Genomic DNA, 71,411 nt, shown 5'->3' with positions numbered 1-71,411 from the left:
GTCCCCCCTTCCTCCTTCCCATCTGAACTTTCATGCTCACACCATACATACACTAGCATGTTATGGCTTGTGTGGGTGGGTGTGTATATATATGCATACTCCTTATTTCTATTTATACTTTGTCATTGTCTATTTTTCTATTTATTTCCTATTATATACTACTGTACATACTGTACATTCAACAACAAGTGTATTTATTCCCATTACTGCATTACTGTATTGCACTCTGGTTGGACGCCACTATTCATTTCATTGTCAAAGTATTTGTATACCATGTGCAGTGACAATAAATTGAATCTAATCTAATCTAATCTAAAAAGTCCTGGAGTCCTATTGTTAAAAAAGCCTTCTACTAGGCCTACCATATATTGTATTTTTACCATTGACGTTCTTTTTTTGATCCGTCATGTGTTCTCTTTTCAACCTAATGTCAAATCAAGTCCCCATTTTGAGCATGTACAAATTGTACATATTGGTGAAAGGAATTTAAAACTAAATATGAAAATGTTCTATTTTTTTGTGGTTACCGGTACGTGGTTAAGTGGCTAAGTAGAGGTGAAGTGTATCTCCTACCATGATGCGCTCATAGCCACTCTGTGTCAATGTCGATGACTTCAATAGCCCAGATGAAGACAACGTCCAGCATGGGGTCATCATAAGAAGCAGAACCGCTCAGGATCACGTCCTCACCAACATGTATATGTGTCCTCTGGAACCACCTTAAGACTGGAGATATATATTTTACATTATCGTTTGTTTTTGATATTATTTAACCAGTTAAATAATTATTTAAAGTTGAGTTCATTCAGAACCAGTTCTCAACAACAATCTGGGCTGATTTGCGTGTGCCCCCGTGACGTCATGTGGCAGCCGCAAGTCTATGGACTTTTTAATGTTTGCCTTTGCGCATGCCCCCCCCCCCCCGTGACTTCATTATCATACATGTCATTATGATAAAAGGTGCACATGCTTTTGTTACTTATTTGTTGCTATACGTGATTACGTGTACATCCCAAGGTTATAATAGCTAACTAAAACTAGAATTAAAAATACATTTTAGTAAACTGAAACTACTAAAAAATCTAAATAAATTAAAAAACTAAACTGAAACTGTATTGTGTCCTCAAAAACTAAAACAGACTGAAATTATAGACAAAATACCCTTAGTTTTAGTTTTTATCAATATTTATATGCCTTTTGGATATTTATAATATAATCCTTTTAATAATAATAATAATAATAAAACTTTATTTGTATAGCACCTTTCATGACGTGAAATGCAGCTCAAAGTGCTTTACAGAGCAATGGAGAAAAGAAAAGAAAAGCAAGGCAACGACATTAAAAAACAAGCAGTAATGCAATACAGTGAGGACATGAATAACAAAAAATAAAAGATCAATTAAAAGAAATGTTGTAGAAGTGGGTCTTGAGCTGTGCTTTAAAAATGTCTACAGAGGCTGCCTGACGAAGGTACAGTGGGAGCTTGTTCCATGCCGTCGGCCCGTAGAAGCAAAAAGCTGCTTCCCCGTGTTTTTTAGTTGCCATTTTTTTAGGCAAAGTGAGCAGGCCCTCAGGCCAGCAGTGGAAGAAAAGGGGGCGGTTTGGGACATAATTTATTTAGGCAGGCAGTCATGTAGGTAGGAAGGTGCGAGACCATTAAGAGCTTTATACACAAGTAAAATTATTTTAAAATCAATCGTAAAAACAACCGGAAGCCAAAACTGGAGTTATATGTTCTCTCATCTTAGTTCTAGTTAAAACTCTGGCTGCTGCATTTTGGACAAGTTGTAATCTGTCAGTTGTTTTCTTAGGCAGTCTTTTAGGCAGTCCTTAAATTCATTAGATTAATTTCCTTATTTCTCCAACAAGTTTTACGGCAGTTTTCAGCACCGTACGGCAGCATGTAGCACCACGCTAACCCTCCCTAACCCACAAATAAACCAAAAATAAAACTAAAACTAAACTATAACTAAACTAAAAATAAACATCCCAGATGCCCAGATGATATTACTATAGTCTCATATCACCACACATACACACAGTCTTCCCTCTGGCATTCTCTGCGAAGCGGTACACATGTATAGTGTCCTATTCGTCATTAGGATCTCCAAAGATCCTTGAATAGACAACAAGGAACACAGATTACAGAACATAGACTTTACGTAATTACTGTGGTAAGCTGATCTGTCATTTTAACCCAGGAACCATCCATACATTGTAACATGCAGTATAACATACGGATACCTATACATTTTAAAAATAGTATCTTTATTAACACTTAATGGTCATAGAGAAACATTGCCAATTTGTTTGCACACGTTTGCATAAGGTGGGGCCATCAATGTCACCATACATACAGTATTTGACTGAAAATACTGAACTGGTAATTTAAGTTTACAAGTTGATTATATTGTAACATCATGATCATTGTCACCATCGTTGGGCCCAAAAATTCAAATACTCTCAATCTGCGTGTGTGTGTGTGTGTGTGTGTGTGTGTGACACAGAGAGACAATATGTGCCTGCACGTACAAGCAACATCTTCAGAATTTAATTTAACCCTAAAGTATAAAAAGGTAACCGTAAGGAATTTACTGTATAGGGTAGGTAGGCCTACTAGGTAGGAGGTATATTGTAGTGTCTGTGGATGGATGAAGAACGCTGCAACCAGTTCTCCTTTAGCCTCCCTCCACTGATTTCCAGTGAAATGTAGAGCCGATTGTAAAAATGTTACAAACGTTTAGGGCACAGTCATATATTTCTGTAGCCCTCCAAGCAGAACCCAAATGCTACTGAAGTTTCTGACATTTTGACGACCCAGAGCGTTTCTGAATATGTTTAGTATAAGTACCCATACATGCCGCTGTGAATATCTCCTGTGGCGCGGAAGCCGTTAAGTATTTTTAATATATGTTTGCCCGAATTGGAAGCTTGGATTCTTCTCTTCCTTCCTTGTTTATTGACACCTCATTGTACCGCCTATCTGGCTAGCTAGTGGCGCTATAGCTATGACAGAGCAGATCAGAGGCAGGGACGTAGCCGCACAAGCCAACCGCACACCGGGAGGCGGTACAATAAACGGTAAACAAACAAGAAGAAATAAAGCGACCAAATCGGTCAAACAAAGATTAAAAATACTTAACGGCTTCCGCGCCACAGGAGATATTCGCAGCGGGATGTATAGGTACTTAAAGTTACCGAATTCAGAATAACAAAGGCAAAAAAATGCCGTCACATGGCGCAGCTTCTATTTTAGAGAGAATTTCTACTTCCGCGTTCTGGAATTTCCATACGAAAATATAGTTCTGACCAGGGACCCAACATAAAACTCATCAAAATTTCAGAAAAGCTTTATGTAGGGTCCCGAGAGGGGCTAATATTTCTGATCTCATAACCCCAAATGAACTGACAGAGGTTTATTTGTTGCTGGCAAGCTGGCAACTGGCAAGCTGGCAACGAACAGTGATTAAAGGCATTGTATTATTTGTAGATCAGCAATTTTCACGAGTATGGTGCAGGTGTACTGTACTGACCTTGAATTGTTCAACAGCAGTTCTTTACCCTTCTTCCAGGTGAACAAGGGTCTCTGGGCTGCTCTGGGTTTATGATTCAACCACCACCCTGGTTATCCAGCTGAGCTCCATCTGAGCTGCCTCTTAACTGAGTTAAGCTCAAAGGTAGGACCATAAGCTAGAAAGACAACATTTAAAAATGCACTGAGGACTCAAGTTGTTGTCAAATATAATTCCTGTACATTTCCCATTTCAAATGTAAGTCTGGTGTCACTCACTGTGCAATTCCACTAGGCCTGGCTACATTATGTCATGTGGTGAAGTAGCCTAGCGGCTAGGCCCTAGCCTACATACTGAAGTTCAAACACAAAAGTATTTCAAATATTTACCGTCCGAAACGTTGACCTAATAAAGAGCAACATTTTGGCAAGTGTCTGACAATGTGCGGGACCTTTTCTTTGTTTTTCAAAGATACCCTTTTTAATGTAGGCTATGCGACTATTGCCCTACGCACCTGTCACTGGGAGGCATAGCCTTCTGAGGTGTGCATCGGCCTTCCTGCTGAAATAATTTACCGTAAAATGTAGCCTACATCTTTAAAAATGTAACCTTTCCAGAGCCCACCAAGCCAAGATTATCACTTTAAAAAAAAAAAATTTTTAGATATAGCCTACATATTTGTGTAGCCTATTGTTTATAGAACACACAATATTTAAAATAACTTTCGAATTTGTACATTTTAAGTATTTGAAAAACTAAAAGTGCGGCCAAACAATAATGCACGTTCTGGCTCTTTCACAAGTTTTTGGTTTGGTCCAGCCATCCGTAGCGCTCTGCAGCTCTGCTTTCAGTACAACTTCCCCAGTCCTGTTTAACAACCTGGCTGAGGGGTTCGGACAGTGCGAGCATGGCGTGAACTTTGCAGAAGATACTGCTCTGGTCGACACCTCAAACAGTATTGAAATTTGAGTAATTTGTTTTATAGGGGAATATATAAAAGTGGATTCATGAATGTATGGTGGATTGATAGTCCATTTACTCAAGCAAGAAAACTTTTTCTCTACCGTTGTTTCACCTTTAGAGGGCGCAAGTGTCACGTTGAAAAAAGATCTCCAATGAATTAAATGTGGATTCTGTTGTCAGAAAAGTTCCCCAAGTAAGTCATATGACTGCAGACTCTGAACAGGCCATTTCTCAGATTTTCTTAGCCTACATGGTTGCCTAAACTGGCATATTTGTAATTAAGCTATTTGACTTATTTAATCTTTTTAAGTAACTGGCCATAGCACCATTCTCTCTGTACATTTAAGCTACAATTGTAATTTGTAGCACATGAAAAGGTGATGGCCTACATGTGTCTTCTTCAATGTGTTCTGCAGGATATTTGTAGCCTACAGTACTGTCCATTGATTCAGTTTCTTTCATTTTAAATCCTGCATAACCATAATTTCTCTTTTGTCTGATTGTTGTCTGTAGAACACTAGACTGCTAGAAGCACTGATAGTGTGAGGATATGGCCGGGGCCTTGTTGCACAAATTCTATAAAAAACACTTAACAAAAACAGAGGGTGAAAGGCAAGCACACTAGCTAGCACAGAGCTATTATAGGCTATAAGATCATTGTTGCTCTGCTTTAGGGGGAAATGAAAACTGGAGTCGATGAGAAAAGAAAGCAGATGAGTGAAAAAACATTAGGTGGAGAAAAGAAAAATAGTTAGGATCACTGCCTTCCCTTAGCTGTCTGTCTTGCAAAAGCCTTTGATGACTGAATAGCTTTAAGCACTAAAACATCTCTCACTATAGAAATAATGCACTTTGTGGTGTTACATTTCCTGTAACTCAAGTCTCAACTCTCCCCAAAAATAAAATAAAAACGTCTTTTAATACTTACCAACTGCTCAAGAATCTTAACCACTCACCCCAGCATTCTGCCCTGATATTCTGTGGAGAATTCTAGCAAAAATAGTGTATCCAAGTTGCAGGTACAGTTGCAACTCAGGTCCATTTTATTAAGTTGGCTGCTGCCATGGACGGAGAGATCTCTGTCTCGGTTCACTACCATGGACGGAGATCTCCGTCATCGTGATTTTAATCTGGCTAGCTCGGCTCTGGAATCATGCTAGTTAGTGCGATGTAAACAGGGCGGAAATCAAAATGGCCGCGCGGCCATCCACCCCCACTTTAATTTGATTTTTGACATGCTTTAATCTTGGATTCTATTTCTAATCTAATCCCAGATTCTGATTCGTATCAAAATGAGCTTTGTTTACAGCCAATCCCGCTGTCGCTGATCGCGGTTACAAAATGTATGTTTCGGGTGACTTAAAAGAAAAACTGCTATTGATTTAATAGGGTTTTAACTTCCAGTTCACGGACCTGGGTAATTTTTTCCACCTTGAATAAAACACGGTTTAAAGACCTCGGCACGGGTAAATTAATCAATTAATTAATTAATTACTTAATTAATTAATAGTCTGCGTGGCAGTCAATAAGTGAACACAAAACATGACATCAGACCCCATTCTGTCACTCTTTGACTCTTCATTAGGAAGTTTATGAACTCACACAGTCATGTACTAGATTTAAATATTGTATACTGTAAACTCTACTACTATGTATGCGTGCAAGGTGTTATACAAATACAAAATTGTCATTTGCCCTGTAAATAGTTTTTTGTCCTACAGTTCTGTGTTCTTTCACATTGACCAAAACCATGCAACTCCTGTTTGTCAACATATGGGTTCTGATATTCTGAGCTAGCTGTTATTGAGAGCAAGAGGCCAAAGGTTCTCTGAGTGGTTAGGTTTCCAGACGACTATTTTAAGGGAGGTCGGGACACATGACCGAGGTTATCACATGTGGTTTCAGGGTTTACGGAAACAATATACAGCAGTTACAGCCGGCAGCTTTCCCTTTCAGGCTCAGAGCTGCAGAGAGAGTTCTCCCCTTTTCCTCAAGCCCTGTCAATAACTAACCTCACACGTCACACACCCACCCCAGCTTTGATGTCTGATCTCCAACCCTTGTTTGTACAGAACGGCTCGAGGGCTCTCTGCAAACGGAACCTAGCAACCTTCACCCCCAAATGAGCTCTTCACTCTCTCACTCTGGCAGACTGGCATGCAGGATGCAGACCGTCCATCACATGCGCTGACTGTTCTTCTTTGCTAATAAACAAACACAGTTACTTTAGATGAGGTAATACACTCCATAATAGCCAACTCCATGCCCAAATTTTGTGTAATTTGATCGTAAAATGCCCTAATAAGAGCTGGGAGGATCATGAGACGTTGCTCATAACCTTTTGTCGAGCTAAATCAATTTAGGCAATAATGAAAGTATTAGTAATAGCTATGCCTCCAACACTGGCCTCTATTTTAAACAGGTGACCATTTGCTTCATTGCCATATAAAAGTGTCTCATCGCACTATAGAACATTTTTATTCCTTATAGGCCTACAAGCTTATTACACAGCGGAAAAAATCTCAAATGGACCCACATTTACACTCTTAAATTAAATTGAGTCACCATAGGAAGCAGCCCCAAATTTGCATAATTAATATGACTGAAAAGACCTCCATTTTACTGGGGATATGTTAATGACCCCTCCTGCAGCAGGGCAACTAATGAACTCTTAATAGTGTTGAATCTAACAGCCCCAGAATGATTCCACTAACTGTTTTATGGCTGTGTGGGCAGAACCTCTAATTGGCGACTTGTGGCAATGAGTTGCATTTCACAGCCCTCTCCCGGTTTAACAATCTTCAGGAGGTAATTGAACCGCTCTGTGCCATAGAGGCAACTTTAGAAGGAGGTAAACAAACACAGTATAACATTAATACACTCCAGTTCATGCATAGCTACATAGATAGACGGTTGTCAAACCCAGACAGAAAATGGTGTAATTTTTTTTTAAATAATTTATGCTATTACAAAGTGTATCACTGATCACTTGTGTGCAAGTGTGTGGAACCTCACCACTGTACCTCTAGATACACAGTACGATTCTCAGTATTGATATATCCATTTGTAACTCATTTGTATACTCAGAGTTAATTAACACTGAGGATTTTACTGTGTAGCATTTGACTGTAACATTCACATAGGACAATAGGAGGTCAAGGCCTAACTCCAAATAATGCGCCAAAGTAAAAGAGATTAACTTACTCTGGTATAAGAGCATGTTCACTGAAGAATGTGTGTAATTCTACAAACCCTTAATCCACTACTGTAAAATCTGGAGTGTATTTGGACTCTGAGAGTAAAAGTAGCACTGCAGATTTTTTTGTAACTGGATAAGATTGAAGGACCGTATAGATAAATGTAAGCACACACACACACACACACACACACACACACACACACACAGTTGTCCCACTGAGAAGTGTCCACGTGTCATTGAGGATGCCAGAACATCCAACTAAAGGCGGGCAGTTTGATTTGTATCCAGGCTGCAGATAACTGCAAAAACAGGGACAGACAGATCAATCACACACACACACACACACACACACACACACACACAGTCTTCAGCCGTACCCTCAGGTCTCAGCCAGTTGAAAGGCCGGGGAAACTCCAGATGATTTACAGAACGTGTGTGTTATGGCTGGAGGAAGGGAGGGGTGAAGGAACTACAAGGAGGGAGGGAGGGAGATGGAAATCTGGAGTTGTGTATGCACGGGACTGGACCGGAGCAATTTCAGAGAAGCTAAATGAAGAAGAAAAACTCTGGAGAAGAAAAAGTCTCTAGACGGAGGGCGGGGAGGAGAGTGAGCAGGGGTGCAACAGAGGACGATGGGGTGGGGCGGGGGGGTTGGGTAACTTGGGTTCCAGATGCCTTATATATAATCCATCGTACGACAAAGTATGTGCATGATGGATGGAGTGGAGGGGTGGGCAGGGGGGCTAGGCAGCTTCAAAAGGAAAATGACCCAGACCAGACCAGTCCTGTGGTGTGCGGTGGGAGGGAGACTCGCCTCCTAGACACATGCGGATCTCATGACCAAAATTGGGTTTTTATAATGAGCTAAAGATACTGTATGTTTGACCAGTGTTTCCACATGGGCCTATTTTTATTGGGTCATGTGTAACACACACACACACACACACACAATATTGAACATAGCAGATCTACAAGCTCACAATGCATTGCAAAACCATTCTTTTTGGTATACATTAACACATTTTTTTAAATTAACAGCGAGAGCGTAGCTGCTGTAGCAAGTGTACCCAAGCGTACACTCTCAGAGTTCACCTAGCACTCGTGATTTTACAGTGCACTGTACTGCACTAATCCAGCAATCCTTTTTGTCCGACACTGGGAGACTATTCAGGGGGTCCGTGGAGATGTCACTGGATACAGCACTGAATTGCGACACCTTTCAAGATGCCTCTGTGCTTCTAGTGGTTGGCATAAGCCTTTTGACTGGGGTTAACTTCAGGGCTTTTAAAAACATGATCCAGGCACACCTTTCAAAGCAGACTGGAGAACTGAGAACCTTTCGCTCTCCAGCTCTCCCTCTTATTCCCCCGCTTCTCTCTTGTTCACTTGTTCCCCTTCTCTCTTTCTGTACAAATTCCGGGGACATTGCGTTGACTTACATCTTATTCTCTTTCTTTTTTAAATAAATCCCCTGCACATGTTTGCTGATTTATTCTCACTTCAAATTCTGCACAGTCTCCATTGCTGCTAAAGGTTTCTTCCACTTATCTTTACTTAACCAGGATTACCGTAGATTGTTGTTTGTGTTAGCATAGTCTGCAGAACACACTGTAACATGTCACACCAACATTTCACTGCTTGTACTTGCATGAGTGAGTGACATAAAACCCATTGAATCTCAGAATCTTCCTATCACTCTTATCCTAAAGTCTAATTGGGGAAACCACTTTTGGCCTAAATTTCACATGCTGACCCCAATCAACTGGTTTCATATCCAGCATTTTCACCCAAAAAGTGGCCTACAGGCGCACACAGGCAGGCAGGCAGGCAGGCACGCGCACATGCGCACACACACACACACACACACACACACACACACACACACACACACACACACACACACACACACACACACACACAGTTGCTGCCTCTCCTTAAGGGCCTGCTATAGTCATTATGGCTCTTCAGGGGATTCTATCGGCTCCAGACGCACAGGCAGACAGACAGACAAATCGTCAGTTAGTTAGACATTCAGTGTGCACAGGTATCTGCACACTTAGAGCCCTCTGTGTTAATGGCCAACTACAGGTTAACTGTCTCCAGGGACTCTCAGGTGTGACTGACTGAAGCCAACAGCAGCAAAGAGGCAAGCACAGAAGTGCTCTGTAAAACTCTTGTGCTTAATTTATGATGGTGAAGCACAGTGAAAATTGCAGATCTGCAAGCGCTTCGTGAGCTTATTGATCTGAAAGTATGAATTAAGCTTATAGCCTATGTTGGCCCACTCTATACACTCTCCTGCTAAAAACAGAGCACAGATCTTCTTTGCAAACTAATGCAAGGAGGCATTAGTTTGCCTATGAGTAACCGCATTTTTGCAGCGTTAGACACCTATTTTTGCTCATCGAAAAGGTCACTCGCTCTATCATGAAGCCTGATATGCACTTCTGGCCAAGTGGAGGTAGTCTGTGTCTAATGTACAGTAAAGGCTAACTTTACAATTGCATTAATACAGTATAACTATTAGATATGCATTTTAGAATGCTGCTGGGAACCCAGCTCAGTGATACATGTCTGGCATAAGATTATGAAGATTTTGTACAAGCCATTGATCCACAAGGCTACACAGTCAAATCCGGAGTGTTATTTTAGTTAAGTTAAATATGTTATTTTCAGTGGGTGAGTGGCGTGGTTGTATAACTAAGTATAATTTAGGCTTTATTGGAATCCCTCCACAGACGCTTGAAGCTTGAACGCCACAATATACCTCCTACCCTACACAGTAAATTCCTTATGGTTCCATTTTTATACTTTAGGGTTAAATTAAACACTGAGGATTTTGCTGTGTACACAGGCACACATGTCGTCTCTCTCTCTCTCTCTCTCTCTCTCTAACACACACACACACACACACACACACACACACACACACACACACACACACACACACAAATTGCTGATGGCTGGTTTTCATGAACACATATTATTTCCAGATGGAGGTCATGAATAAAAAACTATGGAAACAAGTTGGCTGAAACTGGAACCTAAAACAACAGAGATGGAGGGGCACAGACTCCAGTGTAAAAACAATCTTTCCCCGCCGCCTCTTGTCCCCTTGTGTCTTTTAAAAAAGACCAACTTGTCAGTCTCCAAGCCCACAAAACAGAGGAGCACTGTCCCAAACTGGGTGGGAGAAAGGACAAGTTATCATTTTATTTTTTTCACCATGATCAGGGGATGAAAACCCTTCATGATCAAAATGACACGTTCCAGAGTATCAGTTGAAAAGTTTACCAGGGCCTCAACCTCCAAACCCCCAGACATATTTCCAGCTAAATAAACAAGCACAGGGCTTGATTCATACTTTGTTGTGAGCCGGTGTTGCTATATGAAAATAGCAGATCTACAAGCTCACAACGCAATGCGGATTGGCTATTTTTGGCATGCGACAAGTACTCAGTCATTCTACTCAGCACTAAAGTTACACCAGTAACCTAGTAGCTTAAAATGGAACACATTCAAACCCAACCGAGTGCAAAAACAAGCTGCAAAAATTCCTGATCACAACCTCAAGATGGCATGCTGTTTGCATGACCCAAAGGTGTCTAATGTAATGACTTGAGAGTTCTGTTATCTCACAAACACACACACACACACACACACACACACACACACACACACACATCTAATTAAGTTATTGGTGTTATCACAATCCAAGTATCATGACAATGCATTTAAAAAAAAAGTTGTATTGTACCAAATGTGCAAATGTGCATGCCACGTCGGCCATTACTCATGTCATAATCCGAGCCAAGAAAAACTAACCAGACGCCAGGCGATTTCACTTCAGGGCTGATTCCGAGGAAGGAGAACCACACGTTGTAGGTTTTAAATAAGTGACCTCATTCTACTCGCAGAACCTAGTGAAATTGAAAGAAGTAAACTAAATGTATGTTTATTAATTTGTCACTGGTTGAGTTATTGTAGCTGCAGGTTTGATTTTACAACCGTTTGTTTTGCAGTCTCATTTGCCATTAGCTCTACTGTGAGAGATACAGCCGACCATTGAGGATTCTCTCACATTCACCCACCCAGACATTCACGTTAATCCTGCTGTGCTGGTCAATTTAGTTAAGTCTGTCTGTTCTTATCTAATCAAGTCTCCTTTACTGCCATCTAATCAAGTTGTAATCAGCCAGTTCTTCACTAGACAACAGGGGGCCACCACAGGGCAAAGAGGACCCTGAGGCCTCTCCAATGTCCTAGCCATAAAAATTTAATTTGCAGATGGGACATGCCCCTTCAAGTCAGTGGGAGTCGAGTGTGGTGCTCCATCTGGAGGCTTGATTTCTGGCTCAGTTGCCAAGTCTGTTCCAATGACTAAGTTTAATACTTTCCAAATGATTTGGAAAGTACATTTTATTACAAGGATTTTGGGGGGGGGGGGGGGGGTTGTTGGTTGGGCGGTAAACGTCTGAAGTGGATGCCACTGCATTGGGTCAGCTTTAATTATTTGCACCAACCTTCCAAAACAGCACAGGCATCAGGCCTGCCCTGCCCTTATCTCACCAGGTTCCTCCCTGCAAGGCTGCAAGCACAGATGGCAATTCCATTCGTGTGCAAACTGAAGATTTAACTCTGATTGTCCTGGAGACTGCCATTGTCTTACAATAATGCCCCCTCCCCAAAGTCCTACATGTGAAAGGGCCAGCAAGTAAGGCTTATTTACATGTATTAATTAAGGCTCATAATGAGCTCAGCAGAGGACATTTGAATGCATTCCTCTGGTATTGTGTAAACTCTGTGGGTTTGGAGTTTTGCCCATTCAGATGTGTTACAGTTAGTAGATAAAGGGGGGCACGTGATTATTAGCTAGAAACCCCCCCCCCCCCCCCACACACACACACACACACACACACACACACACACAGCTTGTTTTAGTAGTAGCACTGGGAGATATATTGACAAGATGTTAGCTCAAATTCTTCATGACATTGCAAACAGAAAAGAACATCATAGAGGGAGCAAAAAGTTTATAATTATAAAGCAAACAAGTTATAAAACTGTACAGAGGAACAAGTGAATATCAACTCATTTAACTGAATAATTTTTCACTGAAAATAACAGTTGCACCCACAAGGTGTACATTCACCGTAACACACACAAATAGTGTTATGAACAGTTACATTTAATTTCATCCTAACGATTCTGAAGAAAAATATGTATGAATTACATTTAAAACTAAATTCAATGCAGGAAATAGAAATACACAACCGAAATGGCATGGAATGGTAACAATCATCTTGGCACATTGTAGCTGTGGAACCATGTATTAACCTTTAAATCTGGTGTCCTCACGGTATTTTGAGCGTAGGTGAACATTTTCAAAGATTATCCAACTAGCCAATCTACTGTACACACTCACAACGTGCCCGGTGTGAAGCGGTGTGAGCTCCGTAGTATGACTGGGATCTACAAGCTCACAACGTGTCACGATACGACGTGCTGTGAGCTTGTAAATCAGCTCTATTCGCAGCACAATACCATCGTACTACAAAGTATAAAATAGGGCTTAAGTGGATAAACAGCCACAACTTCAGCGCATTAGCATCAAAGTGTCTTTATATAAGAGCTTGTTTTCTTTTCTGTACCTCAGGCTTCAAACAGTGAGCTGAGGAGGGTTTAAAAGTTGTTCATATTACTTCTTTGGCTTTAAGTCCTACTGAGAGCGGGGGGGCATGATGCTGAACAAAACACAACACACATGGCAAATAAAGACAAGCTGGGGAAAAAACACTTGCGCGGACAAGGCCTTTTTTTTAACCCCCTAATTGTACCTGAAGGGAAATCCCTTTAAATAGTTGTTGGCAGACAGAGTGAGCTGGCAGCGAGATCAAACAGTCACCGAGCAGAAGCCCTATAAATACATCACATTCACTCGCCTCACTTCAAACGCCTCCTCCTTTAGCCCTGCTTAAACCCTCCTACTGCACAACCACAACGGCTCAATGTGCTCAGTATATTCCTACGACAGGGTATCGGGAGGAGAACGGAGTTCTCATTTTGTTCGTTTTTGCGAAAGGCAGCATAATTCGTACTTAGGAGGTCATGTGCAACATTTTTGCTCCGTTTCATGCCATTGGCGGTGTATCGTTTCTCTCATTCCGCCGTAAGAGCTCCATTTTGGTTGTAATACCGTAGCTTTGTTTGGTCCTTGGATCACACTGCAGAAGGTTCAGGGGATTTGTTTTTCTTCAAATACACCTCTGACGTCTCATCTGGCACCAGATGGCTGAAACTGCTTCTGAAAGAAGCCAGGAGGTGGCCTGCAAACCAGAAGAAATGGATGAGAGAAACAAGAAAAACAGATCAATTTAAAGCCCTTGAGCAACACTCACTCTACATTCTCTGTGTTTCAGAAACACAGATGTTTACCAGCATTTTCAAGACAGAATTGAAGTAATAAAATATGATATATTTTGATGCTTTTGTATGAAAACATGCATGCTATTGCTTATATAATTTTATATATTACTAGAGCTGTGCCCGTGGAGCCTCTACAGCGGTACCCGTTGGGCACTGGCCTACTTGGAACGATCCAAGTTGGAAATGCATGCCCCACCCAGATATTATGCGTTGGAGCCTCAACAGCGGTGCCCGTTGCGCACTGGCCTACTTGGAACGATGCGCCACCCAGATATTATGTCTGTGTCCCTTTTATGCCCATATATGGAGTTCTTTGTCAGGCATGTCCAAATATGGAGTATATGCAGACGTCAGAATGATGTCAGAACAGGCTAGCTCCATATATGGACCCTGGGCAGGAGACTTTTTGGGGCGGTTCTGGACAACTGTGGGTCCGACCGACTCGGCACCGGGCACTGCACCCCCTGTGGTGGTGTGGCACACGTGTCGAATTTGAAGCCGGTGGGGCGAACGGTTCTCGAGTTACGTGGATTACACACAGACAGACAGAGACATTTATAGATAGATAGATTAAATTTTCTCATTTGGAGAAACATTGGTTTTCATGAAATTATATACAGTATAGTACCATTCATTGGCAGTGTACAGTTGCTCATAGGATTTGTTATACTTGGTAGAGTAACAGAAGTTATGTGATTCTTCCCGTGTCTCTGAAATGGTGTTAACCTAGAGTGGGTTCTACTTTAGGACTTAACATTTCTACATTCCCCCTCTTGTGAACAGATTATTAGATTCTCAGTTGCTGAAAAAAACTCTCCAGTACTGTGGTGATATCCACTAGGCCCCACGAGTCATTCCCCTTGTGACTAGGGGAATGACTAGTGGGGGAAGAAGAAAAGGGGCTGGGCGAGGACATACGCCAATCAAAACTGGCCGGAAACAAGCAAGGAAGTTTGTTGTTGTTTTTGTGTGGGTGGGTGGGGGGGGGGGGGGCTAGGGTAGGGGATCATATCATGGCTGTAAGATTGAGGGCATTACAAACCTGTCCACGTCTTCTGTCCGGTGAGGATGAAGCTGGTGCACTGTGCATGAGCGTTACAAATGAACGCCGCCTCCCTGGCGCCGTGGACTGCCAGCACACAGCCCTGATGGCTGTAGGACGGCCAACATCGGTACTCCACATTCCCAGAAGTCCTCATACCTCGCATCACTGTGTAATCTAAACAAACACAAAAGAAGGCAGCTCAGTACAGGACAGGACATTTTTCTGAAGACTTGCATTCGGTCCGTCCACGAATAGTTTAACCACTTAAAACCGATCGATCGGAGTCCCCCAGGGGTCTATACTAGGCCCCCTTCTTTTTCCCCGCTCTACACCAAATCTGCCGATCTACATACTCACAACATGTTGCAACCTGACACTTTCGCTGAATGTTTGCCCCAAGAACAGAGGCTAGGGTTCAAGAGGTCAAAAAAGAGAGAGTAATACAAAGGCTGACGACACAGAGAATACAGAAAAGATTCTTTTTTTTATAGCTCAATGCAATTTTTATTATGATGACAACCACTTTTAACTTATTAGTTACTACTGTAACAAACCAAATTTCCCCATGGGAACAATAATGCCTATCCAATCTAAGTAGAATTTGTGTGCTTTACTTGTCCTAAATGGAAAACCATCGAACATAACCTCCCTCCCAACATTTGTTATAACATTCTTTGAGTCAGGCGGCTCTGTGGATCTCATCTGCTATACATTAGCAAGAGTCTGAGTTGGAAGTGCACTCAACCACACACACACACACACACACACACACACACACACACACACACACACACACACACACACACACACACACACACACACACACACACACACACACACACACACACACACACACACACACACACACACACACACACACACACACACACACACACACACACAAAGAGAGACTTGAGGGAAGGAGAGAGGCACAGAGAGCGAAAAAGAATAAAAGGTCTAGTCGGTGAGTTAGCATGAGGTGATGGTAGTTGGAGTGGTAGTCACATTGCCAAACTACGTGCATAGGAGTATTTTAGAACAATAGACATAGACTACTGTATACACATAAGAAGTAGTATGGGGGCCAAGAAAAGGTAACTTGTGGGAGGAGTGTTTCTTATGAAGGGGGGAGAAAATGAAGTCTGTATTTTTCAGCTAGCTACACTGCCAAATCCTGTCTGTTAAGTTTAACTATTGAAGTGTGAAAAGAAAAAAGAGAGGGGGAAAAAAAAGTGTATTTTTACACTTTCAGAGTTAAATACTTTTAGGCTTTATCCGCTGAGAAGACACCATGTACCCTGGCATTTCATACCAGAGACTATGGAGTGAGCATATCTGTGATCTCAGTAGGGTTCTACTGTACACAATCTCTGGGTTATGGAATTCCAGATAGTAGTGATAAAAATAGAACATGATTCACCAGCGCACAGCCCAGGAACGACCACAAGTTCTACAGAAATCCCCCTAAAAAAACAGTTACCATCTGAGACACGACAGAGCTAATACAGTAAATCAAAGTTATACAACTAGTTTTCTTTTTTATATAGATGTGTTTGCCATGTCGATGAGTATGGCTCCAGATACTAAATGTTACACCTCCTTGTTAAGGTAAAACGCTCTCTTCTACTGCAAGTCCTGCAGCCGCTTTACCTCACATCTGTGATTAAATTCATAAAGTGCTGCTATGCAAACAGTCCGGCGTCTAGAGGATGGAAAGTCTCACGACAGGAACTCGGCCAGTTATTCTGTTATTAATATTTCACAGAACTGAAAGGAATGAGGGGGAGTATAGGCAGGGTAGAGGAGAGCTGGGAGTGGAATGAGTTGGGATAAGACCTTCATCGCTGTAGACAACACAAAGAATTAACAAAAGAGCCGGAGCAGATATGAAGCAACCATGTTGTGGCGAACTACTTCAGCCGCATAATTTGCTGTGTAACAAATAGTGAAAATAGATCTACAAACTCAAAGCTTCACATGTGGATCTGCTTTTTTTGAAAATGTTGGGGGACGCAAGGTTTAAGAGTTTCATTTGATATACAAACAAGGCTAAACAAGAAGATATTGCTATAAATACCGTTTTTGACATTGTAACACTGTATCCCTGTTTTCTTTTTCTTTTTTTTGTCCAATAAACGCATCTATGAGCCAGAGACGGGGAGGGTTGAGGTGGGGGTTAAGCCCACCTTGTCGCATTCCTGCTGCCTAATAAACCTGTCAAAGCAGAAGGGAGGGAGAGCGAGACCCCACATCCTGCCCCCATGTCCTTTATGAAATTAAATGAAAAAGAGAAAACGTGGTACACAGACTGTGTCCTTGCCTCTGAAGGAGGACAAAAGGAAAAGTATGCTCAGCCGGGCCTTCTCTGACCCGCTACCCCCACCATCCTTAAATGCCCACACTAGTTTATGAAAAAGAGGCCTTCATTCCATTAGCTCCTACCTCTGATTATTGATGGAGGAACGTTGTCCAGGTGCACACCAGACTTGTAGAGGAGGAGGACGCGTTCAAAGGCATCTAGTGTTTGGTTGATGTCAGCTTTCAGCTCCCCTGGACACACACACACACACACTCATATAAGTATATGTATATTTTTATTTACATACAGAGAACATGAGCTATGCGTTTACCTTTTTGGGCACATCATAGGCAAAAATAGCCGATCTACAAAATAAAAGTAGATCTGCTATTTTCGCTATTTGTTGAACAATGAAATAGCCATGGCTTAACCCATTCTGACCTGAGATCAGATTCTAAAAATGTCTTCTACATCCTGACAGTTTTCTGAAAAAGCTATGTTTCTATGTCAGTCATTCTTCGATTTTTCAAAAATAGCAGACCTACAAGCTCGTAGCACGCCACTCGGTGGCGCGCTATGAGCTTGTAGATCTGCTATTTTTCAATAGCTAAAGCATGACATGATGCGAACACCAAAAGGGGTTCCCGCCCAAAATGGGAGGTTGAACATTGTACGGGCCGGGGTAAAGCTCATACTACCATACCTGCCTATCACATGCGTAAGTACTTAAGCACTATCAACAGTTATTCATTAGCCTACGAGTACGGGGCCAGGGGCCACAAACCTAGCGTTCACTTAATGAAGCTCTCACTCACAAAGCGTGTTATTACACGACTTCAATAATGCACTGATTTGCTTTCTTGATCATGAATAGCTGCGTCCCGTCATGTCATGGTTGTCTTTCTTCCTCACCTGTGGAGTTCATTATGTGGTTTACCAGGTGTGCAAGGCCAGGCGGGGCCTGGTGTGGTAGCAGGTAGGTGAAGAAATACCTGGGGGACAGGCAAAAACAGCTCCGTCAGACAGGGAGACAGACATGCCCCATCACATAGTTCACACAGAGCATGACTTCTCTCACCAGGGTGTTAAAAGCAAACGGGGGCCATAAACCTGTCAGAACTTTGAATGCATGCTAAAAAATAAAAGCAGGAGAAGACTCCATTTTCCACTCAAACGACGCCATACAGTACACGCATCCATCACCCCTCATTCCATCCACCCAATAATTAACAACTTCAGCTGTGTCCACACCTACGCTATGAATGCAGTTCCATCCATTTTATCAGAGCAATAGTATATCTCTAGATACAGTTGTTGTAATTCTCCTGCAACCAACCAGCACCTGTCTTATCTATAATAAGTGGCCATGCACAGGTGACTTCAATTACTCTTTATTCACCATTACCGTATACACAGTATGTAATATAAATACCTATAGGCATTGTAGAGGTTCCTCTTTTCATTCAGACCCTCACACAGTCCCTGTGCTGAGCAGGGCAGAGTGAAGTTCTTGAGGGGAAACTGGAGGGTACAGTCTGCATCTGTCTGACAGGGGGGTTCGTCCATGCTGGCATCGTCCAGGTCCGTTAACTTCAGCTCTCCCAACACCATGACAAACTGCCGAGGCTGGAAGTCCAGGAGCGCTACAGAGCCCAGTGGCGAGTAGGAGAGGAACTGGAGGAGTCTGACCAGACCCAGACACACCTGCAATGTGAACAGAAATCAATGCCAGAAAAAAAAGATCACCACACCGATCCATTCGGGTCCCATTTTAAATTTTAAAGTGTAAGTGATAAAAGTTGAGGGACACACCTCCACAAAGCAGTTATAGAATGTATCTTGTTGATGCATAGAATCGCAATATAATTAAAGACCCATTACATTGTTGGTTATAAAATGTAAATTTGAAAAACATTATTAAATAGTTATAAAAACGCCAAATTGAAGAAAAAAAACACCAGTTCATGCATATATGTGAAATGCATATCGTTGCGGTCAGGAGGAAACCACCTAACTCCACTTTTGAGGTTTCCGATTTTATTTAATAAATAAATGCTATTGAACAACCATAAAAAATATTGAACCATTGAAAAGTATAAAAAAGTGCTTTGGAGAAAACCTCCATTGGACACTCAAACTGTGCTAAAGCAGCTAACAATACCAACTTTGATGAGGTGACATGCACATTGTTTTACAAATATAAGGTTTTCTTCATTTCCTAAAAGAATTAAATAAATAAAATAAAAATAACATTTTGGAGTTAAGTGGTTTCTTCCCGACAGCAGTGATATACTGTATAGCCTTTGTCAAGTAGCTTATTGTCGATATCAGCCAAGTAACGAGGGTGTCTATTCCCTCATATATATATATATATATATATATATATATATGAGACAAAAAAGGGACTCCTGCACATCCAAATAGACCCGTCTAGTTAGCAGGCATAGACATCAAAAAAGAGAAAAACCTTCCAAGGGAGGGACTGAACACTCCAGGGAACAGAGACGGACAACTTACTGCATCAATTTATTTATTAGCACTAATAAATGCTAATAAATAAGTTGATGCAGTAAGTTGCCCGTCTCTGTTCCCTGGAGTGTGCAGTTCCTTGCAGTCTCTTTATATATATATATATATATATATATATATATATATATATATATATATATATATATATAAAATCAATATTTAATCAATCACATTTGTATACTATTCTAAAATGGCTTTAATTCTGTAAATCATATATTATAATCTACTAACAAGACACAAACAATAAATAGAGAGCAAAGACCTCAGAGCAAATAAAGCAATAACATTATCCGCACACTGACAGGGAATGAAATGATTCTGTCACGCTACAAACATAGCTGAACCATTAGGTAATGCACTGTCTCTTGAACGTCACTCTGTGAGATTGAAGCCACCGTTTAAAAAAAACTCCCCAAAAAAAACAGAGGCTGGTGAAACCGAACCCGGTGGGATTACTGTGTGCGGCGGTACGACCGAAGAAGCCGAGCTACCCTGAAAGCCATACTACTACACCGTAAAATCTGGAGCGTTCAGTTAACCCAGAGTATACACATGGATTTTTACTGTGTATGAATCGGAAATTCATAGTGGCCAGCGAGCATTGAGCAATGATGTCACTTTTATGAATTAGAAATAAATAAAACAAAAAAATATTTGTTTTCTCTCCCTATGAGGATCATCGCACACACACACACACACAACTCCCCCCCCCCCCCCCCCACCCTTTGTTGACTCCTACTGGGGAGTATACCTTTGGCTGGTGGGTCATGCTGTGTGTGTGTGTGTGTGTGTGTGTGTGTGTGTGTGTGTGTGTGTTGGGGAGGGATGGGATGACATTCTTTAGCCTGTGGTGGATTAACTCTAGGAGCCATCTCCATTCCGACCATGGTCTGATCAAATACGCAGGACATACGAAGGACAGATGTCAGACCTTGAGGGGTTTCAAATGTCCTGAACCCCCTCATGTGTGACTTGGCTTAAACACTATAGTATAATCTCTTTTTACCGACTGTAAGGGTTCCATATCCTGAACCCCCTCATGTGTGACGTGGCTAAAACCCTATAGTATCATCTCTTTACTGAGTGTGAGCGTTCCATGTCGTTGCCTGTATGAGCGTGGGAGCGAGAGAAATGGAGCGAGGCAGAGGGATTCAGTTAAGGCTTGCAAGTGACAGAAAACAGACCATGCAATGTAGACTGTTTGTGTGTGTGTGTGTGTGTGTGTGTGTGTGTGTGTGTGTGTGTGTGTGTGTGTGTGTGTGTGTGTGTGTGTGTGTGTGTGTGTGTGTGTGTGTGTGTGTGTGTGTGTGTGTGTGTGTGTGTTTTTTAAGCGAGCGAGTAAGAAGTTGAATTTTGCAGGGAGATAGAAAAACAGAAACACATCTTGAAAGTAGAGTATAGAGACCACAGCAGAGGAACAACAAGAAATCAGAGGAGGGGAGAGAGAGAGAGAGCGAGAGAGAGAGAAATTAAAGACAAAAAAAAACGCCTTACCCTGAATCTATCCTCCCAGGGGCTCTGCAATAGCTGGATCATCTGGAGAGGGTTCCCCTGCTCCAGGATGGCTGTGATTTTTCCCATTCCTTTATCTCCCCTGCCTCCAACATCTTCTGCACAGTGGCCTCTGAGCTGTGGGCATGTACAGAATATCCACATCAATATACTGCAACTTGCAAACTGACACTATATTTTGTGGCCAGGCTAAATATATGTTTCACTTATGCCTATAAAATCTTCATAAAATGAAATATACAAGGCTTAAGTGGGTGTGTTTATAATTTAAGCTATATAATTTAAATTGTCAGTTGACAGAAATAACTGTTTTTTTTGTTTGGTTTTTTTCAAATGAGAAAATGTTTTTCAGTTGAACATCTCGAGTTGTGCAGTTGAAGCATTTAATTGGGTGTTGCTGAAGATTGTAAAGCAGTAACGGCATCGAACATAAATATAAGGTCATACTGGTCCTTTGTCGGCTTTGTGTTTAAGTTTATGCCTGCATGTCTGTAGCACAGAAACACATCTAATTAATAACCAGAAATAGTTAATCATCTAAAAAAAGTTATTTAATACTACAGTCTGCAGAAGTAAATTGAAAGGACATGATTGGCGACATGGTCTACAGTCTACAAATGACACTTTGACCAAAGTAATCATATTAGCCTACAGTGAATATTCCGAGCATCCTTATGAAATCAACCAATTAAACTCGTTGGACACGCTGTACCATGACGGGGGCTGGTCGTTGTGAGAGACAACCATTCTCTCCGTTCAAAAGTAGCGGTCTGAGTTCAGGTTTCAAATTGGACTATAATGGATTGATTGAACAACGTCTGGGGGGTTTCAGATGGGATCATGGAATTTTTTTTAAGGACAGAGGCTCTGTGTCTCCTCAAATTGCAAAACCGGACCTAAGGTCGTGAGAGGTTCAACGAATTTAATTGAATTACATGGGAAGGGCCTCCAGAGGCAATGAGCCGTTTCATCCAGTTTTACGCGTGAGACCAAGCAGTGAGGCGAGGAGACAACACGACCGAGAGATATAGTAGCTCCGTTTGTAACCTCATATCTACCCTTAGCTCCGAGAAGATCATCTCGGAGCTAAAGCGTAGCAGCGTATATATTGAGGTTCCTAACGGAGCTAAACGCACAGTATTAATGTTTACTATTTACCTTTATGACGTTTGGATGTTGCAACCTCTGTAGCAGGACCATTTCTTTCCTCAGTTTGTAAGATACGAGCTCGTAGCAGCCACGAGCGTCTTTAAAATCCTCCAGACACTTCAAGATGTCGTTTCCTTGGTCGTTGACCAGCTTTAAAGCCACCGACCGATCCTCGGGCAAGACAACTTTGACAACTAGTTTTGTGTATCCAGACCCGAGGACTTCCACTGACTGCACGTCAACCAGCGAATCGCAGCCCATTTCATCCATATGCGCTCTTCTTAAACTATCTGAAATCTCGTTCCACAGACTAAAATCCACATTTGTTTTTAATGACGGGCGGTGCTGCGGGGAAAATCCCGACTCCCACAATATTCTTCTTTCGTTGTCTGGAGAGAAGAGCAAAGGAATAATTTCTTTGCGTCTTTCGCTGAGTTGGTAATTCAGGGCACTGCGCTGAGAGTGCGAAGCAAACTCTTCGTTTATAGTTCCATTAGGAGGATATCCTTTCTGACCAGCGAGTTGCAAACTACTTATCAAAAGTGTCACTAGTATAGAAATAACCACGAAAGCCAAAAATGCAGCTGCACATAACGGGTTGCCCATGATAGGCATGGCGAGCGAAGATCTGTGAAGAAACGCGCACGGAGAGTAGTCTACTAGTACTAGCTGTGCCGTTCAGCCCTGCGGTTGACTGGATTCTAATGAGGAGGACTTTGTACAAGTGGTCAATTCTGCGTTTTCGCCTCTTTGGGAACACCCTGTAGAGGCGTGTTCTTTGCTTAGCAACGCCCCCTAGAGGCGTATCCTCTGGTAATTGTACACCCAGTCACCCACCCAGTGAACAAGACTGACCTCTCATGCTCATGTTGCAGCAACTGACCCCCTCGTTTGCGCACACACCCCCCCCACACACACACACACACGCTCTACTTTTGAGGCCCTCCTATGCCCAGCTTTGTGTCTTTGTGTGTACCACAATAACCACATAGTAGTCTCTCTGTTCAGACTGTTGACTAAAAGAGGGCGCTGTTTTTCCTAAATTCTTTGACGATGGGTTCTCAGATTGTGTCCGAATGTAAATAGTTGCAGTTTGTTTAATGTTTATTCAGGCAACATATTCTAAGGTATTTAAAACCTCTATGTAAGTTGTGTAGTCCACAAGATGGTCACACATTTCGGCAGGTCACCAATTTCAGCATAACAACACCATGCTGGAGTGACCGAGTGTGAGTGAGCGAGTGGCAGAGATTTTGGGTGTTGGAATACACAAATCCTAATTCAGGTGCCCACTCGTCCAGGTGCCCAGCGCTGCCCACGTGTCCCTAGTGCCCACTGCACAGATGGTTTTGGTGTCCTGTTGTCCCTAGTGCCCAGATGGTTTTGGTGCCCACCTGACCTGTTACAATCTGGCATGGCCAGATTAATATCACTGCAAGATATTAGTGGAACCTGCATTGCCTCTGGTGATAAACCCGCCCCATATTTGCATACTTGGCCATGATTAGTCCCTCACTACTTCAGAGGGAGTGAAATCCAATCACAAGTTCACAACTGAGTGGTGCCGGACTAAATCAGCTGAGGGCTATTTTCTTTCTCACACTGCCAGATTTGTCTGGTTTCCAGGCTATCCTTGAGCACTGACTAAACCCCTAATTGCTCCCAATGAGCACAGGTTGGTGCCTTGCATGGTTTCCACCACCGTCTGTGTGTGAATTATGTGTGTGAAAAGGTGAATGTAATGCTTGCTCATTGTAAGCGCTGACAGAAATGTAAAACAGCTGGTGCACTGGAAATAGCAGATCTACGAGCTCAACAAACTGTCTGCACATTGTGTCTGCACATTGTGAGTTTATAGATTCGCTAGTATTTATGCTAACACAGTAGGCTATAAATAATTATTCAGTAGTGGAAAATGAAAAGGCTGTTTGTGTTATTATTAACTTCTTGTTGTTGTTTTTTTGAGCGGCCACTCCTGTGCACAGCTTGTGTGTCTGTATGGGCACGGAATGTGATGTGTGGTATGATTTTTCTTCACACCAGAGGAAATAGGGAACATTTCCTACAATCCACTTGACCTACAGCCTGTAGGCTACCGCTACAGGCATCCATCCACAATGATACACTGACTGTATCATGAGTTCAAATGCTGTTATTTGGGTGGCCCCAAAGGGAAGTGAAACCTGTCCCTAACTGTCCCTGACAGATGAAGGCCTATAGTATAGGCTACCATGCCGTTTGTGCCAGCCGAATATTTAGGGCGTGACCTCTGTGAAGTTGCACTGACTCCAATGACTCCATATGATGAAAATATGAATAGAAATGGTGTAATTAGTGCTGGATACAGTTCATGGATGTATTAGAAATATAGGCCTATGTAGAAATATATGTAGAAATAAATGGTAGAAACTGTGATCATTTTGGCATGAGGGCGAGGTCACATGGTCTGTCTGTAAGCACAAAAGTCAATGGGATAAATCAGACAAATGAAGTTCAGTGTATGATTTCATTATTGAAAACGTGTCAAGAGAACCATGCAGCTTGGCTGGTATGCCATCACAAACTGTTCAACAGGTGGCAGCAGAGCACCTTTTTATGGCTAATCATCAACGCCATAAAACAAACAACAGAGTAAACTAGTAAAGGCTCACAGCCTCACACATTCTATTTATTTCGCTGTTGCAAAGAATCAGTGGCATCATCAGTTAACCAGTGATATAAATCACATCACAATGTCAACTTGTGTGCAAAGTAGCCCTATAATGACATAGAGGCATATTTGACCAGATTTCAGCTAGCCAATGAAGTCAATGAAGCAGTGGTGTTTGTACAGTGGTGGAAGAAAGTTTACTGCTCTTACTTATGCATCGCTCCCTGCAGTGGATAGGCCTTCGACGACTCTTCTCTTCTCCATGACCTGATGACCATCCAACGCCGTGCGCGCCCCAGCTGGCAGTATAAATAAAAGTGACACATGGTAACTGGGTAATGTCCACATGGCTGTCGTTAATTTCCACATGCATGCGTGGCGCCGTCCTTTAATTTGCACATGCATCAATCAACCATCAACCCTCCACAGCCCCCCAAAAGAGGGAGAGAGGACATGCATGTCCGGGTAAAAGTGGATGTATGGTCTGTGTGTGTGTGTGTGTGTGTGTGTGTGTGTGTGTGTGTGTGTGTCTTAGGGGTAACAAGAAGACTCGCCACTTTTACCCGGGGCGACTCTTCTTCACATTCTGGCGAGTTTCTTCACTTCATTGAGAGAGTGTAGGCAAGCGTACCACAGCTCAGTGAACATTAAATATAGGCTACCATGTTTGATAAGTCATATAAAAACATTACTTACACCCAAATGAAAATATAAACTTCACAGATTATAGATCGTTTGGAATTATATCAATCTGTTTGAATAATGCCACTAGTGAAATCCCAACTTTTATCGATGCGCCATTGCGCTGAGAACCTTGTGGAGCCCACTTGTAGGCCTACAGCACTTTGGTCAGCTTCTATTGTTTTAAATGTGCTATATAAATAAAGTTTGATTTAGGCCTATATTGGAGCAGGTGCTGGCAAATAACTAATTACTGTAATGCCATGCAGTGAAGTTGCGCAAATGTCAACTCAATTAGCAAGCACAATGACTGCAGATCTCTTCTTAAAGTTTACTTATTATGGTTTACTTTCAACCATAAACCATAATATGATTGACAAACCTTGGATTATAATTCTTCATCGACCAACAGCGCATGCAGCATGACTATGAGGTAATTTAACTATGTGGGATTTCTCCATCGGCATTGAATCGCTCGGAATCGAGTCGTCTTCACTTTCGGGGCGAGATTCCTTCCCCTTTTGGCGAGTCTACTTCACTTTCCGGGGCGAGTTCTCAGAGAGAACTCGCCCTGGGTCGAGTCTTCCGGTATTTGTCTTAGGTGTGTGTGGGTAACAGGTCATCTCCCCCTTTGCCAACTCGCCCCCGCGAATCTCGGAAAGTGAAGACGGCTCGCCCCGAGCTGTGGATAGCTCGCCCCACAGCGTGGATATCTCGCCCCAAAGCACGAATATCTCGCCCCATGTTTATCCCATGTGTATTTTACCTTATTTCTCATATTAGAACATTTAGAATCAATGTTGTTTGTCAAAGGAGAACATTTAGAACCAGTTTGTTGTTGTTGTTGGCGACCGATCTTAGCCGCTGGAGGCGAGTTGGCAAAGGGGCGAGCCGTCTCGTATTCTGTGTGTGTGTGTGTGACTGTGTGTGTGTGTGTGTGTGTGTGTGTGTGTGTGTGTGTGTGTGTGTGTGTGTGTGTGTGTGTGTGTGTGTGTGTGTGTGTGTGTGTGTGTGTGCGTGTGTGTGTGTGCGTGCGTGTGCGTGCCGTGCCTTACCTGTTATCCCTTGGTTCGCACGATGATGTTATAGTTGACCGGCCTGGAAACGAGGCAGCCAATACGGCAGCCAATGAGAGAGATAGCTTGCTAGTCCAGAAAGGCAAATCAACATGAGTTAGACTTTAATATATTAGCGCCCCTCACTTCACACAAGTGTGATTTCTTGCTACTATTTTCTTACCACTGCTCTACACATGGAGCCATTCAGCGACGTGGTGTTTGAAATATGATTCTTTCTAATCAAAAACAGAAATCCAGCCTTGAAATCCTTGAAAGCCCTGCATGAATCATGAATGATTTACAACACATGATTGAATCATCTTTGGCTTTGCCGCAACAGAGGGTTAACAGGAGTTTATTTGGTCACCTTTAGGCCTGCTGTGTGTGTGTGTGTGTGTGTGTGTGTGTGTGTGTGTGTGTGTGTGTGTGTGTGTGTGTGTGTGTGTGTGTGTAGGTAGGCTAACTGAAGCGGTTTTGCAGGTTGTACGCCCGCTTGCTTATCGTTAAAGAGACATGCCCTTCATGATGTGCGACAGGCGGTAATAAAAAACAAAAACAAAAAAACCAGACCCAACCCAATTACAATGCATTGATACAGCACCACCTTTGGTTGGACAGCGACCGCTCTACTCGCAAACAGCATCTTCACCAGAGGCAGCGAGCATCACACGCCCTCCGCCAATCACAATGACCCTCCACGCAGATTAACTCAAACAAGCCATTTCTGTTTGGTAGTAGCCTAGAAATAAATAAGAGACCCATCTCTTTTCCTCGTGGACGACGTTGAGCAAATGGGGCAATTCAGATTATTCGCTTTCCTAAAGCAGAGCATTCTTTAATTGCGGTTTTGTTAATTTGTTTGATTCCAAGCCCTGGTATAATGGAAGCGTGTTCGATTATAGGGGAGAGCACGGACGCTATTGTAATGGATGATTCTAATACAGATGAAAGGGAAATACAGGAGGCTTCTCAAAGGTGGGTCCTTATCATTGCTTTGGGATTTATTTTGTTATTACCGTTTAACTTCATTTCTCGACATAATGGATGATCCAAAGGTGCGTTCCTATGTTGTTTGTTCAACGTGTCTATCAAACCTGCACAGTATGGATTTCGGACATAACAAAATATTAATCATAATATTTCTACTGTCTTTACGTGACACAACGCGAAATGCCATTTCCATTAGTTTATTAGTTTGCTCATTTTATATGAGCATATAGGCCTATACTCGTGCAAAGAGAGATGGCCGTGATCTATTGACAGCACTTTTTTCTTCCACGAGGAAAATGTATGGCTGCTCAACACAAGATTTCCAGACACTGCATGTGATTGTGATGCCTAGGTTACCACTATCATATCACAAGCCAGCGTCCATGTTTCTGGGGTATAGGCTATGTGCCTGCTGTGACAAATACATACAGGCTATACGTAGGCTACACACATACATACATACATAGATACATACATACATACATTAAAAATCATGTTTTAAATAAAATGGCCATGTACAATCAACAATCCTGACAGATATAGCCAACTCAGCAGCAGACAGTAGCACTGTTCAGCAGCCCCCCTGAAATAGATAACACATGCAGCAAGCACACAGGGCACAGGCACATGTGCACAGCCAGTCATCATATTATTGACAGTTGGCTGTCGTGCTGCTGTGTGGGAGCACTGTTGAGTCCACGACTGTTCACCACGCAAACCTTCTGTTCTGGGTCGAGAGGGCCAGTCTGGTCCATTCCCTACTGCTGCCTGCAGCTGTATATGTAGCTAATGAGAGAGGGAGAGAGCGAGGGGTGTGGGGGGTACTGAGATGCCTGGTTGGAGTCCTTTTCATTTTGTTAGCGTTCAACCTGGCGTCTAAGTATAAGTGGTCAAGTCTCAAGACAGGCCCGATAAATTAACCATCTCAAACAGATTATAGGTTTTGAGCCATATAGACCCATGTGATGATCTTGTCCACAGGGATTTGAGCGTTTTGAGCTCAGACTATATGCTAGTGGCCCTTTTAACTCTTACCTATTTAACATTATTTATTCTCAGTGACATATATTAATATTTCTGTTCTTCACCCACTGAAATATTAATGGGTTCCACAAACTGCTCTCACACACACAATGCCCATGTCTATCTCTGACAGCTCTGCAAAATGCCATTGATGTGAAACTACAAGACAAAGTACCGCAATATTATCAGAGAGGTGGATCATGCCACAGACGAAAAACAGTCTAAGTCCACACTATTGATCCATAATGTATAAATGATAGATACGGGTTCAGGACTACAAGGCCTTTTCGTGGAGGGGTTAGAATGAAATTTGGACTTAGACAGTTTTTCGTCTGTGGTACTAATTTTTGAGTTTTGGCTGTCTGTAGGTGGGGTTTACTGCATGTTGATTGTCTAAGTGAGCTTTGAACAGAAGTAAATACAAACTATACTATTACTAGACCATTGATCAGATGTGTAAATTGTGGCTGTCGGGCAGACACCTTGTATCTCCATATTTCAACTATAGTAAATAAATGGCCTACTTCGCCATACTACAGTCAGTGACACACAAAAGTGGCAAAAATAGCAGATCTACAGGCTCACAACGAGTTGGATCGCAACTCGCTCTGAGCTTGTAGATGAGCTATTATTTTCTCATTTGAATCCTGAATAGTAACCGTTTTGGACCTAATGAGGTTTCCACCACCAGCAATAATATGCTTATAAGGATGGCATTCATGGTGAAGCAAAGGAACATAATTTGGGAAATTGATCAACTTTAGTGTGTTTTGTGTGTGTGTGTGTGTGTGTGTGTGTGTGTGTGTGTGTGTGTGTCACAATTCACTCTAAAATTTATTCAACTCTGGGAGTGTAGAAATGATCTAGTGTGTGTCTCAATTTTACACTCTCAGACTCAGAGACGAGTAATCGAGTATTGTACTACTGTGTAATATTAGCTCCATAATAACATAATATACCAGCAGTTCAACAGGCTAATCCTCACCAGCGGATGGGATGAAAATAAAACCATGTAACGTAGGTCTCTGTTTACCTACTCTGTCACCATAGTGATGAAGTGTGACTTAACCCATTCTGAACGGGAACCCATGTTGGTGTTAGCATCATGTTATGCTTTAGCTATTGAAATATAGCAGATCTACAAGCTCATAGCGCGCCACCGAGTGGTGCGCTACGAGCTTGTAGGTCTGCTATTATTTGTTTTAATCGAAGAACGACTGACATCTTTAGAATCTGATCTCAGGTCAGAATGGGTTAATCAGACCAGTGTGTGTCCAGTGGAAACCTCGTATGAATCTGATTTCAGGTCAGAATGGTAAAAAAGGATGTATGGCTTTATCAACTCAAATGTGGAAAAACAAATTGTTGTTGTAGATGTATAGACCACAGACCACATAAGCAGTAAATGTATTGCAACTCATGCATTATTAAACATTAGACATCAGTCACCTATATTGTCAGCAGTATACAGTACATCTCTATATTTGGACATATTTATATAATGCAGTAGTAGTACCCATTATCAGAATACTTGGAATCCATGTCCCAAATCGCTCCCTACTCACTACGAAGTGCATGTGGCTACGCCATTACTTTACTTTATTTGTTCATATTTACTTTACAACCAAATGCAGTTTGTGAAACAGCACTCAGCGTGTGACCGGCGTGTGTCATGCATTGAAGATAGGATTTAGCAGCACTAACTGTCAGGAAGTGTCTAATTTGTTTAAAGTTTTGAAGGTTGAATTTGAATGTGTTTGACATTTCTTCCACATGTTTTTTAAAGGTTAGGGTTGAGTCTAACATGACCCAGAGGTACTTGAACACACACACACACACACACACACACACACACACACACACACACACACACACACACGAGCGACAGCACACAGAGAATTTCTGTGACATGTCAAACTAGGGGGTTTTCATGATTCTGAATCCATTCCAAGCATTAGTTTTGCACGAAAAACACTCCTTGGCCTAAAAACAGCCATAGCCGTCATCACAAATGTGATGAGGTTAGCACAAATGTGATGAGGTCAGCACATTTGGGCACATTTTGGCAAGTGGCTATGGCCGAATTGGGGTATTTTGTATTTTATTGTATTTATTTGTATTTTGTTTTAATTTTGCTGTAATTTTTGGGTCCCCAGCGTGGCAGCGCCACCAAAAGAGAGAGGCAGGCAGGCAGGCAGGCAGGCAGGCAGACAGACATACAGACATACAGACTAGTCGCTGAATGAATGCAGCCACTAGTAGCCAGTAGTGCACTAATGCAGTTTTACAGCAAAATATTTCACAATGTGCTCTATAAAATCACATTAAATGGTAAATGGTAAATTTATATAGCGCCTTTATCCAAGGCGCTTTACATAGATTGTGCATCAATTCACCCATACATTCATACACCGATGGCGGCGGAAACCATGCAAGGCACCAGCCAGCACATCAGGAGCAATTAGGGGTTCAGTGTCTTGCTCAAGGACACTTCGACACTAACTCTGGGGGAGCCCAGGTTCGAACAGGCAACCTTGAGGTTACAATCCAGCCACTCTACCCCTGAGCCACTACCACCCCTGAGCCACTGTAAAGAGAGATGAGCAATAAAGAAAGAGTACAGCCACTAAATCTGACTTACTCCCGAGCACACGGACACAGCTCTCGCTTTGGGTGTACAGAGATTGGATGGCCCTCAACAAGGTCCCCCTCACCCCATACTCCCGCAGCACCTCCCGGGGGACCCAGTCATATGCCTTCTCCAAATCCACAAAACACATGTAGACCGGATATGCATACTCCCAGGCCTTCTCCAGGATCCCTGCAAGAGTATAGATCTGGTCAGTTGTTCCACGGCCAGGACGGAATCCACATTGCTCCTCCAAGTATCTGTATATGAGCAACATAAACTGCAGCAGAGAAGAACATACATTAAAAACTCATCACGCCAGAGAATTCCTGGCACCTGCCAAAACCAAGTCATATTTCATGGCATCTGTTGTGTATAACCGTCTACAGTATCTATTACATAATGGTGTCCATATATTTCTACACTATTCTCAAGCCTGCTTGACATATAGCACAAATAGACTGTCTCAATGTCGTTTTTTAATTGGACTTTCCAGCACAGTAACAACGTACCGCCCAGGACTCCATTCCGTACCTCATTAGCAGTTCTGTTGGTCTGCTCAGGTATCTCTGTGTGCTAGAATCCATTAAACGAAACAGCCACAAATGTACTGTAAATATTTCATCTCTACTCTTTGTTTCCTTACCCTCTCCTCTCCGCAGTGAGATCCCAGCAGTGTCTCTGTGCCCCCCTGACAGTGTCTGTAGTACTGAGGCCCAGTTAACAGTCCTCCAGTCTGAAGGGAATCTCTGTGACAGCTGCAGCAGCCTCGGCCAACCCTCGTCTTCTTGCCAGCTTTACCACCATGTAAGCCTGAGAGCACAGAGAGTCACCGAAGCTACATGACATCTACTAGGACCCATTAAAACCTAGTCAGAGTGCCTTGAGCTAGGCTGAAAATATATATACCACAGAGCAGGCAGTGGCAAAAATAGTGATCATATCACCCTGTATATGTCAACCACCAATTCTAATTAAACCCAAAAGCCTTGGTTTACACCACACACATCCATCAACCAGAAGAAAACATAATACTATGCTCATCGTATGTGCGGTGACCTGTCCATAACCTAACCTACGTCTCCTACGGTCCCCCCAGGGTCCCCCATCATCAGCTTACCATCCGCAACAGCACAGAAGATGTCATTCCTGTGGCCACCACAAGCCAACCACATCCAACGCCTGCCATGACTGTCATGTGACAGGGCCTCATGCAGATTGCTCAGGTGGTGGTGCAGTGGTGAAGGTGGGACATAGCTGCACGTCTACCCATCATGCATCCTGTCACAACGCAGTGCGATGTCACTGGCTGCACGGATCACATGAAAGGGGAGCACACAAATCAGCACAGCGACATGTGGTAACCGTTAGGTGTGTTGTGTTATAGGCCTATTAATGTTTTTGTTAATATGTCTACTGTATGTGTGCGTGCGCACACACACACACACACACACACACACACACACACACACACACACACACACACACACACACACACACACACACACACACACACACTCACACTCACACTCACACTCACACTCACACTCACACTCACACTCACACACACACACACACACAAATCTGGATTTTGCCCTGACTTCCTGATTGTGACGGATACTTTGTATTCTGTTGTAGGGATGGAGGACTGTACTGGATTCCTAGAAAGTCAGTAACTTCCATTCATTAAAACAATTAGCATGCAATGTTTAAACACACCATGTATTCTTTTTCTCCATACATGTTAAACTACATTTATGTGGCGCTGTTGACTGGACAAAGACAGAAAGCTTTTTTCCACAAGAAAAGGCAACTCAGTAAAATCCCCATGATACTTTAAATCAGAGGGTGTATTTGGTTCCATTTGTACACTCTGTGAGTTAATCTGCATGTCCCACCTGTTGTTCAGTGATTACCGGTAGATGGAGATCGTTCAGACTTGTTTTCATTGGTGTATATTTGATAGCTATTCCCAGGTGGTTGTGGACTACCCATTGGCAGTGCTGGTGGGCTGTGCGGTTCTCTTCCTGGGGTGTTCACTAGCCGGTCTGTTAATTGGACCACTGCCAGACTTCTCCGATCCACTCCTGGTGGGTCACAAAGACACGCACGCACGCACGCACGCACGCACGCACGCACACACGCACACACGCACACACGCACACACACACACACACACACACACACACACACACACAGTAAACTATTTTTAACTAGAACAGTCCACATACTGTACAACAGTGCGGTATTAATCTCCCACTGCAATCCAAACCTCCTACAGTGACTTGTCTTATCATTAATGCCCCAGTGTAAACTGAGTCATCCATGGTATTTCAGCCTCATCTATTGAACCAACATTGCTTTGTGTAAATCATGTTTTATGTGTTTATTTACGATTTACGATTTATGATTTTGATTATTATCATCATCTACCATTCTATCATTACATCTATCTTAGCCTCGATACCCAGGCTTTCATTTCGTCTGCGCGAAAGATGAAAGCCTGGAAAAAGCCGTGGGCTGAACCAGTCTAAAAGTGGGAGTCAACCCTTCCGGGTGGGCGTCGCTCTAAATGATGTGACGTAGCGCTGCACTAGGGGGGAGAGGAGGGGCCGGGGGTGACGGACAGATCGATGAGATCCAATCAGGGTGCGCGCATTTCTGAGGCGCGACCCGCCCCTCTAGACCAGAAATGTCTCTGCTTAGGTCAGGCTACATCTATCTAAGACTGAAAAGATATTTGCCATGCAAGGAAGGAATATTGTTTTAACTCATTTATTTCTATAGCATCTTTCCCTTAGCATTAAACAAAGACACAAGAACCTCCTCATTCTTGTAAAGTGGCGCAAGCTGTCTTTGTTTTCATAACCCATCATACAGTACTCATTCAGCAATCAGCTCGTTGTTCCTGTGTTGGTCACTAGTGTCCACACTGTTATTAGCTTCAGTCTTTGTGTGTGTGTATGTCTGTGTTTACACTGTGTTTGTGTTCAGGGTTTCGAGCCGCGGGGTACCTATATCGAGGTCCGACAGTCCAGTCTTACCAAGCTGCTGGAGAACTCGGGGCCAGGAAAAACTCTGTTCACTTTACCACAACAGCTCAGAGACAGGTCAGCACCATGCAGGCAGACTTCTGCACAGTGAAGCCGAGTCTATATGTTGCTTAACAACAAGATTCTTTGAATTTTTGTTGACAATAATGTGCTCTCATTGTGCCAGTCACAGTTAAACCGTGACTGTGCTGTAGCGTCAATAACTAGTTGTCACACCAGTTGTCCGGGGGGGGGCAAAAAAGAACAGTTCTATATACTGTAGCAACACAATAAGCAAAGTGGGGCAACAAAAAGAAACAGAAAGAAAACAACAAAAAGGGAGACGGAGGGAGGCTGTGTTATACACAATGAAACCATGTGAGCAGGCAAGGACTGTACTGTATAGCCAGTAGTCTGTCATTACGAGGTGTTATTATCATAGAGAAGGAGCTTGTAGTTAATTTAATGCCTCAACTCTTACAATTCTACATGCTTGTCTGGGTGGGGGGAGCCCAGTTAAAATATGATTTTTGGGGGTCACAGCCTGAGAGGTTTGGGAACCCTTGAACTAGTTTACAGTACACTGACTATGGAAATGGATGAGCGTTACATAATTTGGTGTTCGTGTCAATGATTGCCTAGGTCCTTTTATGAGTAGTCAATAACAGTACATGCGGAGCAGTGTATTAGGTTTCCGTTTGATCCGAATACATTTATTTCTGTGTGTGCATGTGGGTGTTGATATCTATGCTTAAGCAATGGCGATGGGAGCAGTGCAGATGTCAAAGAGCGTTCCAGGAGGATGCTGGACAGAGACTCTCCACCACACACCTTCCTCTGTGACGCTCCAGGTGGGCCATCAATGCTGATCCATCATTCTGTTAATTGATGTCTGTCTACTATTATTTTCAGTGATCGACCAATCAGTAGACTCTGATAATTGTAGTGCCAGGTTTTCAGAAGGTGGCATACCTGTATTTCAACAGCAGATTTGAACTGGAAATGTGTTTCCAGTTCAAATCTGTTACCGAGCCAATGAAACAAAACTATGCCACAAAGCATATTGACCAACGGATCAGTCAGTAATTAATTCATTTGTCTAATCTGATGCTCCAAAAGAATGTTACAATCATCAACCCAAGCCTAGCGTGAAAGAGCCCTGTGCTTTTCTTGTTGTCTGGTTCACTCCGACTCCTACACTACTTTTCCTGCTGGGCTCGCCCAGGCTTTTTTTCCCCTTTGAACACAAAACGCCTGCGGTCCTTGAGGCTTACCCGCGCCGAACTCGCAACATAAAGATTTGAAATAGAATGTGAGGCGATTTTACATGTACGCCAGTAGTACACTATGCTTGACATTTTGGACCAGTGGACAATTCAGGATTGTTCATCTTATGTTGTATCCATCTGTCTCCCTCTATTCCACACAGACGAACACTTTGCCCAGCTTGTATTCCGTTCAGGGAACTCTGCCAGTCTCTGGAGCCTGAGGGCTATCTACTCCATGTGTGAGATGGAACAAGCCAGGGTAGCCTCATTTTTTGTCTCACCTTTTCCCTGTACTGTCTGCTCAAAAATCCTTTGTCGTGCCTCTCTTGCTCTACTCACCGTGCCACTCGTTCTGTACCAATTATTACATCTCGCATGAATGTAAAATGCTACATTACTTAAATTAGTTTGTTATTTTGTGAATTTGATTCAAAACCTGGCACACTCAAAACTTTCTTCCATTAACCACTTTGAACCTATTATAAAAAGATTTGAGCTAAAATTTTAATAACAAATCTATAAAGCTATTTTTGAGGAAGTTTAAAATAGGGCTTGAGTGGTTAATTTGTCTGTTTCAGATTCGCTCCCAGGCACAGTTCCAGGACCTTTGCCAGCAGCACGTCAGACTGGAGGCTGATGAAACAGTGTCTAGAGGGGGCTGCTGTCCCAGCTGGTCCCTTGGGAACTACCTAGCTGTCCTCACGAATGCCTCCTCCTGTCTCAGCCTTACTTCACACCAGGTAGATTTTATTTTTAATTTCCTTTCCACTATGAAAATTTGAAAAAGTTTGTCTCTTTCCCATAATGTTCAATTGTTGCAGCCTGTCCCATAAGAGGATAGCTCTATTCAATATACACTACTTACATTTTATTTTCTGTCCCATCAGGTGTCCGAGTCACTGAGCCTACTGCGGTACTGTGCTCCATACTACCACGATGGACAACTAGTGGAGACGTGTGTCAAGAGACCCAAACATGGCAGCTGCGCCTCAGTGCCGTCCCGCTGTAAACACTCCCGTGTGGTTTTCCAGATCCTCCACTTCCTGGTTGACAAAGACTTCCTTGCCCCACAGACTGTGGAATACCAAGTCCCTTTGCTGAAGTACAGCTTACTGTTCCTGCCTGTGGACAAAGGGGATCATATGGTGGAGATATACACGAATAGTCTTGAAGGACGGGATTTGACCTATAACAATACAACTATCACTGGCATGGACCTTGGCATCAAACAGACATTGTTTAAGCATTACCTGGCGAGAGATTTGGTATACCCGGTCATTGCCATTGCGTCTCTATTCTTCACGATGACTCTGTATCTCAAGTCTGTCTTCATATCAGCACTGTCTCTAATAGCAATCATAGGGTCACTGCTTACTTCCTATTTCTTCTACAAAGTTGCATTTCGCTTGACTTTCTTCCCCTTAATCAACCTATCGGCAGCTTTTATTCTACTGGGCAGTTTCACCAATCACGCATTTACCTTTGCCGACTTCTGGAATCTCCAGCTGTCCCAGAACCCCTCCGCTTCCCTGGACAAGAGAGTAAACAGAGTTATGCAGGAAGTTGGGTATTTGATCATTGTTTCAGGCTTGACATCAAGCGCAGCATTTTACTCTGGTTACCTTAGCAGCATCACAGCAATCAGGTGTTTCTCCATCTACCTAGGTACTGCGTCTTTGATCAGTTCACTCTCAGCATTAGTATGGCTGCCATGCTTATTCATTCTCCGCGAGCGGCACACAATTATGTCTGCCGCCTCTGTAGCCGCCCAGGGATGGAAGCCCTGCTGCTCCCAAAACCATGGCGGCTTCTGGGATACGAGCTCCAGGAAGCGGTGTCTGTTCACCCTTGGACAAAAACTGAGAGGGTTAAAACGAGGATTGACTGACACATCCAATCTGTTATTCCTGAAAATCCTGCCTTGCGGGGTGGTTAAGTTCAGATACATCTGGGTTTGCTGGTTTGCAGTGCTCGCTGCTGGAGGAACATACATAACTTGTGTTGACCCTGGTATGAAGCTGCCTACCTTAGACAGCAAGACCATGCAGCTGTTCCGTTCCAGCCACCCATTTGAGAGGTACGATGCAGAGTACAGACACATGTTTATGTTTGAGAGGCAGAAGAATGGGGAGGATCAACCTGTTACGTTGATGCTCGTTTGGGGGGTTAAGCTCACTGATAACAGGGATCACTTCAACCCAAAAAGCAATGGGTCTTTGGTTCTAGACCGAGAATTTAACATGAGCAGTCCAGATGCTCAGGTTTGGTTGAAAGATTTATGTGGGAGGGTCCAGAACCAAAGCTTTTATTCCCCTCCGTCATCAGAAGGGGACAATCTAGATAACATCTGTCTCGTGTCACAGCTTGTACACTGGGTGTCCATCAGACGGTGCTCAGAGAGCGAGGACTCCCTGCATTTCTGTTGTAATAATATCCCCTTCCCCTACACACCTAGTGTGTTTGAGCAATGCCTCAGTATGATGCTGTCAGAGCGCCATGCTGAGGGCCATCTGGCCCACGCTGGAGGCCTGTACTTCCAACCAGATGGCAGAATAGCTGCCCTCGTGTTGACATTCAAAACAACATACCTCTACAGCTATAACTATAGCCGAACCAGTGTTTTCTACAGAGAAATTGTGACATGGTTCAACACGGAAACATCGGAAGCTCCACTGGGACTGGAGAAAGGCTGGTTCGTCAGTCAGTTGTCTCTCTTTGACCTACAACAATCCCTAAGCTCAGAGACTCTAGTAGTAGCCGGCTCATCGGTTGCTCTTACGCTTGCATCACTTCTCTTGACCACTTGGAATATTCCACTGAGCATCTATGGAACTGTGGCTGTAGGGGGGAGTGTGTTTGTCACTGTGGGTCTCCTAGTTCTTCTAGAATGGCAGCTGAATGGTGTTGAGGCTCTCTTTATATCAGCCGCCGCAGGGCTGTCTGTTGACTTCCTTGCTAACTACTGCATTTCCTACAGCTCGGCGCCACACTCCGATAGAATCGGGAGAGTGGCACACGCCACAAAAAGGATGGGGTGCCCTGTAGCAATTGGCTCAGGTGCATTTTTTTGCATTGGCATCCTCATGCTGCCTGCCACGGCCTTACTGTTCAGAAAGTTGGGGATTTTCCTTTTCTTGGTCAAGTGTGTGGCATGTGGATTTGCAACCTTCTTCTTCCAGTCCCTGTGCTGCTTCTTTGGGCCTCAGAGAAGCTGTGGGAGGAGCACGATGCCGTGTTCATCAGAGAAGGTCTCTGAAGGCATGGTGTCCTCATCTGCAGAGCCTGGTTCCTCATCTCCCTCGGCTGCTAACGGGGCCTTTGGCAGATCTAGAGGCAGGAGGAATTACGACGACAAAGAGGCTGGTGGGTATCTTTACCCAAATCACGATGTGCGGAAGCAGAGGCATAAGCAGATAGAAGCAGAGAGAGTGGGTGGGGGGCGGGGCCCTGAGCAGTACGAGCTGCAGCCATTGGCCTACCGGCTGAGTGACAGTTTTGAGAACAGCACATGCACAAGCAAGCTGTCCAACAGGCCCTCTGTACTTTCTGATGAGATTCAATACTGTGGGAGGGATGTGGAAAGATGTAGCATAGAGGCAGAGAGTGAAGACTTGTGTAGTAGTCAACATACGGTCAGTCACCAACCTCCTGCCTTCCAGACCTCCTCTCCATACAAAGAGAACAACCTCCAGTCCATGACCCCACAACAAGAAGACCTGGATAAGGACAGGCTGCTGTGTAAGACCTGCAGAGGTCAGTCTGGTGAGGAAGGGGTGTGGAGAAGTGCTTCCCTCTCATCTTCCAGCATGGAAGACACTATAATTAGCAAAACCTTGGAGACCATTGACCAGTCGTCGCTGTGCAAGGATGAACCCAGCAAAGAGGAGTGCCTGGAAAGCCACCATCCATCCCACAAGAGGCTCCTCTCCTCCCAGTCTCAGAGCTCCTATGAGGAGCTGGAGGTCTCCGACGAGACATGCTTGAGTGACGTAGAACCAGGGCTTTCCACTGCTCAGCAAACTGAAGGTGAAGTTCAGCTACGGCCAGGTCACCTAAATGGGAAAAGGGATACCCTGCGTCTCTCACTCAAGGAAAATGTTTATGACACTCCGTCAGGTTGTAGCAAGGGCCAAAGTGAGGAGGTGGTAATCTTGCCCAACAGTAAGGCAGACCTGCCGGATGTATGGATTAAAAGAGATGGGCAAAGGGAAGAAACATGCTGAGCAGAGGGAGAACTTGGTCTTCACTGTGTATGAAGTACTCTGAAATAGTGTAAAATCACTATAATTAGAGAATGTGGTAATACCAAAAGGAATAGTCACTGTTCCTAACAATGCTCACAGGAAATAGAAGCCAATCTCAAATGTAACATGTAAAGTGGCAGCATGTTTGTCAATGTTGTTGCTGTGGTAATTCTGCTTTTTATTACAAATGAAGATCAGAGCATGGATGTTTCCTCATTGAAAGGTCAAATTCAAAGCATGATTAATTTATCCTGACACTTGTAGACAACAGATGAGCAGGTGACATTACAGACATTTTCCTCTCGACTACAATATGATATAATCATCCCCCTTAACACTTAAGGAGAAGAATGCAACACAAAAACATACTGCAGTTACAAAAAAAGTTTTATTTTGTGCCTGGAATTCTTACACCTTCACTAAAGATATCTGAACTGATTTGAGTTCAGATATGTTGACGAACTTGACGGTGATCACCCACCAATGTTATCCATGCTGGAATTGACCTTCCAGTCATACCCATCATCATGTGGATACATTCAAGGACTTTGATGAAAACTAAAACATTGATGAAAACTAAAACATTAAGGAGAAAGTGCTGCTTTGGATGTGTGCCTATGTATTACGTGCAGTTTAACTATTACTGTAGTACATAGTCATTACAAGCTTAATTTTGTGCTGTGTGTTCATGTTGTCAATGTAGTGTACCAGAGACCTACAGTACAGTTAGCAATGTCTTATTTGTTAACTGTCTTACTGTCAAAATAAGTGTCAGTGCCAAGAAATGCAGTGTGTATTTGATTCTAAAAGACATATCTAATGAAGATAATTATAATGAAGTAATTCTATTATGTGGGCTGGTCCAAACATTGTTGAATAATTAAGGCTCAGAAGGTGGATATTGTTGACTATAAAACATATCAATGTATGGACATGGGACTCCCAGACTGAGTTCTGAGGCCGTTTTATGCCAGCACACGCATGTGACTACTTCCATAGTTAATACATTTGGAGAAATCAGTCATGTACGGTGATTCTGAATGTCATATACAACACAGAATCTGTGGGAGAATGAGAATGCCTTTACCATTCTGCATTATTTCTATGCATGTATAAATCGATACACAATACATGCAGCATGTGCCAAAATCCTTGCAACAAGTTGTTTCATTTGTTGAAACAATTGTTAACTGTGTGTGTGAGTTGTGTGCAAAGGACATGTCCTTTACAAAAGGAAACTACCAAGTCTATGTATATTGTATTGATGTATTTAAAGTAAAGAAATGTGATGCAAGGTATGCAACGCAGGTGTTATGGCTGAGATGGTGGTTCAATAGACCATGACCAGTAAAATGTCAAAATGTGCCTACAAGCAATTATTTTAATAAAGGGTTTCTTTTTGACAACAGATTTCTTGGATGATAGGCGAGTAAATCTATGAAAAAAAGCACCTTACCCCAAAGAAATTGCAACAAAAGGTTTCTCAACAGTTTTTTGTAGTATTAGGTGTCCCTAATAACATACTAAACGTTTAACAAAGTTTGATCACCCGAAAGGTGTTATTTTCAAGATGATGTCCAAGATGGCCTAAAAACCATTAAAATAGCCTAACTCCTTCATTATTCATCCTAGACAAGTACTTTTTGTGTCTAACCCTATGTTCTTGGGGTCTAGGAGTCCATTGAACTTGTTCAAATTGCAGAGATACAATTAGATAATTGTGAAATCCAATATTGTGTTTGTGACTGTTAAAACCCTCTGAAATAGTCACCAGTTTCAAGTTAACTAAACTAAATATTTAATAAATGTCTGAATATTTATATATTTTTTGGAATAAGGTTTCAAGATATCCTCAAAACACAACAAAACTAATAGTCACAATTTTCAGTAATTCAGAAGGTTGTGGCAGAGAATATTGTCAGTTGATAGATAATAGCCTACATGATTGCAATATTGAAACGTTTTGGATAGCTTGGTGGATAAACTTTGGCTCAAACTACTGTAAATAATTCATCATTATACACCCCACCCAAAACTAATTTCTTGCATTATAGAGCGTCGCAGTCCCGCCCCCTTTCATGACGACGCCAGGCCCAGGAAATAATTCCCAATGCATTTTTCCCATAGACATTTCTAAACGTATTTATTGAAAGACATTATAAGCGTCGTACAAAGCCAACTCTTGTCGTGACAAATCATGACAACAAACACAATATTTTGGAGCAAACAAATAATTACAAAGAAGAAAAACAACAAGTGTTGTAATCTGCTGTTCTTTTCTACTTTCTAATTCATCATGATTTGTCACGACAAGAGTTGGCTTTGTCCGCAGCGTAAACGTCTTTAAATAAATACTTTTTGAAAAGTCTATGAGGAAAATGAACGGTGATTTCTTCTCTGTCTCTCTCGAGGGGGCGGGACTGCGACGCTCTACTTACTCTTAGTGCAGAGTAGTCAGAACCTAAGTCTCTACCGGGTGCAGAGGGGAGTATGATAGGTGGGGTTGGGTGAGAAGGTAAAGGGGGGTCCGGTCTAGAGTTTAGTGGGCCTAGGGTTCCCCTCAGGTGGGCACAGGGGAGTATGGGGAGTGGGGGGTCACTGGATTTCACCCTGGGGACTTGGAGCACAGAAGAGCAAAGTTAAGAAGACCCTCATGGTCTTCTCCTCTATGCATGTCCGAGGTGGCTCATACAGTACATGTCCCATTAAAGCTATGGGGCACTTGAGAGCTTGAGAGATTGGGGCTTGTCTGTCCCTGTGGTGGTAGTTCTAAGACCTCCATGTTGTGATATTGATTAATATGGGGGGTGGGTTCAATTAATCGATTATTAATCGGCAGAGCTGTCGACTATTGTCAACATAATCCCCAATTTCCACTGAGATTATGGGGTGAATGAATGTGTCCAGACCCATCTTCTCTTTCTGTCATAGTGACATAATATTGTCCTGCATCAGATCATGTCCAAATCAGGTTCTCCAATCTCCAGTAGCCTCTTCAGTTTTTTGAAGATTTTTTGAGTGGTGCAACCACTCCCTTACGGAGCTATGTGTGTGGCTGGCTGGGTCTGAGCACTATGTGTGTGGCTTGCTGGCTGGCTGTGTCTGAGCACTATGTGTGTGGCTGGCTGGCTGGCTGGGTCTGAGCACTATGTGTGTGGCTGGCTGGCTGGGTCTGAGCATAGATAGATAGATATTATAGCAGTGACTGCATGACTGAGACATCGAGCGTGTGTCCGCAACTGGTTGTGGCCCCCATCAAGTGACCTTTTGACCAATGCGGCCCTCGCCCCAAGTTGAGTTCGACACCCCTGCTCTAGGCCCATTTCTCTCCACTGTATCCCCACTGAGGAGTCCATCTTCCCCATAGACCAGACAAGTGGCCATTTGGTTCTACTGACTGAGTGTGTTTGCTGCAAAGACACTCAGCGTTGTGAGCTTTTATAGATTGCCTATTTTCACAATGTTTGCCCCGGCCCACAGTTTGGGAAACACTACCCTTATAGGGGACTTATTTTTATTATTATTATTGCCAGACACCTTTACAAAAAAAAGGGCAGACTCTGTAAATTTATTCCATGATTTGTGTAATATTCCCATGCAGTCTATCACTTGGCAGCCATGCTTTTACAAATGTCACATGACAGTACCACCCAGTAATAATGAATATATTCCTTATTGTTATGGTATCAAAATAAATCTCCTGAAAGCTTCAACAGAATGTGAATTGTGTATAGGTGATGAATTCACCTATACAGCAGTACGGCATTATAGAAAAGAGAAATGTCCTATTACACTGTTAAAACCTTATAAACAATTGCTTTAATATATCATTGTACTTTTATATAATTTATATATGCTAATTGGATTCCTAGATAACCAAGACATAGGGTTAGACACCAAAATTATTTTTCTAGGATGAATGGAGGAGTAATGGTATTTTAAGAACTGGAAAATGACACCTTTCGGGTGGTCAAACTTTGGTAAACTTTTAGTACAATAACCTGCCTGAGAAAGAGATGAATTAGTACATGCATTCATCACAGGCTTTGTATGAAGAGAAAAATGAAAGGTTGTCATCACTTTTATTCAACATAGTTGACTTTGTTGATTTTTCACAATATTGGAAACTAATAAAGCATTTATTTTTCCTGCAACCATTGTTTCTTTCAATTTAATTTGGATGAAACTCCAGGGATCATAGGCTGCAATGAAATAATTCGATAGGAAAAAGAAAAACAGAAAATTACCGTATATTCATGAATTTTGGTGACACAAATGAAATACAATATCAAACAAAACAAATAGGAAATTTTACAGCACCAAAAAGTATCATTTCTCACATGATAGTCACACTCTTGTTTTGCGATAAACACTCGCTAAACACAGTCAATATGCCTTGACTGCACATACACATGGGTTTACCAAATCATGATAGTCACATAGTTATGTTGTGTTAAATGTGGAATAAAAATCACACCCGTGTGAAGTGAGGGGCACTCTTCAGAGTCAGATGACGGAAATTCTTCATTCATTGTCAATGGGAATTTAAGGTTTGTGTAATACGAAAATCTACACTAACAGCTGAATATACCTAGCGCCCCTTGGCAATTCATTATTACAGTATAAACCTTATACTGTAATGTCCTGTCCTTATTCAGGTTTTTTTTAAGGGTTAAAAAACTAATCTGCCTCAACCCAGTCCTCTTTTGCCCAATCAGGTAAAGGTGTACTATATTCAAAATCTGGCCCCTTGTATCGTAAGGCATGGAGATACATGATGAGATCCAACTCCGTGGGGTCTGGTCGTACAATCTTGCATTCACCACACAGGCCATCTCGGGTTGCTTGAGGTTTCTGCTGACAGGAGTCAGTTGAGTCACTACAGGTGGCTGTCTCATTTGGAGAGTTCTCTCCAGTCTCGTCAGGTTCAGAGGTGTCATGCGACACATACGTTTTACTTCTCTTGTCCTTCTCATAAGCCACATCCATGGCGCCAGTGCTCCCTTCCTCCTCTACAATACCAATCCCATCATCTGGAAGATCGAGCAGGTGCAGACTTTCCTTGGAGCGGTGTTCCTCCACCAGAGCTCTCAACACCTCTTCATTACTCTTCCCCGATAGGCCACCTTTGCCCCTGGTGGGCCCCCAGGCCGAGGACCCATAGACAGGATCTCTGACGATGGGGAACCCCAGATATTGAAGATGGACCCGAATCTGGTGTGTGCGGCCGGTGAGGGGCATGCAGCGGACCACGCTGGTATTTCCGTTGAAGCTGAGCCTCTGGAAGACAGTTCTACAATCCTTGCCCTTGGGGTCAACCCGACAGAGGCCCACCTTGAAGGAGACAACCAGGATGGGTTCCTCACAGACCAGCTCACCCTCAGGAAACTCCCCTGACACTCGACAGACGTACTCCTTTTCCATCTGTAAGATGTGGAAGATCTATCAGTACTAAATTCTTTAGGGAAAACATCACGAGACAACCTAAAGCATTATGCAAACTTCATAAAACAGGAAGTTAATGACTATTGTCTAGCCTCTATATACAGGTTTAATGTTTGTTTTTAGTTCAATGTTTGTTTTAAAAACGCCACTGACAATGAAGGGAAAATTTACATCATCTTGTCCCTAACAAACATGAAATGCCATTAACAATAAAGATAATTTAAGTTTGTTTTGTCACCGTTTGTTCACATAATCAAGTTAGACTTTAATGTATTAGCGCCCCTCACTTTCTATATTCTAGATAGATAGCTAGACATGGGTGGAAATGTTGTCACCAGAGGTAGCACAGCAGTTGTGCTCCACCCCGTACTGAACCTACCTGTCTATCTCTCACCAACTTGTCCAGTTTTTTGGACACTTCTAGTGTCCGGGCAAACAGCAACACTCCGGAAGTGAGCCTGTCCAATCTGTGAACCGTATGGAGCTCAGAGACACCCTGTTCCTTTCCCAGAATGAATATCACAGTGTTGTGACGAAAACGACCACAGGGGTGGACCGGTATGGAGGCTGGCTTATTAACCACAAGCACCTCCCCATCGTCTACCAGAACCTCTAGAGGCCTGCCAACCACAGGAGGTTCATGGCGATGCACTGTATTCCTCATATGGTCATTGTTCTGTAGATGGGAACATGGGATATGAATCAAATTAATCAAACTTATCACAGCACCACAGTCTAACATTTCTAGAAAATGGCTATATTCGAACATTTACAGGTAGATAAAAGATGATTATACTAACCCTGAGCACAACGGACGACAGGTCATCTATGGGAGTCTCGTTCAGTCGAATACGTCCCTCCTTGGCAGCCCTCTGGTAATACTCTATAGACTCTGCTCTAAACTCACTTTTGAAGACCTCAAGAAGAGTCTTCCCAACCCAGCGCCCTTTACAGTAGGTTTTAAAGTCAAAGTAATAAGGGAGCACTTTGCGGAGACCGCCCTCAAAGTAGTACGACGTCTCATCAAAATGTTCCTGGCTGAAACCAACGCCTAGGTTCCGTTTCTGGGGAGGAGGGATGTATCTCTCCCCAGGACGGAGGTTCTTACCTCCCCTCCCCCTCCGTTTTTTCCCTCGGCCGCTCGGTTCTGGTTCGTCGGACTCGTCACTTTTTCGTTTAATCGCCCCTGTAGTCGCCCCCTCGTTGACCGCGATGCTGCTATCTGGAGTATCTTCTGCTTCTGTTCCATCCATGGTTACGACAGCGGAGTCCGGCGTCTGCTCAATTACAGCAGCTGTTCCGTTCTGTAGATAGCGAAATGCAATGTGTTGCCTTTTCCTTAGGTTGTGAATGATGGGTTTTATATTGTTTTTGAAACAAACACTGTGATCGAGAGATAGCTCACAATCAAACAGCCGCGTATGTTGGGCACGTACTGGAGACACACATTTCTTAAAATGACCTGCTGTGACAAAATTGTACATACAATCTATGGGTTTGTTTGTTATAGAGTTGTTCAGACTCAGCGTTTTATCCGAAATAGGTGAAACATACGATTTAAACACGCGTATCAAAGCCATGGGGGGATCAAAACACTCACGTGCGTCATTTGAAGGGGTCCTGCTTTGGCGGCGGCGCGCAATGATGACGCCAATTTGTAGTGTCGTAATATTAGGGTGTCCTACCGAACGCCTGGTCCAACTCCTGATTAGTCCGATATGGTTCCGACTCCCGACCCTAGACTGTAAGCTCCCGACCCATATCCTGACGACCTGAATACGAGCGCTACAGGTGTATTAACGAAACAATAACCAAGGGCCACGGGGATGTCGTATATATTATTTTACAGTTACGTGACGTCACGCCACGTGGGAAGGGAATCGATGTCACGTGAGTGTAACAGTCCTGCATTATGACCATACTTATATTATATTCTAAGATTACGGCACTTCAGATTAAGCCCATAGTTTTGGCAGGTAGCCTACATAAATCACTTTGTCAGACTCACACTTTTGATTTAATTATATTTTATTAGTTAATCTGCATGTTTCAAATGTAATTAAAAAACACAAGGGGGAAAATGCATGAAATCTATTTGTGTTGTGTATCAACATGCTGTCACTGTTTCACATACAAAGCATAAGAACCAGAAATTAATTAATTAAGTGAATCCACACAATTTAAATTAGTTCAAATGCTATTATTTTAAATGTTCTCACTTCATTAAAATAACACAAATCATGATGACCAAATCATTCCTATTCATTTGGTTTACACACAAAACAATATGAAAAGTAACCTCGGTACCCAGACTTTTATTTCTGTTCGCTACTAATAATTACATAAAGCAATCCATGAAAGCAATATCCCCAAAGCAATACACATTCAACATTTCTTCCAACAATAATACCAAATACCCTAAATTACTTTACATATTACAATATTGTCCTGACTCAGTGGATTCTGAGAATACAGTCATCACTGTTACCCAGCTTTATATGTGCTCACTCCACATTGACCTTTCATGTTGCTAGGTGACAAGCCAGCAGGACAGCTGGCTGGATGGCCTGGCTGGAGGACTGGAGTCTGATGGAACAAATCAGCAGTTCTACTGAACTCAGGAACTGCAGCACCAGCGCCCCCTCCTGCAGAGGCAACCACACTGCAGTCAGAGATCGCCTCTGTGAAGAGACAAATAGCAAGGATATGAGGAAACTCATGAGGCTCCAGATGTAGGAAATAAAAATGGCATGTTTATGATCAAATCACCATACTAGAAACGCTTTATGTTCTTTCATGGAAATAACAATCGAGGACCTAAATTACATCAAAATTCAATTATATTGGTTTAGTAACAACATATTTCTAGTCATTGTATCTTTATACCTAGGCCACTGCCGTGTCTTGTCAGTTAGGGGCACGTAGATCACTCCCATCAGCGCTTTCCTGAGGAAGGTTCCGTCACTCTGCCGGTCGTACTGTTCTAGAACCTGATTGCCACCATCTGGACCCACTGGCAGAACCAACCGTCCCCCAGGCTTCAGCTGCTCCAAGAGCTTCCAGGACAGAGATTGAAAAGATAACATTGACATACTACTGTTGTCATTTGCATGGAAATGAGCTTTGCATTACATTTCAATGATGATTCAAAATAGGATTAAGTCCTATGTTGTAGCATATCAAAACTGGAATAGACAGAGACCACATAATAAGTTCGACATAGAAACGTCATGGCTCCAATGCAGATCTCAGACTTCATGTGACTAGCCTGTGATGTCAGTCATCTTAGTGGTCTTCATCTATGACATACCTACAGTATATATGACTCCATTGACTTCCATTGTAAAAGCTATACATGCTGTGGTTGTCCAAACCATTATGGGTCAATCCACAAAGCCCCATACAGTATATGGAGTACCATAACCATACATCAAGCATCAATATGACATCAAAGTACTGACATCATAGACTGACCTGGACTCCATATTTGGGCATGGCTGACACAGAATTCAATATATGGACATAAAGGACACGGCCAGACAGACTTTTTTTCTTTCCCGACGAGCATCGGCCAGTTAAAATTAAATATTATACATTTGAACTCGTGAGCAGACAGTAAAGCCAGAGCTATATGCTAAAGCACACTGCCGCAAGCATCTCTTCGCCGGGGGATGTAGTGGTACAGTGGGAGCAATCGTGACCTGTCCCCTGGAGGTACTGAAGACCCGGTTGCAGTCCTCTGGCCTTAATCAGCTGGGTACTGTGGGTAGTACCGGAGTCATCCGGCCAGGGCCAGGCACTGTTACGCCTGGTCTGCTTCAGGTTTTACGGTCTATTCTAGAGAAAGAGGGACCAAGATCACTCTTCCGTGGCTTAGGGCCCACCCTTGTCGGTGTGGCTCCCTCCAGAGCCATCTATTTTGCTGCGTACTCAAAGTCTAAAGAGATGTTCAATGGGGTGTTTGTACCCAACAGTGGACCGGTGCACATGTCTTCTGCTGGGTTTGCAGCCTTTGTTTCAAACTCCCTCATGAACCCTGTGTGGATGGTCACGACGAGGATGCTGCTGGAGAAAAAAGCCAGGGGAGAAAAGAAGATGAACGCACTGCAGTGTGCCCGCTATGTTTACAGAACAGAAGGTATGAGGGGCTTCTATCGGGGCCTGACGGCATCCTATGCTGGCATCTCTGAGAAGATGATCTTCTTCCTTATCTATGAGACACTGAAGAAAGAGATCGCTGAAAGACAACACCCAAATAGTGTAACGGACAAAGGAGCAACAGACTTCTTGAAACTTATGATGGCAGCTGCTTTTTCGAAGGGTTGTGCTTCCTGCATAGCCTACCCACACGATGTCATTCGGACGAGACTGCGGGAGGAGGGCAGCAAGTACAAGTATTTCTTCCAGACGGGGAGGTTGATAATGGTAGAGGAAGGCTATTTAGCCTTTTACAGAGGACTGATTCCACAGCTGATCAGACAAATCCCCAACACAGCCATCGTTCTCTCCTCCTATGAACTCATTGTCTACCTGCTGGGAAATTCAAAGTGACAATGCGTTTGAAAGTTTGTCCCATCAAATGATGGGAGGCACACAATACCCAAGGCACATTGGACGAGAGACATTTGAAAATGCAGCATGTTGCCTTTTTTCACTTTTTTTGGGCTGCTATAATGAGCTGTATAATTTCTGGTGGAATTTGAAGCAGGTTTTACTGTTATCCAAAGACCTACGTGTATTTTTGAGTGGTGCAACCACTCCTACAATCAGGAATGTCCGTGGGTATCTGTCGTCGTCGTCATGAGCACGAGTGGTGTGCGCATGCGTGAAATTGGAAAGAGAGAAGTATGTGACATGGCTGCCACCTGCTGGACGCAAATCCAACTACTGACTGTCTAGGTTCATTGATATCCATAATAAAACTAATCTGACGAGCAGAGAGAGAGAGAGAGAGAGAGAGAGAGAGAGAGGAGGGGGGGAGAGAGGGGAGTTGCACCACTCGGTTCACACAGGTGTGATTTTTATTTTATTGACGGCATGTCATTAGAAGGGTATCCGAATAGCTCAACAGTTGCAGTACTGTAGTGTTAAGTTAACTAAATTATTTTATGTATTTGTTTTTTGTTTATTACCACACTATCAGTTGTGAATGTATAGAGAACCATCGCTGGCAGGTTAATACAATTGGAAGGCATTCTGAAAAGTACTGTTCTTGGAAAACCACCACCATGAGACTATAGTGAGATTTTGTTTATAATTTCATTGACACAGAGTGGTGGATTTTGAAGTTTGAATTATATCAGAGTAATTAATTTATCATATTTTTCATTATCTACAGGCTTGTCTGTATAGTTCGATTGTTAAAAAATATGCTTATCTTTTACAATATAATAAATATACATTTTGGTGGTTTAGGAGGTACTCATGTGGCCTACTAGCAGTGCTATACTAAGTTTGCCACTGATTGCGGTTTGGGAGATTAGCTCCTCATGCACACACGCACAAGATTAATTATAAATACATAAATACGTATATAATAAAAAATAGGGCATTTGAAAGTACAAAATCAATGCCCAAATACACACGAGCACATGTTTGTGTGTGTGTGTGTGTGTATATACTGTATATATTAATCATGTAGCACAATAATCCACTTCTCTATTATAATATACCGGTACACATTTATTAAATCATATATTGAAGAAGACATTTTGTTGTTTTTACTTTTTTGCATCATGTTGTATTGCATTCTATAAAATTTGAAACCATAATAGTCCTTACAGCCTTGGGAATTGTAGGCGCAGCTGCACCAACATGGATGGCATCATATGGTGCCCCGTCTGGATAGCCCAGCCGTCCATCCCCAGCTGTGAACGGATGTATGAATGACATGATGTTACCTCATCTGTCAAATCCAATATGTTTGTTGTCGAGAGAGCAACCAACACAGACTGATTTATACATGGTTGCACATTGTGTCACACATTGAAAATAGCTGACAAGCTCACAATGTGAACTTGTAGATCAGCGATTTTCAGTGCACGACAATTGTGTGCAACAATAAAGGCTATAAGATCATATATCCCGATGTTATCCAACTCACCCACAAGTATGATGCGCCCAGATGAGAGCAGCTGTGGGTCGTCAGCCTGCACATTTCTCACTGAGGTTTGCATCAGCTCGTCGATGTGTTCAATCCCCATCACTTTACCACTGGGCCCTACCTACAGGCAACAGAACACACTTTACCACTGGGCCCTACCTACAGGCAACAGAACACACTTTACCACTGGGCCCTACCTACAGGCAACAGAACACACTTTACCACTGGGCCCTACCTACAGGCAACAGAACACACTTTACCACTGGGCCCTACCTACGGGCAACAGAACACACTTTACCACTGGGCCCTACCTACGGGCAACAGAACACACTTTACCACTGGGCCCTACCTACAGGCAACAGAACACACTTTACCACTGGGCCCTACCTACGGGCAACAGAACACACTTTACTTTAGATCAGATATTCGCAAACGTTTTAGATACAATTCTCTATCTCTGGGACTTCAATCTACACTGTAAAATCCTCAGAGTGAGTTCTAATTTGAGTGAACCAAATAGACCGTAAGAGTTCAGCCTCTATTTGGTTCCATTTGTACACTTTCAGATTTACAGATAAGGGTTACATTTGGTTACAACTAACAATAATTTAGCTGGGGACCACCTGGAATCCTCTGAAGGATCACTGGGGGTCCCCAATCCCCAAATTGACAACCAACCACTGCACTGCCGTAGACTACTTAGGCCTAATTTACACTCTGGCGCATGACAGTGTTGCTCAGTGGAAATCAGTTATTAAACGACACCAACGCGCAACAAGGTATACATACATTTGACTTTAAATTAAACTGTAACTTGGTCAGACGGATGCCATATCGCATGGAAATATCAACTCAGAAATAACTTGACTATAAGATGATACACTTTACCATCCTTGCAAAGCAGGCAGTGAGATAGCCACTCCCTGAGCCCACATCCAACACTGATGCTCCTTCAGTTAGCTTGTCACTCAGTACCTCCAGAGCATGGGCATGCTGCAAAGGCAACACAAAGGAAAGAGCACTATAAAACCTCCACTCATGTCTTGACTGAAATTCATGTTATTGCACATTAGTGGAGGAGCTTAGGGATATTGCGCGCTAATTTGTCTTAAAAGCGGCAAATATTGCATTACTCACCATATGTGGAGCACTAATCGTTGCCCTATATCCTTTGAAAATAGAAATAAACATGTCTTAGAATACATCTTTCACTTATATACCGGTACTATAAGTGAGTAAGCTACAGGGTTGCTAAGAAACAAACTGTGACTGATGTACCTATGGATTGAGGAGAGTCAGCATATGGGTAGTCTTTAGAATAGATTCCTCTGTCTGTAGCCAACATGGCGTCAAACACTCTGTCACTGCGGATCACCCCATGGTCTACAGGAGTCGGAGGAAATAAAGGCAGGATTTAACAGGTCTGTCTGTCGGAGGAAGACTATTGGTCTGTTTTTGATTGATTGATTGAAATATTTATTAACAGTTTGCAGAATAGTACAGTACATTTCAAGCACAAACTCAATACAAAGACTTAACTGTGAGTGGACGACCCAATTAAGCATTACACTAGCAGTGTTCAAATGCCCGCTATAGTCCCCTAATAGTTGGCTTTCTGTTTCATTGCCTCTTTCCTGCAAAATGTAGCCTACAAGTCTGTTAAAATAACATGAGAAATATCCCCTAGGCCACGGTACCAAGTCAGCCATACTACCCATGACCAAAATTTGCATTTAAAACCAAATGTGAGATCAGAGGGGTTTAATAATAAAATGATAGGCATTATTAGGCCTATGGTCGAAAATGCCATCAACGCATTTGAGTAATAAGTTGCTAACGCGGCCCCGCCCCACACAAATATTTCTGTCCCTCAAATTAACAGTTTGGATTTGATTCTGGTCATCCTAAAAGGGCATCAGCAGGTAAGTGCTTGTTGCAAACGCAATGAGCACTAACTATGAGACCCTGCAGATCATGTCTGTCTGTGTGTGTGTCTGTCTGTCTGTCTGTCTGTCTGTCTGTCTGTCCCGCTGTGACACCACCCGCCCGCCACCAGAGGGCGCAGCTGTAGCACGCACACACACACACACACACGAGCTGCGTTCGCGTTTGCGCATCTTACTTGTCTATGAAGTCTGTAATAGTGGCTCTGCAGTGCAGGGTGACAGGTTTGAACTGATGGCCAAATTGTGTCTCTTTATAGACGGAGCTTGAAACAGAACCTGTATTCTCAGTTGAGATTCTGGTTGGTTCACATTACTTGTCAGTAGTCAGGCTGCATTCAGGTGTTAATGGCAATACCAAAATAAGTCGGAAGTCCATGAGCCAGAGCTCCAAATGTGGGCTCCTAATCTGAGCATTATATGAAAATATGCCAGAATTTGCATAACTTGCAACCTTCTTTAATTTGGTTTACATGTCAGAATCAAAGGTTTTAAGTAATAAGTTGCTACCCCGCCCCGTCCCACACAAGTGATACTTCTGTCCCTCAAATGAACACTTTGGAAATTGGATCTAGTCACCCTACAAATCGGTTGCGCTATGGGTGGTGGAGACAATGACACCCATAAATCTATGGAATTCATCAGTTGTTCATTACCTACCCCTAAGCCTGCTGATGAGTTCTGCTTGAGTCTTGCCACTGGATTTCCAAGCCATTGTCCGGGATAGCAGCACACCCATAGGCAAAGCCACTAAAGCCAGACGAAACACTGCTTGCATCTCCCACACTGTAATGAGAAATGTGTGTGCAAAAACAAACAAACTACAGTAAATAAACAAAATCTAATTAAATGATCACACTGCATTCTAGGTCTAGGTTAGTCATAGAAAATTTTATCAAATAATTATGTCAAATAAAGGAATAGTAGGTGCATCATGTCACAGAGCTCATATTTGTGTTTACCTCATGTCAATGCAAGGAAAAACAACTTCCATGAAATCACAAATAGGCTAAGCAATTCAAAATAGGATTTGACCAAAGAGATTATGAAGACTTCAGCAATATTACAACGCTACCAAGTTACAACAGTGAACAACTGTAGAAAGCGGCTGTTCCTAAATCAGTGGTCACAAAATACTACATTAAACAAAAGTGGTCACTCACAACACACCTTCCAGCCCCTGGTAGTATTTATTTACATTCTTTTGGTATGAAAAGCACCATCGATGTCCCAGGCTGGGACTTCCTGGTCCTTGCACAGGACCGTCAAATCTGACCAATAAGATGGGGGTTCTCCGGGTCTCCAACAGACACCCGCAGAGCGCCAATCAGATCGCAGAACAATGTGACAGGCAGTTTGATGGTCCAATGACATTACTCAAAATAAGGAAGTTGACTACGGTCCGTGTTTGCCTGGATCCAGCCCAAAGACCCCGCCCACTCTCTGAGTGGACTGCTACAGTCTACAGTGTACAGTCTGATAATCAGGCTAGGTCCGTGTGGCATTTTAGACATTGTTTTTCAGAGATCATGGGTACTGTTAGCTAGCAGGTCAAGTGTTTTTGTTGCGTATTGTCTTTTTCAAAGAGGTAAGATGTTGATATAACAACAACAACATTCCTCCCACAGGCACATATATAGTATAATGTTACGGTTCGCCACAATTTTAGCTACTAGCTTGATAGGTGGCAAGCCTGAATGTAGGCTACCATATGCTTTTCCATTTGATTTCATTTATATTCACTTTCCTAATCCTATACTAGATTCTCACATATGTCTGATTAACTATTCAGGTTATTTAACCGAGCCGTGCTGCCGAGGACATTCGATTTAGTGCAACCAGCTGCAGCATGATTGAGAACTTCGAGAACAAGGAGGTTCGGTCCAGTGGAGAGCTCTGGTCCGAGATCTGCTCCAGTTTGCCAGCAGAAGCAAAGGTGGAAGAACCCAGTCAAGATGTTAACGTAAACAGTAGCCACTTCACAGATTCCTTCCAGCCAGCATCCCAAATCGGCCTGCAGGCGAATGGACAATCAAATGGAACATGTGCGCATTCTTCTCCTGGTGCCAACTGGGAACCCATGGAGGATTCAGACATCTACATAGCAAGTTTAGGTATGGATCTCCATTCATTACATTATCATGACAGTCATGCTCGTGAACAAGTACGAGCTTCATGTGAACCATGGCTAGCTTGTTTCCCTCTTCTGTTTTCTCTTTCTTTTTTTTTGTCTGCCAGTGCCCACTAGCCTGGAAACCAGACAAAAATTCCCTGGGCAGATTGGGTCACTCCTCAGTTTGAATTATATTTTGCTCACTCACCCCAGAGTTGTGGATCAAATATGTTTTAGGGATTGAAGGGATTTTAATCACCATTATAGTTGTCACAGTTGCAACACCTTGGTGGCATGTGGGTTTACCTTACTCCCCAGTAAAAGTCAATGAAAACCGCTATGTGACAAATGCATTGACTTGGAAATGTTATCTCGGATATTGAAAAGAGGTTATAGAAATTAAAATAAAAAAGTTGTTTCTATATTTGATTTCAGAGAACCGCCTGAAGAGACTGAAGGGCCAGTCCAGTGATGTTACCTCCAGGGACATGCTGCGCTCTTTGTCTCAAGCCAAGAAAGAATGTTGGGACAGATTCCTACATGATGCCCAGACGTCTGAGCTCTTCCAAGGCGGTGACATGGACGATAGGTGGGCGGAATGATGTACCAAAAGTATAAAAGACTGAGGGTGTCCTGAATATCGATATTTTTGTACTGATGAGACCGGTAATGGCATATTAAAGGGCTTTTAAAAGCACCCCAACACACACACACACACTGCCGAGCAGCAACAGTTCCATCACACTTTAATTATGTCCATAAGGTCAACATTAAATTGGTTTCCTCACATGTGGGAATCTAAAGTGAAAACAGTTCTACGTGCCACTTATTAGCGACTCAAGTGCAAACAAACAAGATGCATTGTTGAAACATTCATTGGTATTTTTGTTTTCAACTTCAATTATGTGATATGTGAAAGAAAATAGCTCTAATTCATTATAATAGCAACCCTGATCCCTACGTCCTCCTGGTGGGGCTCCTCACTGGCAGGTGAGTCGGTAGGATACAACAGCAGTGACAACACAAATGTGTGTGGAGAGAAAAAGGGTCAAATTGGCCTAATTGGTTCTAAAAATAATAATAATAAAAGATGTTCAAGTGGGCCCTGATCCAGAAAATGTTGACAACCACTGTTCTGAATGTGTCTTAATACTGTATATTATAATTTCCTTTCACAGTGCCCTGGAGAACTTCAAGCGGTGGTTGATCCCTGAAAAGGTGGCCATCAGTGTGGAGGAGCTGGAATATCTCCTCAGACCATCTCAGTACACCGAAACAGCTGACAGTACCTCTGATTCTGAACAGGCCAACGCACGGGACGGAATGAACACAGGAGACACACAAAAGCCTGAACAGGATGACGCTCATTCTCCAGAGAAATGACTTGATTTAGTGGTGGTAAAAAAAAAAAAAGAACTACGTAGTAACCTGTTCAGGACCATACTGAATTTTTAGAGGTTGTTTGACCAAGTGGATTGATCTGCCATCTATTTATCTGTGGAACCGAGTCAAAGTCAAACTAAATGTAATGCCTGAACTCCTACTAGGTCATGGCCTGAAAAGGTTGCGAACTACTGCACTAAGCCGCCTCGAGTATTGAATCTTGTCAGTGACAGTGATATGTATACTATTCTGCAAATGTAAATGCATAAAGAAGGATGAATGACATGACATGACATGCTGTTCTGTAGACATAGAATTGGTTGCTACCGGAAGGTCCGCCCCAAAATACACTCGGACCCTTTTTTTCCCTCGCAGATAGCTCGCCCACAGTATTCTTGTATTACTGAGGTTAGGTAAGGAATAAGGTTAAGGTTAGCCATAGTTTTACAGAGATTAAGTTTAGGAATACGTTTAGGTTTAGGCATACATACATTTACAATTTATGCATTTATCAGACGCTCTTAGTCCAGAGCGATTTACAGTAAGCAAGAACAATAGTTTTACTCGGTTTAGGTATAGTTTTACTGAGTTTACTTTTAGGAATAAATTAAGTTTAACTGAGGTTACGTTTAAAAATATCTGATTTGACCAGGGGCAAGTGTGTTCTTTCTTTTATTAGCTGCCTGGTATATACGTGCAGTCCAACCTCTGTAACGTGACTTAGGTTGTACATAATCTAGTTGTTAATGAATGTCATTACAGAGTATTGTTTTGGAAATGTTAAGGCATTTTGTAAATTATAATCCCTGGGCCTGAACTATTATCATTATTCAAGAGAAACATTGTATTTTATGCTGGGTTAATGGGGTGAATATGAACTGTTAATTATCTGTGACAAATGACTGAAATTGTGTAATTTCAGTGTGAAATATCCTCATCGTTGCCATATTAATTTCACATTTGATTAAATAAAAACAAGTTTGTTTAAAGGCATTCTCAGTCTAAGCAAAATGAGAGTATGCTCCTTAAATCCCAGATTAATGTTGTTTTTAATTGTTCAGTAAACATTCAACCAGTTAACTAACGTTCAATGTGTGGAGTGGACGATTTTATTTTTGTTTATGTGACTTGTTGGTTAATATTTGGTCCTAATATGCAATGATTATGGTAATTATATTTGCAATTATGTTTGCAGATTAACAATGTTTTCAGTCTCCCAAACTCCCAATTTTTCCCCAAATTAGGGCCCAGCCCTAGTAATTAGCACATTCTAGACCTGAAAACGTTGGGTCGGGTTTTGGGCAGAATTTGAGAACTCTTAACACACACACACACAGGGCTTTAAGCAACTAGTCGACTAGTAAACCCACTAGTTGACCTTGTTGGTAAGTTTTTTTTCCTCATGTTTTTGTAGGCCTCATTGCCTCAATATCAGCTAGTTTATAGTCACCAATGTACACAGTTTTTAAATTTAGGCCTACAAATATAATTAAAAAAAATCCGGAGGGGTGGAAATGTTGATTCCTGAACTATGTACTAATAAACTACTGGGAGCTTAACATCCAAACTTCTTCCTTTTTGATTTTCTTGTCATAGAATGATAGATAGTAAATCCAGTTCTTCAGTTTCAAGACACTAAACATGCAAATGAGTAGGCTATTATTTCTGGTTAACAGAGGATTTGTCAGGGAATAGACATACCTCAGACGCCATCACACCTCTGCATTTGATTGAGCCCTATGGGCTGGGGAGGACTTGTCACTTGTGCGGGAGGGACAGGGGCTCTTGCTTAATATTGATGACATCAGTCTTTCCCAAAATGGAGGGACAGTAGGTCTGAGATTATGTATTCACAAATATATTTATTTTCAATATTCACAAAAATATGTATATTTATATAAATATTTATATTTTACAATAATGTGAATCATATTCAGGGATGTACTTCCTTGGCCTACTGGCAGCATATGCACAAAGATATTGTGCTGATCGAGTTGTGTGATTAGCTAGCATGTGGACCCACACACACACACACTCTTCTTGATGGCTCGTCTCCTTGGGGTTACGCTGTTAAAACAAGACAGGGTCTAATTCAGATCTCTTACTTGATGATGTCACACTGATGACGCCTAAATATGGTTTGCAAGATTAGTAGCGGATGGAACGGATGGACGGACGGACATGCAAATGCTTGTCTAGACGTCTAGAGGTGACATGCTGTAAAATATTCCATAATGGCTGGTGATGTCATGGTATGTCACAAATGTGTGTAATAGCAGCTCCCTTACCATTTGTACAACACATTCATAAATATGAGTTATGATGATGAAAATAGCAGGAGGTGGGAGAAAAGGCGCAGAACAGAACACAGAAACAGGGAAAGATGGGAAAAGGGACATTCCAACTCTGGTTCTCGTGATGACCAGTACAGGAGAGAACGTCCACCACCACATCTGAAGGGACGTGAGATTGGTCTGTTTTACGCAAAGAAACAGACCAATGGAGCAGTCAGGAGGAAGCAGGCTGATCATAGCTCACAAGTGGTGGTGCAGATGGATGCGGCCAGAGAGCGACATATCAACAATCTGCTTAACTCTGTCCAGAATGACCACTCTGCCTCCAACACACACAGCAGAGATGACAGACCCACCACATCTGCCAACTGGCATGCAACTCGTAGATATGGTCACCGTTACGTTGATGGAGATGTCTCTGAAGAGGATGAACGGGAGATGGAGGTAGAACTGAAAGAGTTGGAAGAGAGAGTTAGTGCTGCACAGGAAGACAGACCTAACAAATCATGTTACTTCACTCAGATGGCAGTCAAAGATGGACCCCCTAACATGCGGGAATGGGATGATGTAGAAGATGAGACAGGGAAAGTCCCTGGGCAAAAGGAGGATATGGAATACCTGATTCAGGAAGTGGTCAGAAACCAAACACTGGATGACTTCTTGAATAAAGATCTGAACAGCAAGAAAGGTGACCCCAAGTACCAGAATATGCAGAAATTCAGGGAAAAACTGCCGTCTTACGCCAAGAAAGAGGAACTGGTAGAGTTGATCAACTCTAACAGTGTCCTGGTGGTGAGTGGGGAGACAGGCTGTGGAAAGACCACCCAGGTCACTCAGTTCATCATTGACGACTACATCAACCGAGGAATGGGCTCCCTCTGCAGGGTGGTCTGTACTCAGCCCCGAAGGATCAGTGCCATCTCTGTAGCAGAGCGCGTGGCAGCGGAAAGGGCAGAAACTGTTGGGTACGGGAATACTTGTGGCTATCAGATTCGTCTGCAGAGCCGTTTACCACGGAAACAAGGTTCTGTGCTGTACTGTACAACAGGCATTGTTCTTCAGTGGTTACGCTCCGATTCATTGTTGTCCACGATCACACACCTTGTTCTGGATGAGATACACGAGAGGAACCTCCAATCTGATGTGCTCATTACCATCGTGAAAGACCTGCTCATGGTCCGACAGGACCTCAAGGTCATCCTCATGAGTGCCACACTCAATGCCGTGAAGTTCTCCAAATACTTTGACGACTGTCCAATGTTCCACATCCCAGGGTTGACGTTCCCAGTGGAGGAGTTCCTCCTGGAGGATGTGGTGGAGATGACGCGTTATCGCCCCCAGAGGCAGGACAGACGGCCCTCGAGGAAAAGAAAGTTCATGCAGGGGCGCCAGTACCAACAGGAGAGGGAGCAGTTAGAGGCTAAATATGAAGAGAGCTTTCCCTGCTTTATGCGCACATTACAGGGCAGATACTCTGACAACACCATTGAGGTGCTGGACATGTTGAACAATAATGACAAGATTGACCTGGAGTTAATCAGGGAACTGATACGCCATATTGCCCTCAACGAGAAGGAAGGAGCAATCTTGGTCTTCCTGCCTGGTTGGAGTGACATCAGTAGTCTTCATGACCTACTAAAGGCTCAGCAGATGTTCAGATCAGATCGGTTCGTCATTATTCCACTGCACTCCCTGGTGCCTATGGTGAACCAGACTCAGGTGTTCAAGAGACCTCCCCCTGGTGTAAGGAAGATTGTGATTGCTACCAATATAGCTGAGACAAGCATCACCATCGATGACATTGTGTTTGTGATAGATGGAGGGAAGATCAAAGAGACCAACTATGACACAGACAATAATATCAGCACCATGACAGCTGACTGGGTCAGCCTGGCCAATGCCAAGCAGAGGAAAGGACGTGCTGGCAGGGTGTGTCCAGGTAAGTGCTATCACTTATACAACAGTCTCAGGGCTAGCCTAATGGATTCCTATCAACTCCCAGAGATCATGCGAATACCACTGGAGGAGCTCTGCTTGCAGATCAAGATCCTGAAGCTGGGGCCTATAGCTGAGTTCATGGCTAAAGCCCTGGACCCTCCGACTGAAAAGGCAGTCAGTCTGGCCATTAAACACCTTGTAGATCTGAATGCCTTGGACAATTCTGGGAATCTGACAGCACTGGGCTATCACCTGGCGCGTCTGCCTGTGGAGCCGCACATCGGGAAACTAATCCTGTTTGGGGCCCTGCTGGGCTGCCTTGACCCTGTCCTCACAATTGCTGCCTCACTCAGCTTCAAAGATCCTTTCTTCATACCTCTGGGCAAGGAGAAGATGGCAGACATGAAGAGAAGAATCTTGTCCAGAAATTCGAAAAGTGACCATCTAACTATTGTCAATGCCTTCCGGGGCTGGGAGGAGGCTAAGGGGCGTGGAGCCAGGTATGAGAGGGACTACTGTTGGGAACACTTCCTATCAGCCAATACCCTCCAGATGCTGCACGACATGAAGGGTAAATTTGCTGAGCACCTAATGTCAATAGGCTTTGTCAGTAGCAGCAACCCCAAAGACCACAAGTCCAATGTCAACGCAGAAAATGAGAAGTTGGTCAAGGCGGTGATTGTGGCTGGTCTATATCCTAAGGTGGCTATGATAAGACCAAAGCACAGCAAGAAGAGGCCAGGGGTTAAGGTGTACACTCAGTCTGATGGGAAGGTGTGTATCCACCCCAAGTCTGTCAATGTTGAGGAAACTCAGTTCAACCATACCTGGCTCATCTACCACCTCAAGATGAGGACCAGTTCTATCTTCCTGTATGATTGTACAGAGGTGTCCCCGTTTTCGCTGCTGTTCTTTGGAGGAAACATCACTATCCAGAAAGACGGAGATTATGAGACCATCGCTATCGACCAGTGGATCGTCTTCAAGTCCCCCAAGCGCATCGCTCACCTCGTCAAGAGTCTGCGGAGAGAGCTGGATTCCCTGCTTGAGGATAAGATCCGTAGCCCTGCTCCTGTGGACTGGAATAACCGCCAGTCCAAAGATTGTGCCATTATTACAGCCATTGCTGACCTTATCACCAACCAGGACAAGTCCACGGGTGGCGGAAACCTATCAGGGTACAGAAGATCAGGCTACTAATGTCTGCTCCTTTTGAGTAGAAATGTGTAGTTGCAAAAGTGTAAGGCTGTAACAGTAGACATTCGTACTGAACCATTTCGGTATGGATAAGCATTCGATTTAGTACGGCCATGTAATTAACGAGTGCTGGAAGAATTTGGCATGTTGGCAACATCATGCTGACCTTGCAGCATGTAGTGCAGAGGTGCCCACACTTTTTAGACTTGAGAGCTACTTTCAACCAGATCTACCCAGTAGTACCCACCCAAAAATATATATTATCCCATTGCTGAAAATAGTTACATAATAGGCCTGGCTAACGCATTTGGAATGGGAAATAGCGGGGGGAAATGGAATTGGTAGGGTTTTTTTTAACTTACTTTTATTTACTTTAATTTTGACTGACGTTTCTTGAAAACAAAGTATTGCATTGTGGGTTTGCCCTTTTTGATGTCAATCAATCAAGCGAATTAGGTCACCTAAATTCAAGTGGCAGATGTCACGAATAGTTCTTTATTTATTTAAATGATATATTTTTAGGGGTATGTCATGCGATCTACCTGTACATTCTGTGTGTACTGGTAGATCACGATCTACCCTTCGGGCACCCCTGATGTAGTGCTTCTATGACTGCATAGAGTGCAGTTTCCATGGAGCGGGCCGGTTTGAATCCCGAAGTTACAGATGTGTTGATGGAGGTAATGAAGGGAAGCAGATCAGGTGCAATGGCCTGGAAGATTGTGGAAGGGGTGGAGTCAAGAGGACAGGTGGTAGGTCAAGCGGAGGTCACTAGTTTGATGACCTTATCTGGAGATAGGAGAAGGAGGATAGCCAGATAGCCATGATATGTAGGGGTTAGCATTGGGTGAGTAAGACACTTGATTAGTGGGAAGATGGGAAAAGGAATCTCTGATGTGGGGGTGGGGGTCAGGGAGGGGGTTTAAGAAGGGAGGAGAAAATGGAAAATAGCTTTCTTGGGTTAGAGCACAGGATTTTATATTACTGTAGCATGGTAGAAAGAGGACTTAGCAGTGGATAGGGAGAAGGCAGAAAGGAGTGAGTGAAAGTGGGATAGGTCATCTGGTTGCTCCGTTTTGTGTCACTTCCTTTCTAGTCTCTCGAGACAGACTGTTGACTCACGTAGAAAGGGGGTGCTGTTTCTCCTTTATTTGTCGATGGGTTCTCAGATTGCTTCCTTTCAGCTGCCCTGAAATGTGTTCATTCAGCTCTGAGGGTTTCAGATTAACCAGGGAGCCGGCAAACTCAGGCATGCTGGCCTGGAAGAGAGGACGGTGACGGTCAAATGCAGATGGGATAGTAGAGAGAAAGTAGCGAGGGAGGGGAAAGACACAGATGAGGGTTGAGAGAAGATAGGACGAGAGAGGGGAGTGGTTTAAGGAGCTCAGGTTTAGGTGCGAGAGTAGTAGAGACCCTGCAAGCCAAATGACGTCATGATGACATCATGATGACGTCCTCCGGTGACGTTCAGGACTAGGCCAGATCACAGCCCATATTGGGATGATCTGGACGTCTTCACCAGTTGAAAGAATATTGATTATTCTGGGCCATATCTCACTAGTTATGATATGACTTAAATTGAACTAGCCTCAATCCGACTCCCTGATACATCCAGTGATGTCCGTCTTAGTGGGCCGAATTTATGTTGGTTGAAATCAGATGATATTCTGGGACAGATCTGATTAGTCTTGATTTGACTTGATGACGACACTAATTCGTCCAGGTCCTGACCGTGCTTGCTGGGTAAAGAGAGAGGGAGATGAAGTGGTGATCAGAGATATGTAGGGGGGTATAACAGAGGTTAGAGGGAGAGCAGCCTCTGAAGAACACAAGGAACACAAGGACCAATACCAGCTCTATGAGTGGGAGGAGAAGGATACAGGGAGACGGTAGGAGACAGTGAGAGGTTGAATGAACACAGAAGGGACGTACCCTTCGACAGGAAGATACCTCTCTGCAGCAGATAGGTTGAAGTTGGGTGACATCCTTCGGAAAGGAGCTGATCAGGGAATCTAGTTCTTCCAGGAAGTTCCCAAGTGTCCCTAGCGGGTGATAGAGCACAATGGTGGTGAGAGGGTAAGGTTGTGTTATTGAACCACAAGGCAGGCACACTGACAGAGAGGCACGCTGTACACACGAGCCGTAAAGCCCAACATGTTTGAGAACACTTAAGCTTCTCTGTGAAATACAACAACAAAGACAGATGAAAGGAGTGTGTTCACTAGCGATGCTGCTGGCAACACACCAAACATTCAGAAACGAGAGACAGATGTATGAGAATCAGCAAGTTGGCATTGGCAATGCCTTTAAAACATCAAGTTGAATATTATGCAGAATGTGACCAGTGTGATTTTGTTCTTCTAAGTTCTTCTAGTTGTCAAGGGAAACTGTCCTGTCACTTGTTTTCGCTGTAAATTCGCCGGCTGTGATAAAGTGATGCTTTGAACCTCCTTAGAGAGGAATGTGCAATAGGCCTATGTATATTTACTTTCCCCTCCTTACAAACAAAACAAAACAAAAAACGAAACAGGGATTCAAAACCAAAATACTACTACACTAGTTTGTTCATTACTTGCGCAAGCAGAGCGCGCAAGTAATAATTTCGCCCGGTCTGTGTGCACCGTGCCAGCCTAACCCGCCACTTGATGCGTATGCAAATAAAACAGCAAATTTTGCCTGGTTTGCTGGGACCAGATTACATAAATGACCATATGTCTTACGTCATCATTTAGAGCTAGTCATACGTATACTATATACATAATCAGTCAAATAAAATAGCAAATTGTGCCTGATTTGCTGGGACCAGAGTACATGGTGTGTATATGCCGAATGCACTTTAATGACTATAGTTGCACTTTATCAAGGGAATGTGTGCAATATCTCTGTTTTGTGTATGTAGGTGTTTTATGGTGTTTTTTCTTTTTGTATGTGAACGTGTCTGTTATTTGTATGCAGCTGTGACTCTGTCTCCAAGACAAATGTCTCCCAAGGGAGACAAATAAAGACAACCTTGAACCTTGAACCTTATATGTATGACTAGCTCTCAATGATGACGTAAGAAATATGGTCATTTATGTAATCTGGTCCCAGCAAACCAGGCACAAATCTGCTGTTTTATTTGCATACGCATCAAGTGGCGGGTTGGCTGGCACGGTTTTTGGCGCAAAGTAACCACAGTATACCGCTAATCAACTTACAACTACATACTCTATATAGTATATGTATATGTATATGTATGTCTTACGTCATCATTTAGAGCTAGTCATACGTATACTATACATAATCAGTAAAATAAAATAGCAAATTGTGCCTGATTTGCTGGGACCAGAGTACATGGTGTGTATATGTATGACTAGCTCTCAATGATGACGTAAGAAATATGGTCATTTATGTAATCTGGTCCCAGCAAACCAGGCACAAATCTGCTGTTTTATTTGCATACACATCAAGTGGCGGGTTGGCTGGCACGGTTTTTGGTGCAAAGTAACCACAGTATACCGCTAATCAACTTACAACTACATACTCTATATAGTATATGTATATGTATACGTATGTCTTACGTCATCATTTAGAGCTAGTCATACGTATACTATATACATAATCAGTAAAATAAAATAGCAAATTGTGCCTGATTTGCTGGGACCAGAGTACATGGTGTGTATATGTATGACTAGCTCTCAATGATGACGTAAGAAATATGGTAATTTATGTAATCTGGTCCCAGCAAACTAGGTACAAATCTGCTGTTTTATTTGCATACGCATCAAGTGGCGGGTTGGCTGGCACGGTAGTAACCAGTAACGTTCCTTCACAGAGATACTGAGATTCCACAGTTTACAGCAGTCGAAAGTACTTGCGCGCTCTGCTTGCGCACTAGTTGGCCATATATGGCCTACTAGTGTGCAACAAGCAAGTATGCACTCGACAGAGTGCGGTTCTACATTTATGTTTATTAAAAGTTTTGTATGTTCGCTTATTTACTTATTTATCTGGTTTACAGAGGATACGGTAACGGTCTCTGTGTGTGTGTGTGTGTGTGAATGTATGTTAGTTGTAGAGATTACCGGGTAGTGGGTACTGTAGGCGGGCTCCAAATATAAAGAAGACTTTCCACAGATACTGTGGGACAACACGACAACACAAGTTAAAGCAATATTTTCAGGAAATATAGGAGTGGTTGAGGTGGGATAACTGAACGTGGATAAACTGTCATACTATTACGAGGGTGTTTTACCACAGTCTTAGCATTAGTTACTGTAGCTTGACAGCTTGACGGAGAAATGAAGAACACCTACTTTACTACAAAAAGGCCATAGAAACACGTAACTCCTTAATGGCAACAGCTGATGACGTCATGGTATGTCACAAGTGTGTGTATATAGAACACCCCAATTACAGCATAATGTTTTAACAACAGAGACTGATCAAATAGAAATATTAAGTGTATTATATATTATACTAAAAGTCTTACTGTTTTACAAAATATATATAAAGACAATCTAAACTACATTCTAACCTTTGCAAAATTAAAATGTTTGCACATGCAGTGCCACAATGGCCATCAGTTCTCGAGCTAAAAAAGGTCTTCGAACAGAACGAGAGAGAGAGTGCGAAACGTCGGAGAGTCACCAAGCTCAAGCAGTTCTTTGAACAACTTGGCCAGGAGTGTCAGAGGGAAATGAAAGGGAAATGTCCCCCTAGGACCACAGAAGCCATTGTAGAAGGCGCCGCCTCTGCCATCCCAGTGGTCAAGGATGAGTCTGCGGCAGCTGCCAGCCCTGAACCCTCGGTGGAGGCACAGGAAGAGGCAGAGCAAGCTGAACAGGAACAGGAGGATCACATAGAGAGCGAGGAGGTAAGTCAGGAAGCCTTGCTGAGCCTCGAGGCTGTTTCCTTAGCGTGAGGGAGCTTGATGTAGTACACCCCCCCCCCCTGGACATGATGCTAGTATGTCACAGGGACGTGCCCCAATCCAACCCTTGATGCTGAGTGCCAAGCAGGGTATATTTGGTATGACCCGGCCGGGGATCGCACCCCGACCTCCCAGTCCCAGGGTGGACACTCTAACCACAAGGCCACTGAGCTGGTAAGCGAGCAAGGACGTGGCGAAGCTCAAATCAGTCAGTCCTCAAGCTGAAGATAATCCTTGACCAGGAGGATCCCAGTGAGAGCGAGGAGGTGGCCAGGCTCTTGGGCTCAAAAATGTCTTAGAACAGTCTGGTCAAGAGTAGGACCATCCTACTCTGGTGATGCAGGATACAATGTGGGTATACCATGGTTCCGCAACCGGGGAGCTCAAGACAGGAGGGTGAGGAGAGCGGTGATTCAGGAGTCCTGAGTTGGTGTCGGCTAGTCTACTTGCATCGCATACGAAGGTTCCAAGGTGTTCAAGTCTTCAAGATATTGTCTAACCACAAATAACGGGTGATCTTTGATTTTCTTTTTTATGGCGTAGCACTTAAGGGGCAAGATCTAGAAGAGTGATTGTCTGTATGTATGCCCCAAAATGTATCTGCTGTAATAAATCTGCTCGTGGCAAATCTCGCAAATCACTATGCCGATCAGTGACGAATTTCTTGTGAACACTGTCAGTAGGCCAAGGAAGTCAATTTCTGAATATATATTGCATTTGAGGGGCACCAGCCCCTCCTATGCCCATGGGGTGGGGGGACACTTATTTATTCATTTTAGTGCATAGAAATAAACAGCAGTAGCACATAAGGGTGTTAATAATTAAACAAACAAGCAAACAAAGTAACAAAAGTGTACAAAGGTGAGTGAAAAAAGAAAAGAAAGGGGAAATGCAGAAGAACAAAAACAACAGAACAGAAAAACACAAAGAAATATACAGAACAGAAGCATATGAAGAAATATAAATAATTATTTAAAACAGTTGAGCAAAGCAGCAGGTACACTTACTACAGATGAGCAAGTCATGCTTGCAGTACTGAAGGCATAAATAATATGTGTGAAATAAGCTAAAGGCTCATACATAGTCTGGATTTACGGTGGTTAGGTGACCACCGAACTACAACATGACGTCACGAGCCACGGTGAAGAGCAAACCACCGCCACCGCTCCAGCCCTTCTCTCTGTTTTTACTCACCACCGCTCAACGTTATTTCAGCTCCGGTGGTCAGCTCACCACCGGAGCGGTGGTCACCTCATCACCGAAAATCCAGACTATGAATAGGCCTTAACCCCAATAGACAACAGGCGTCATGGACTAGCCACAGGAAGTCCAAGATCCACATGAAGCCATGCTTGTTATTAGACATAGTCTTGTGAGGGACGTGTCAGGCTTTCGGAAATTAAGTCATGTGGCAGCCAAGTCTATGGACTTTTAATGACAGCTATTATTATCAACATGACAAGACCCAGGCAATTTGTTTTCATAAGAAAAATAATAATTTTATAAATTATATACGTCATAGATGACTGACACCATTATAGGGTCTAGCAAACATTTGTAGCTTTAGCAGACCACATAATCACATAACCTGTCCACTGTATAGACCAGTGTTTCCCAAACCTTTCAGCTCGAGATAAAAAAGAGAAAGTAGACGTTTGCCAGCGACCCAAACTAGTGAAAATAGGAGATCTACAAGCACACAACACACCGCTTCGCAAGGTGCATCTACAAGGTGTTGCGGCCTTGTAGATCAGCTATTTTCACTACTTTTTATTTTATTTTTTATTTTATTATACAACATTTCTTAGATGTTTGTTTAAAAAATATAAAACATAAAAATAAAAATAAATGTTAAAAAAGAATATAGAAATATATACAGTATAAAAGCTATTTTTTAAATGTAGAAAAAATAAATGGTATTTTCTTTTACGTGAGGAGTCGTGAAACTGGCAAAGCAGCCAAGTCTTTGGACTTTGTTTAGGGTAAAGTGATGTCATTTCATCAAAATCACAGACATGAGAACATCATCATGACCCCAAAAATGTTTTTTTTTTACTTAAAGGACCACTTCACCACTTTTCAACCTATCTTCATATAATAGGTCCTCACTAATAATGATAAAATGGCACGATTTCTTTCTACTAGTCTGTGTTTCATAGGAGGGCTGTGGGCAGTTTAGAAACCGTCGTCCAGTGACATCATAATTAGGCAGATATCTTTTTAAACAAGATTTATTTTCCATTTCTTTTTTAGATTTTCATTATCGTGAGAACGATGGCTTCCATTTTCGCATTGCAACTTTTCTGAACTAGAAAGCCTGTAGTTTCTATTAGCTTGTATTCCCATCGATGATGTCACTGGAAGACGGTTTCTCAACTGCCCACAGCCCTCCTATGAGACACAGAGTAGAAAAAATTGCACCATTTCTTCATGATTATTAGTGAGTAAGATAGGTTGAAAAGTGGTGAAGTGGTCCTTTAAGTAAAAGTATTCTTTTTGTGTGGCTTGTCTTTTGTTTATTTTTCAGTATGCATCGTTTAAAAAAAAAAAGAGATTGAGAAAACGATGTGAATGATAATGTGTACATTATCACAAAAGTATTAATACTACGGTAGAAATAAGGTAGAAATACATAAATGTATCTAGAAATCTTTTGAAAATAGCAGATCTACAAACTCGATTGGCTATTTTCAAATAGCCAAAGTATATAGCCTAGTACTGAAGTGGTTAATGTATGTTTTGAAATAATAATCCAAATCTGCAAAGTACCGTATCTAGTAACTATGTTTTTTCTTTTCTAATGTTGCAGAAACATTATACAGTTTTAGCAGATGCTCTTATACCCAGAGAGCGACAAATGCGAGATTAGAGTAAGCAGTAAACCTGAAAAATAAATGTTTATAATGTTATAAATAAATATTTTTCATACTCATACCTGTAAATTTGTAAACTTAACTGCTGTGCTGTGCTGTGTATCTAAATCTGAAGGGCATAGAGATACGGGGTTAAGACACTCACCTCTGCAGACTCCCAGAAGCAGTGCCTCCTCTAGGCGTGGCTTGGCAGGGTGCTAACTGGATGCAACTGGCAGTGTTCATGGGTGGGAATCTGGCAGATTGTGTACTTTTACCTACTGGCGGACGGCGGCCTCCGTTCAGCAGGGAGGGTATCGTAAGGCACCCATCGACACCCTGGGCATTGTGTGAGAGACAACATTCGGCAAGTTTCCTTCAAGGTCAAAGAAAGCGTGAGAGAGAGAGACTGGCAGACTTTTCATCTCAGAAATAGGACCACATTTTGGATCTAAAGACACACACACACACACACACACACACACACACACACACACACACACACACACACACACACACACACACACTGAAGACTGTGCTGTGCGTTGCTTCACCTGGATGTCTGCACAGAGAACAGGATGTTCAGACACACCACTGGCCGGCTTAAAGATAGAGTGATGTTCTGTTTGTACTTGTAATGTGTATGCGTCTATGGAGACGCATACACATTACTCTAATTAGTCTAATAGACCCCCCCCCCCCCCAGGTGTGGTTAGAGAGTTTTCATGTGTGCATATACATGCACTCCCTTTTTGGTCTTCCTGAAAGCTGAAAGCCTTCGAGTCAAAAGGCCCAATCGAAAATACTCAGAGGCTACCATTTTTGTGACATCATAATCCTAACCCCTCCCCCATACAACACTGTGGGCGTGAGACTTAAGTTCAGGTGGGTGGTGTTAAGGTGAAAACCAAGTAGGCCTATACTTAATAAACTGGTGGGTGTTGCCACATAAAAACATAATTTTAACACTTTCTGTACACTTCTTCTCGCCAGTAATGGTGACTGACAATTTACTTACTGTA

At 42.8% G+C, this 71,411-nt stretch overlaps 7 protein-coding genes across 9 annotated transcripts; 4 read left to right on the top strand and 3 right to left on the bottom strand.

Annotated features, from left to right (window-relative positions):
- Window positions 1-12,692: 12,692 nt before the first annotated feature.
- pkdccb (protein kinase domain containing, cytoplasmic b) lies at window positions 12,693-23,342 on the bottom strand. The gene is made up of 7 exons (XM_083791226.1): window positions 22,644-23,342; window positions 21,468-21,602; window positions 18,877-19,148; window positions 18,357-18,436; window positions 17,588-17,695; window positions 15,143-15,319; window positions 12,693-14,000 (listed from the first exon to the last, which is right to left on the bottom strand). The coding sequence occupies exons 1-7, from the start codon at window positions 23,247-23,249 to the stop codon at window positions 13,894-13,896; spliced, it is 1,485 nt and encodes a 494-aa protein (XP_083647352.1). The 5' UTR covers window positions 23,250-23,342; the 3' UTR covers window positions 12,693-13,893.
- Window positions 23,343-32,701: 9,359 nt separating this feature from the next.
- On the top strand, window positions 32,702-40,188 carry disp2 (dispatched RND transporter family member 2; the record flags this gene model as incomplete). The annotated part of the gene is made up of 9 exons (XM_083792864.1): window positions 32,702-32,714; window positions 32,892-33,036; window positions 33,304-33,333; window positions 33,632-33,755; window positions 34,660-34,805; window positions 35,454-35,548; window positions 36,127-36,224; window positions 36,544-36,705; window positions 36,853-40,188. The coding sequence occupies 9 exons, from the start codon at window positions 32,702-32,704 to the stop codon at window positions 40,186-40,188; spliced, it is 4,149 nt and encodes a 1,382-aa protein (XP_083648990.1).
- Window positions 40,189-44,881: 4,693 nt separating this feature from the next.
- Window positions 44,882-47,255, bottom strand: rpusd2 (RNA pseudouridine synthase domain containing 2). The gene is made up of 3 exons (XM_083791135.1): window positions 46,455-47,255; window positions 46,034-46,330; window positions 44,882-45,633 (listed from the first exon to the last, which is right to left on the bottom strand). Exons 1-3 carry the CDS (start codon window positions 47,232-47,234, stop codon window positions 44,890-44,892), a joined length of 1,821 nt encoding a protein of 606 aa, XP_083647261.1. The 5' UTR covers window positions 47,235-47,255; the 3' UTR covers window positions 44,882-44,889.
- A 428-nt stretch (window positions 47,256-47,683) lies between these two features.
- pcmtl (l-isoaspartyl protein carboxyl methyltransferase, like) lies at window positions 47,684-54,984 on the bottom strand. Of its 3 annotated transcripts, none has more exons than XM_083792611.1 (9): window positions 54,871-54,984; window positions 54,361-54,486; window positions 53,036-53,140; window positions 52,895-52,926; window positions 52,646-52,750; window positions 51,758-51,878; window positions 51,436-51,521; window positions 48,541-48,710; window positions 47,684-48,299 (listed from the first exon to the last, which is right to left on the bottom strand). In XM_083792611.1, the coding sequence occupies exons 2-9, from the start codon at window positions 54,476-54,478 to the stop codon at window positions 48,272-48,274; spliced, it is 765 nt and encodes a 254-aa protein (XP_083648737.1). In that variant the 5' UTR covers window positions 54,479-54,486; window positions 54,871-54,984; the 3' UTR covers window positions 47,684-48,271. The 3 variants fall into 3 exon arrangements, with proteins under 3 accessions (XP_083648737.1, XP_083648738.1, XP_083648736.1); XM_083792612.1 differs by having other exon boundaries at window positions 47,684-48,335; window positions 54,864-54,967; XM_083792610.1 differs by having other exon boundaries at window positions 54,864-54,967.
- On the top strand, window positions 49,255-50,310 carry LOC310878441 (solute carrier family 25 member 33-like; the record flags this gene model as incomplete). The annotated part of the gene is made up of 1 exon (XM_083792771.1): window positions 49,255-50,310. A coding segment is annotated over one exon (951 nt), but the record flags the coding sequence as incomplete, so codon positions are not given.
- A 172-nt stretch (window positions 54,985-55,156) lies between the features above and the next one.
- ccdc32 (coiled-coil domain containing 32) lies at window positions 55,157-58,281 on the top strand. The gene is made up of 4 exons (XM_083791975.1): window positions 55,157-55,288; window positions 55,493-55,814; window positions 56,249-56,402; window positions 56,992-58,281. Exons 2-4 carry the CDS (start codon window positions 55,550-55,552, stop codon window positions 57,194-57,196), a joined length of 624 nt encoding a protein of 207 aa, XP_083648101.1. The 5' UTR covers window positions 55,157-55,288; window positions 55,493-55,549; the 3' UTR covers window positions 57,197-58,281.
- A 1,227-nt stretch (window positions 58,282-59,508) lies between these two features.
- Window positions 59,509-62,628, top strand: LOC310878533 (ATP-dependent DNA/RNA helicase DHX36-like; the record flags this gene model as incomplete). The annotated part of the gene is made up of 1 exon (XM_083792863.1): window positions 59,509-62,628. The coding sequence occupies one exon, from the start codon at window positions 59,509-59,511 to the stop codon at window positions 62,626-62,628; it is 3,120 nt and encodes a 1,039-aa protein (XP_083648989.1).
- Window positions 62,629-71,411: the final 8,783 nt, after the last annotated feature.

Source organism: Protomyctophum parallelum (genome assembly GCF_964188405.1).
Source record: "Protomyctophum parallelum genome assembly, chromosome: 20".
Lineage (NCBI taxonomy): Eukaryota > Metazoa > Chordata > Actinopteri > Myctophiformes > Myctophidae > Protomyctophum > Protomyctophum parallelum.
Note: the sequence above shows the minus strand (reverse complement) of the source record. Positions and strands in the feature narration are given on the sequence as shown.

Excerpts from the sequence above, each read along its gene's own strand:
- pkdccb (XM_083791226.1), bottom strand. The coding sequence starts at position 23,249 with ATGCCTATCATGGGCAACCCGTTATGTGCAGCTGCATTTTTGGCTTTC. Across the intron at positions 19,149-21,467 it reads CCTGGGAGGATAGATTCAGG|GTGTGTCTGGGTCTGGTCAG; the intron begins GTAAGGCGTTTT and ends TTCACATTGCAG. Across the intron at positions 15,320-17,587 it reads TCCTCCATCAATAATCAGAG|ATTACACAGTGATGCGAGGT; the intron begins GTAGGAGCTAAT and ends GTGTTTGTTTAG.
- rpusd2 (XM_083791135.1), bottom strand. The coding sequence starts at position 47,234 with ATGGCTTTGATACGCGTGTTTAAATCGTATGTTTCACCTATTTCGGAT. Across the intron at positions 46,331-46,454 it reads TGTCGTCCGTTGTGCTCAGG|AACAATGACCATATGAGGAA; the intron begins GTTAGTATAATC and ends TCCCATCTACAG. Across the intron at positions 45,634-46,033 it reads AGTTGGTGAGAGATAGACAG|ATGGAAAAGGAGTACGTCTG; the intron begins GTAGGTTCAGTA and ends CACATCTTACAG.
- pcmtl (XM_083792611.1), bottom strand. The coding sequence starts at position 54,478 with ATGCAAGCAGTGTTTCGTCTGGCTTTAGTGGCTTTGCCTATGGGTGTG. Across the intron at positions 52,927-53,035 it reads TGACTCTCCTCAATCCATAG|GATATAGGGCAACGATTAGT; the intron begins GTACATCAGTCA and ends CTATTTTCAAAG. Across the intron at positions 52,751-52,894 it reads CGATTAGTGCTCCACATATG|CATGCCCATGCTCTGGAGGT; the intron begins GTGAGTAATGCA and ends TTGCCTTTGCAG.
- ccdc32 (XM_083791975.1), top strand. The coding sequence starts at position 55,550 with ATGATTGAGAACTTCGAGAACAAGGAGGTTCGGTCCAGTGGAGAGCTC. Across the intron at positions 55,815-56,248 it reads CATCTACATAGCAAGTTTAG|AGAACCGCCTGAAGAGACTG; the intron begins GTATGGATCTCC and ends ATTTGATTTCAG. Across the intron at positions 56,403-56,991 it reads GGCGGTGACATGGACGATAG|TGCCCTGGAGAACTTCAAGC; the intron begins GTGGGCGGAATG and ends TTCCTTTCACAG.